The following is a 71,838-nucleotide window of genomic DNA, read 5'->3' as shown; positions in this document are numbered from 1 at the left end:
TCCAACACTGTGTGACACTTGGGTTGTGTTTGGTGGTGAAGAGGAGGCGGCAGACATACTTAGCAGACAGTCAAAAACGCACAACCACACTGGTACTAGGAATTCCACAGTGTTGTCCTTTAATAAACATATTCTTCACCAACCTTATAAAGCCCGGTTGAATGGCTGCTGCATTATCATACATGAAATAGCAGTGTTCACACAACCCGTGACATTACTAAGAGTTAGAAAAATAGAGGTCCGCGCATCCATTTGCCAAAACGTTTCTCCCAAGCTCTCTATAGAGGAGCGGTGGCACACACTTGTGACATCACCAACAAAAGCTTAGACTGTTCTAAAGAGACAACACACAATTACGACTGTTAGAACTGGCTGACACATTTCATCAGTATCCACCATTCATTGGCATGCCACTCCTGGTAAATAACTCATTGATGCTATAATCTCTATTAATTTATCAATACATTTTTTCAGCTCATTTAAAAACTCCTTTGCTCTTCCACTTGGAGATGAAGGACTGACCTTATTCGGCATCTCAGGGCCTTTCATGTCTTATCAGATTCAAATGACTCTCAGTTTGCTGATCTCAGTAGTGCTGGCCTAAGACAGAACTACCGCTAAAGAAGATATCACAATCTAAACTCGTAGGCAAAACATCTCGAGAAAGCCCATTTAAAATGCTGATAAATGAACAAACTATGTTCCAGGACATTTGGAACTTAATATGTCAAATGACACTGGTACTGAACCTGTTGGAGTAGAAGCTACAACAGCTCTTGGAAATGAAGACGTAACAGTTGTTTCACCAAGTCTACAAAGTGTATTCTCGCCTAATTCAACTCTCAGCGATGTGCAGAGGAGCATTGTATGCACAAAGGAAGTTTTAGTCAGGACTATGGACATTGTTCAAGAGAGAATGCAGACCTTCATAGATATCCATACCTCATGGTGACGATGTTTTCACAACTTTGTGACTTTAATGCAAAAGTTTTTGTTTTAAGCTCTTGCATGGTGTCACTTTTCATACTTTATGGGGGCTCAGGGGCCACACATGAAACACTGCAGTTTCATGCAATTTTCTACATTGTATTTATTTCTGATTAAATATTCTGGTTTCGTGACTCTTCCTGTTCCTTTTCTTGGTTTCAGTTGTGGCCTTTAAGTTAGTCCACTTGTAATCTTTTACACAATCCATTTTCTTGGCATACGTGTGAGGGCAGACTAGCTTCCTTTATTTTGATTAACTGTTTTGACAACTTCCCTTTCACAGCAGACTGCGGGTAATATCTGATTCTCAGTACTGAGACCAGACTTTTTTACAGTGAATATGATGACTGCAATGCCTTCAAACCTCATGTGATCCTTTGCAGTGCCAAAGTATTTTCATTTGTGGTTTGTCAGGCCCCATAGCTGGGACATTAGCTGAAGTGGGGAATTTTATTTCCGTTTAGAAAAATTCATTAATTTTGCATTATTTGATGGATGTAGGGTGTTCAGGTGTAGTTATCATGGCCGGTGGACAGGTGGACGCAAAAGGAAGAACTCCGGAAAAAAAGTTGAAAGTTTAGAGTGCTCAGGGCAAACAGTTTGCAACAGTCTTCCAGTGGCACAGGAATCTGTGCTCTGGTCCAGACAAGGAAATACATGTCATTGTCCGGGGTCCGTTTGACCCTGTGTGTTTTGTTTTGGCTTTATTTTGTCTATTCTGGGATTTTGGTTATGTTTTGATTCTCTAGTTCCTTGTGTTTACGGGTGTAAAGTGTAAGGTCTGTGTCTGTTCCCTTGTTCGAATTCCTGTTTTTGATATTTTGTTCCTGGTTGCAGCATCGTCTTTGTTTGCCCCCTAACTGTTTCCTAGTTTAGTACTTTTGGTTTTTCCTTCTCCCAGGCTTCATGAGTGTTTGTGCCTAGGTTGAGATTTCAGGGTTTTGTATTATTTTAATCTGCAAATAAAGCAGTTTAAGTTTAAGTCTGTCCTGCATCTGGGTCCACCCCACAGCCCCAACTTCGACAGTAAGGTCTCGTAACACCTCAAGCTCCAGGGAATCTGGGTACAAGAAACCTTTTGCTCAGATAACTGGACCAAAACAATGAGCAGAGCAATGGCACACATAGCAAGGGAGCTGACACTGTTATACAGTATATGGATAAAAGCTCACTTCTCTTCAGCTAATCTACATTTAGCACAACAGCATTCAGAGTGATTCTGCTTGCTAAAGCTGCCAAGACAGGTTTATTTAAAAGTTATGAGGCAAGAAAGCATTGACAGATTCTCATGAGTCACGCTGATCCCTAGTCTCCAGGACACCTAAAATCTGGTCCTCCAAAGTCTTGAGCTTCTAGAAGGCCATAGACTGAAATCCTGAGTGAGTGGCCTAGCAGGCCTAAGGAAGAATAGGTTAACTGCAACTGAATCTGACAGCAAGCCCGTGCAATGAGGCAGCACCAGCAGTTTGGACTTTGTAATGTTAAAGCTTGTTTTTACAAATGGGGAATAAATTGCACAGGAAAGCTCTGATCTCAGAAAATTAGAGTTGCGGTGGCAGTTTAAGAGTCACAAGTGGACCTCAAAGTTTCACATTTAGACACCTCTGCACTTTTCTTGAAAGGGGCCCTTATAGGAGAAAGATTCTGATATGACGTACAGGCTATATAACATCCATGAAGTACCCAATTTGCATTGTATTCTAGTAGCAGAGTACGTCAGATTTCTATGGCCTGGATAATCTATAAGTAGTAAACTGTCGTCAAGTAGGTAAGGATTTTTATTTTTGCTCAAAGTTAATTTCCCCTCACCATTTCAACCAAAAACTGAAATTACTGTTCAACACTTAATAGCCCTGTAGCATTCACTACATTTATTGCAATGCTACAAGTTTAGGTTCAACCAAAATGCCATCGTTTTCTATAAGGTAATGAGCATTGGGGCACCCCTCTACTGTTGCATGTTTTGTCAGTGTCTTAAACTGAAATCCTGCAATTTAATAATGCTACAGCTCAAATAAAGACAGTTTCACATTTTCAGCTTTTATTGAAGTACCTGCTATACACAGTTTAAATTCTGCAATATAGGCCTGCAAGACATTTTTGAATGATGATCATGGAAAGTTAATCAGTGGGCGATACTGGAAATTTGACATATTTCTTCTCTTTTGGGAGCACCAGGAGGGCTTCTCCATTTTTGGTCTCATCTGTCACCAGCTCAAGGAAGCACTGGACTACCTCTGCAGCCCTGAATCAGAGTATAGTGATTATGAATATGCAAGTACACATTTGAGCATTAACAGATGTCTTAAGGTCTAGTACAGCTTTAAATATAAGCAAAGACTCACGTTAACACGCCAAGTTTTTCTATTAGTTCCTGGGTTGCACCTGCCATGGTAGAAAATTGTCCCAGTTTGGACTGGATAGCAGAGAAGAGGTCCGTTTGAACAAAACCTGGGCAGAGTGCATTGATCCGTATACCATAGCCTGAGGCTACAGAGGCAGCCTAGTAAGAGGAAAAAAAATATAGTTAGCCTCCTTTACATTGAGTCTACATGCACTTTATATTTTACCAGTACTAGCTTGGACCCCTTTACTGAACTGTGAGAACTGCTTTCGTTGATTCAATAAGGTGCTGGAAATGTCTGACTTTGATCCATATTAGCATGATCACAGCAGTTGCTGCAGATGTTTCAGCAGCATATCCATGAGATCTGCTGACTGAAGGCCATTTGAGTACATTGAAGCCATCGTCCAAGAAATGAGCCTTGCGGACCTTGCCATCAGAAGATGGGTACATTGCTCATAAGGGATGATATGGTCAACAGCAACATTTAGCTGGTACTAAGGGGCTCAAAGTGTGCCAAGAATCTATTACGCCACTAGCAGCCTGAACTGATGTTACAAGGCAGGATGGACCCATGCCATCCTAGTATTGCTTAAGCCTAGTCTTGCAGAGCCCATGTCAATTGTAGCCTCAGCTTCCTGTTGATACCAATCTGCTTCAAGTGTCAATGTACTTTGTCCCAAGATGCTCCTTTGTATACCTTGGTTGCAGCAAGTGATTGTGAGTTACTGTTTCCTTCCTATTGAAGGAGTCTGACCTGCAACAAGGCACCCCCCCGAGAACTGTTGCTCACTGGATATTTTTTCCCAGACTAGTCTTAATCCAAACATTCTGATGCTCAGTTTGAGGTTCAGCAGGTTCTCTTTACTACATCTACATGCAAGCAAGTTTGATCGGCTGATTAGACATGTGTTAAGCAGTTGAATGGCTGTACCAAATGAACAGTTTTAAAAAAAAAAAAAAAAAAAAAAAAAAAGTGTAACACTTTCAGTGCCACAATTGTCCTAGCTGCCAATTACTAACCAGTGATTCCAGGTTTACCCAAATATAAGCCTTACACTGACTAGCCAGACTTGTGTACATTTCAGTGCCACAAGGAAGCCTTCCTTACCGCAAATGAACGAGTAAACCCAATCACACCGTGCTTGGTAGCTGTATAGACAGGACAGCAAGACAGAGGGCCAATACCTGTAGGATGATAAGTCAGTGTAAAGGGTTAAAGGTTAACTAAATTTTAAATAAGCACTTGAAATGGCATTGACAGTCTTGTCATCTATATTCCTTACAAATCCAGTCTGTTTCAACTATTGTTGATCAATAATGAACTCCTTAAGCTATATGCTGTCATAACTGTTTGAACCAAGTTCAGCTCTGCAGAATGTTCACTTTATAAAGTGTCACCAGAAGTGCAAGAAAAGACGCCCCTTTAGTTGTAAAGAGTCCACTGTCAGTTTACCAGCCATGGATGCTACATTGATGATGATCCCTCCATGGCCCCCGGTCAGCTTGTTCATGTGCTCCAGAGCCAGATAAGTTCCCTTAATAGTGCCCATCTACAAAACAGTTAATTTTACAGCAAATACAAATCCATGGACACTTGCAGCCACTTTTATTCACAGTACTGAAGATTGAAAATAAGGCAACTTAATGCAAGTTTCTTACAAGGTTTATGGTGATTGTTTTCTCCCATGTCACCTCATTGAAGACTCCAGCATTGTTGCACAGGATGTCAATTCCTCCAAAGGTTTCTATAGTTTTCTGAAAGGCAGCTTGACACAAGATAGTAAAGTCACACCTAAATATTTTCCACCTTTGTAATGTGACAATTTCTAAGCCTGCAGCAATAAATGCAGTTATTCAAATTCATTAGCTGCTTTGAACACAACAGCCACCATAAGGCTCCTCTTGTCACTGACTGTTTTATTGGGAATTTGATTTCACCTTTCAAGTTTTGTACGCAAGGCAAAGTTGTTGCAGCAACCCCAATTTATAAATGGCTCATCTAGTGCAACTAAAGCAGATGACCCACACAGTCCAACTTTCCCCTCCCACTCTATGTACACTGTTGTGCATGCTTGTTACCTTTGAGCTCATCTTCTGATTCAACGTCGCAGAACAGGAACATTGCTCGGTCTGGTCCGTGCTCTTTGGTCAGGGTTTCCACCAAACAAGGTCCTATAGTTTCATTCATGTCCAGAATAGCTACCTATAGACAGAACACAGCTGGTAGACTGTTGGCTACATCCTGCTGTAGACTCTTACAGGCATATTTTCCATGAGAAGTCTTTGCTACAGTAAACCTAAAGCAGAAGTCAGGAAGCCATTACTTTCCTGGACTCCAGTGACAATTACTGAATATAGAACATTACATTTTGATTTCATTCACTGAGGTTTTTTTTGTTGGTGTGTTTAAAAAAAAATTTGATGGGCTAATGCAACTTTGTATACAAATGCAGGATTAACAGATTAATAAAGAGGGATGCAGTTGAAATCAGTGCAGCAGGCTCACTCATACTGACTCTTACTCTGTATTTGCTTTCACAGAAATCAACTATTTGGAGTATTTATTTTAAATCATATCTTTAGTTATCTACCACTTATGCACTCCTCTGGTACAGTTAATGATGTTTCAGACCATAAACACTCTGCTCCTTATTTTATAAAATTGTTGGCTCATTACTTATTAAATTAATTATGACATGTATAAAAATGACCCAATACCCACAAGACTGAGTTCCATATTTGAGCTTCAACTCTACCTTGGCACCATTTTGCAGAAGAATTTCCACTATTGCTTTTCCTATTCCCATTGCTCCTCCAGTCACTACTGCAGTTTTACCATTGAGAGCCATTTCAGCTGTTCAGAAAGAAGATACTGGAGATGGCCAGCTGAAGTATGCCTGCAAGGAAACAAGAAAACATTAAACTGAGAGAAGTTGTGTGTTTTATATGTCACTGGTCATCAGGAAGCCACACAATTTCCAGCTGGGTCAAACATGTGTCAGGGAGGGGCAATCAGAGTAAGTGAGTGCACCTGGTGACTGAAGCTTGTCTAATCACAAATAGCCCACATGGTTGTTGCCCAGTCAAGTACAACAATGAGTGTGTTTTTTCTTTGCAGACAATAACAACAATTTTTCAGACTTACACAATTGGAACCAACCAAATTCAGTATGATAATATAATAATATATCTTTATAACGGCTACATGAATAATTGAAATATTTTTAGCTAAATTAAATATGATAGGACACTGTTAAGTGTCTCTCTTGAAACATTTTAGAAGTTTGGGGCATTTTACTAGTGTTTTATTTTTATATATTTTTTTTACCTGAGATTCAGAAATCTCTGAATCCTGACAGGCACTAGTGGAGGTGTGTGTGTGTGGCCACTAGATGGAAGTCTGGAGCTGTGCAGCTTGATGGTCCAGCTCTGAGCTCTTATAATCAGTTCTACAAAGACTGAACAAGTCAACGAGAATATCAAACACATCTGACTTTTTGCTTCTTTTTTTTTTTTTTTTTTTTAATACTTTCACCTAATGTTAAAAAAAAACACTTTCAATGAGAGTAGCCCAATTTAAAGTAAAAAAAAAAAAAAAACTCATATGGGATGATAGAGATTGTTACACTCAGCCATTTATCCACATAATGAAGTATGCATTCATCTGAACAGTAGAAAGTTTTTTGTACAGGGAGTGTGAGCAACAGTGCTATCAGCTGGTCTCAGGTTTGGCACACCCCACCCACACAGCTGTGCCCACTCTGATGTGAAGTAAATGGGAGCATGCTCAAATACTCTATATGCTGACTTTAGAGGCTCCAGTGCAACTAAAGCCTGGTCATCCAAAGTCTTGAGCTTCTAGCAGACCATAGGCTGAAAGCCTGAGACTCATTGTGGGCCTAAGATAGAATTAAGTTAAATTCAGTCCTAAATCTGACAGCAAGTCAGTGCAGTGAGGCAGCACAAGCAGCATTTTGAACTAACACTGACATTAACAAACAAGTGTGGAACAGGAAAGCTCTGATATCAGAAAATTGGAGTGGTACTAGCAGTTTAATTAACAGCATCATAATACTGACAGGAGCTGTTCTTCCGTTGTAACTGCTGGTGTCTGCATTATTTAGGGGTCTGGGAAACCCTTCCAGTACATACATAACTTATTATGAGGGGTCACAAGGAGTTATTGATTATGTTTTTAGGCCAATTCAGCTGGATTATGTTGGATACTTCCTTGCTACTTTTTCCTGTACCGCTATGCAAGAGACAGAGCTTCTGCACTGTGCCTGAAAAGTAAAATGTCACATGACAGAGGGTTAATTTTACAACATTCAGAGAAAGCAGGTATAAGCAGGTATATTCTACCTAAACAGTGTATGGCTCATACTTAGAGAGTAAGAGCTGATTGCACGTGTTTACCATTGAAGCTCCCCGTTCCCTTATATTAGCTTTTCTGTGTGTGTGTGTGTGTGTGTGTGTGCATGCATGCTCAGGACACTTATTGCTTAAAGGCTTTTGTTAAGCATACTTGGCAAGACTGTGCATGTTGCTGTAACTGTAGAACTCACTGTGTGGGAGTGTGGTCAAAGATTTCTGTCACAACCGCTAGAAACAGAAAAGAAGTTGCGCATGATGCTGAAAATAATGACGCTTAGCGCTTGAAATATTTTCTTTTTGGTTCAGCCCATTAAACAGAAAGGTCAGTAACAGTTTTGTGAATTGCATGATTTTTTTTTCTTTGTTTTGTAGCACTAGCTACACATGTAATTGCTGTGCAGGGTGGGAAGCACAAGTAATAATGTGATGTGATTAAACAGTCTTCCTGAACTGAATGGCAACTCAGAGGAAATGCATCCCTGCATCAGTGAGGTATGCTCTGAATTTTTTATGATTAACTTTTTATTGTTTAACCCTCAAGTGACCAAGCTATTTTAGCAAATAAAATGACCTATAGTGAAGTCATTAATGACCCCAACATATAAGAATACTTTTGTGACTCATGATTCATCACAATTAACAGGTTATTGTAAGATGTGAAGCACACAAAGGAAGTTTTCTTGTCATTGGCTGGCTGTATTATGCAAACTAATGAAAATTAAAATCCACTGAGAAGTCAACGAGGCTTGCAAACCGTCATATCTGGGACAAATTAATCCCGTTTCACTAAAATCTGAACAATACTCTAGGTGGAGCAGTGATTCTTGCAATAATGGAAAAGGGCCTCTAAAAGGACAAATGGGACCTTGACCTTGACCCCAGTCTTCTGAGAAGCAGTAGTTCCTCTGAATTCTTGTGAAATCAAATCCTATGAAGCTCAATCTGAATATTTCCTGATGGACTGTGTTTATCTGCTGATACTTGTCTTTTGGTACCTAAACTGCAAATATAATGTCATGAAGATTACTTCATGTTGTCTTTAAATTATGATTTGAAGACTACAGTGTTTCAGTCCATATGCATTTCAAATTTAACATTTTACTGAACAATTAATTTTGGGGAACAACTCAGCAGCTCACCAGAAACCCTCCTGGTTAAGAGAAGTATAAATAACTACAGTTGTAGTTCCACTCATCGTGGGCATGAATGTCATGGTAACATTTGGCTTTTAATGGTTTCTTTGAACTGTTCTTTTTTAACTATTGTACAGCACACATTTTTTAATTACTTTTAAAAAATGGAATAGGGTGCATAAGTTTGAATTTATCTTGGATTTTCTCTAATTCACACAGTCTCAAAGTCTACATACAGCCTCAAATATATACATACGCTCACTTAAATTTAATAAATGAGCTGAAGGTTTTACAGCGTCCTTTAACTTTACAAGGCCAAGGCCTATCAACTTCTTGATGACAGCTGGTAGTTTCTCTTTGCCAGCACTCGTTGGATAGACCAACACTGGGAAAATCCAAAGATCTCAGTGAAGATCTACGAAAGAGAATTAAAGATTTACACAAGTTGGGAAGGTCTGTTGGAGCCATTTCTAAACTGCAGATTCTGAGATCATTCGTTCAAACAATCATACATAAATACAAGTTATTTAGATGTGTCACCACTTTGCCAAAGTCTGGAAGAAGACTCAGAGATAAGAGGGAATTGATTAGGATGTTCATAAACAAACTAGGAAGTACTAAGGCTCAAGCCTGCCATTAACTGGAAACTGCTGGAACACTAGCATCAAGTTTTCTATCACCGTGGACTGAGAGGGTGCCGACCAAGAAAGAAGCTCCTGCTCCAAAGTCGACACCTTCTAGCTCAAATGAAATTTGCAGCTACCCACACGGACAAGCCAAATACCTTCTGGAGGAAAGTTTCATAGTCAGATGAGACAAAGATTGAGTTATTTGGCCACAATGACAAGAAGTATGTTTGAAGAAGTAAAGGTAAGACTTTCAAACCAGAGACCACTGTACCAGCTGTCAAGCATGGTATCATCCCCTGGGCTGTTTTGCTGCCAGTGATACTGGCACATTGAAAAAAGTGGAGGGAATAATGAAGACTACCTCCAAATTCTTCACCTTCAGCTCAACTCAACAGCTAGGCAGTTGAAACTTGGACACAGTTGGGTGTTCCAAGAGAACAATGATCCCAAACATACATCAAAACTAGTTTTTGGAAAGGCCAAAGCAGGCTAACATTAAATTTCTGAAATGGCCTTCCCAAAGCCTTAACCTCAACCCTATTGAAAATTTGTGGACTGTGTTTCAAAACTGGATCCATGCTAGGAAACCAACCAATTTAAATGAACTTTACCAATTGTGCCAAGAACAGTGGTCAAATATCCAGCCAGAATTATACCAGAAGCTTGTTGATAGCTGCCAAACGCATCTAGTTGGGGTGCAACTTGCTAAGGGACATTTAACCAAATATCAGTGTAATATATATTTTTGAGCCTGCATGGATTAGAGAAAATCCAAAATAAATTCAAACTTGTCCTGTCATGGTCCTGGGTTTGTTACGTAGCATTTTGAGTTTTTGGACTTTGTGGTTTTTGGTTATTTAATCATTCTTCGTGATTCCTGGATTGTTTGTTTTGTGTATTTTTAGTGTTAAGTTTTGTTCCTAGTTCTCTATGACTTTAGAGTTTAGTTCTCCCTCTGTGTTCTCTGTCTCTTGTGTCTACTTCCCTGTGTTACGTTCATTCATGTGTCTGTGTTGATGAGTCTCCCTCATTGTGCCTGGCTTCCTGGGTTCTGTGTCAAGTCCACATTCCTGCTCCCACGTCGAGCTTTTTCCTGTTTTATTTTGTCTGCCTCTTGTCTCTTATGTTTTATATTCAGTTCGACTTCCCTCATCTCATCTTTAGTAATTATCCCCAGCTGTGTCCTGGCACATATTTATTGTCTGCGTCTTCCTTTGTTACGTTGTCCCCTCATGCTGTGTGATCCCTAGTTTTGCATGTTTCCTTAGAGTCATAGTTTGTATTCCTGTTTTCAGTCCTGTCCCGTTTGCATCTTAGTTTGTTTCGATTTTGAAAGACTGGCAATAAAGCTGTTCTTGAGTCCACGTCCTGTTTCCGAGTCCTGCATAATGGATCCAGCTCTGCTCGTCACACAGCCGATGACACGTTCACCCAATTCTTGTTTTTTAAAGTCTTTAAACATGTGTGGTGTACAATCATTCGTCCCTGGAAAAAGAACACTTCAAGGAAATCATTAAAAGCCCCAAATTACCATGACATTCATCCCCCTAATGACATCATAATACAGCATGTCTTGTTCTGTTGTGGAGAGGTGAAGAGAACTCTGGTCCTGAACTGCCACTAGATGGAGTACAGAGTTGCCACCAGAGGTTGCCACATGGTGGCTGATTGCCTGTTTCAGTTGTGTCCATTTCATCTGAGTTTCTTGTATGCTTGAACACACTGAAAGAGAAGAGTTGCTTTAACTTTTGCCATGCTATCCTCAACCTTACACAGGAACCATAATGTGTTTAAATGTGACATTTTTACGTATCCGGTACTTTTTGAAGATTAGTTTTTCTTCTTCTTTTTGAAAAGATGTGCTATGTCCACTGAGAATATTTTTAAGATGTTGGTAGAACAGCATGACTACTGTTATTACAACAGCACTTGATATAAACTCAAACTTTCAGATTGTCATGGTATATTTTACTGAAATTGCTCCACTTTTGTATTTTCATTATTACATTCCTGCCTTTAATTATACACCACTCAAAAAGAATTAAAGGAACACTTTGAAAATACATCAGATCTCAATGGGGGAAAAAAAATCATGGTGGATATCTAGACTGATATGGACTGGGTAAAGTGTTAGGAACAGAATGATTCCATGTTGTTTGTTGGAAATGAAAACTGCAGCAGGCTAGTCCATTTTGCCAAAATTTCATTGCTTCAACTCTAAATGGTACTCAGTAGTTTGTATGGCCCCCACGTGCTTGTATGCTCCTAATGAGATGACGGATGGTGTCCTGGGGGATCTCCTTCCATATCTGGACCAGGGCATCCCTGAGCTCCTGAACAGCCTGAGGTACAACCTGGCGGTGTCAGATGGACCAAAGCATAATGTCCCAGAGGTGTTTTATTGGATTTAGGTCAGGCGAGTGTGGGAGCCAGTCAATGGTATCAGTTCCTTCATCCTCCAGGAACTGCCTGCAAACTCTCGCCACATGAAGCCAGCCATTGTCATGCACCAGGAGGAACCCAGCACCCACTGCACCAGCGTAGGGTCTGATAGTGGGTCCACAAATTTAATACCTATGGCAGTCAGGGTGCCGTTGCCTAGCCTGTAGAGGTCTATGTGTCCCTCCATGGATATACCTCCCCAGACCATCATTGACCCGCCACCAAACTGGTCATGCTGAACGATGCTACACTGCATAACGTTCTCCATGGCTTCTCCAGACCCTTTTATGCCTATCACATCTGCTCAGGGTGAACCTGGCACAGGGTGCCAGTGGTGGACCTGCTAATTCTGGTATTCTATGGCAAATGCCAATCAGGCTCCACAGTGCTGGGCAGTGAGCACAGGGCCCACTAAAGGATGTCAAACACTCATCCCACCCTCATAAAGTCTGTGATTGTTTGGTCAAAGACATTTGCATCAGTTGCCTGCTGGAGGTCATTTTGTAGGGCTCTGGATGTGTGTGCTCATATTGTTCCTCCTTGCTCAAAGGAGCAGATAATGAAGGAGTTGGACCATCCTGAAGGAGTTGGATTACCTGTGCAACCTCTGTAGGGCCCAGGTATCACCTCATGCTACCAGCAGTGACACTGACCCTACCCAAATGCAAAACTAGTAAAAAAAAACAGTCAGAAAAGATGAGGAGGGAAAAAAAAATGTCAGTGGCCTTCACCTGTAAAACCATTCCTGTTTGGAGGATTGTCTCATTGTTGCCCCTCTAGTTTACCTGTTGTTAATTTCATTAACACCAAAGCAGCTGAAACTGATTAACAACCCCCTCTGCTACTCAAGTGATCAGAGGGTTTAACTGACTTGGTGCTTTACTCTGATGAAAAAGTGTTCCTTACATTTTTTTGAGCAGTGTATCACATTCACACATTATGTTTTCGGGGTTGTCTATAGATCCGTCCCATTCATCGACACTTTGTGGAACTTTTTTTGGCACAGATGTTCACTGAGACTGAAGGGAGATCTTATTCAACTTTACAGGCGGAAAGTTGCTGTGATCTCACAGAATTATGAAAAAAATTTCACACAAATGTCTAATAGGATGAAATCATGAAGTAAATCTAAGAGACTGAAGGTCAGCTTCACTGCAAAATCATAATGTTTGACAAAAACAGCAATACTGTTGCTGGTGGGATACTGAAATAGTGACACTAATCTTTAATGCCCACATATTAAATTCCTTCTAAGCCTCCGCCATATTATGAGTCAGGATAATAATGGACATAAACTGTAACTTGACTGGTAGAGGCATGCAGCCGCAAAGCAGTAATTATAGTACTGTCTCTGCTGCTGGGAGTCATGGCTAGAAGCATAACTGTCATATCCTTATTGCCTAAATCTTGTTTTGTTTTGTTTTCTTAACCTATATAGTGTTATAGTGATTCTCTTCAGCAGCTTCCAATCACTGTCAGCGTAAACCTAGTGAATCTGGGCTTAGTGACATATCTGGAAAATGTGCTTTATTCGGTTTGGCAGGTGCTCAGCTCATGTCAAGTCTTAATTAAAATATTGACTCATTTCTGATAAGATATTTACCTGTCTGAACACCTTAATTAAACTCTCCGAGCAGAGCTGGGGCTGACAGGATGCCTCCTTCTGAGACAGATCGTACAGTCTCAAAACTATTTCCTCAGCTTGATCTATGAGATGTGTGAAAGGCCGACATATGAAACCCCCATTAACTGTTATGAAAAATATCCTTTCAGCTCTGTGCATTCACAAACTGGGTCCACAAAAGGCCCCCCGAGTTCGTCTTGCTTACAGGGCAAATCCACCATTTAACGGCTTTCAGCTGTGATTTGCTGACCAGCTGCTGACTTGTGTTTTCATCCCAGTGGCCCACTGCCATTTCACTGGTGATTACACTGCTAAAGAGCTCCAGCGAGCTGGACAATGCCAGAGAGCTTTACATGTCACCAGTGTCATCGGCCGCAAAGAATAGGCAGCCGCCAATGAACAAAATTTGAGCCTGTTTACAGTGTGAGGCCATGATGGGGAGGCAGGGAGCAGGGCTGCGGGTGTGTGTCTGTGTCTATATGTCGGTATCTACAAGAGACTGAGTGTAAATGCGGAGGCTTTGGTGTAGTTATGTATAGAGATTATGTGGTCTGAAGGTGTGTAATGAGTGCAGGAACTTAATAGAGCTGGGTGTTGTTAGTGGATAACACCTCATTCCTCAGCCACTTAGACGTGTTTACGTGACCCTAAGAACGAGACAGTTTCATTCTGTTGCACAATAATAAATTGTGGTGTGTTTGTGATAAATGACCTAAAAGACAATGAGTCAAGGAGCAGCTCCACAACAGACCTTGTGGGGTTTGTCAACAGGCCACCATTGTGCCGTTTATGTGCAGCTCCCATAGACATTGTCTGTGTTTAAAGACATTTTGCGTTTATGTCTTTAAACACAGACGACTCAAATGTGTTCAAATATTTGTCAGTGTTTTATTCTAGAGCCTTCATCAGTCTTTTTAATGTATCAGCTCAGAAATAGTCATAAAGAAGCCACTGCTCCTATCTGCACCATCTGAGCGACTTTTAAACAAATTTATGGAAATACAACTATCTTAGATGTTTGGGACCGATGCCCATACCAGCGTTACAGAGAAAAACATCCCAGTATTCATATCTCTGATCGATATTTCTGAGAGGTTTAAACACCATATTTTCACCATAACAGAGAAAATATGGGCTCAGTGTATGTTATCATCCAGCAATTTATTTCACAAGCTAGTTAGAAACCATGAACACACACCACGAGTCCACGCTGCTGCTTGCTCAGCTGTGATGTTGCTCTGCCACAAACATTGCTCACAAAGTTGTAAACAGTGCAGTCAGATCCACTCACAATTGTTAAATCTGGAATTTTACTTTTATCCATTTTTTAATCCAATATAACATGAATATACCCCTCAGACTTTATTAGTTTGTAAAAGCTGAACTTTATCCATCTATATCATCAAAGCAACAAACAATAAAAGCCAGACTTTCAATTCTAACTACACATAGGCCACTGATATATATACACTCTCCAGCCACTTCGTGAGGTTTTCAGCTGCTTGTTAGCGGAGATGAGCCAATCACATGGAAGCAACTCAATGCATTTAGGCATGTAGATATGGTCAAGATGGCCTGCTGAAGTCCAAACTGAGCATCAGAATGGGGAAGAAAGGAATTTAAGTGACCACGTGACATGGTTGGGGATACCAGATGGGATGGTCTGAGTATTTCAGAAACTGCTGATCTACTGGAATTTGGACTGAGTGGCGAAAATCCCTTGATGATGATGCCAGAGAAGAGAAAAATGGCCCGACTGCTTTGAGCTGATGGGAAGGTGACAGGTAACTCAAATAACCACTCATAGCAATCAAGATATGCAGAAGAGCATCTCTGAAAGAACTTTGAAGAAGATGGGCTACAGCAGCAGAAGACCGCGGCAGGTGCTACAACTGTCCGCTAAGAAGAGGAAACTGAGGCTACAATTTGCACAGGATCACCTAAATTGAACAATAGAAGATTGGAAACATGATGAGTGTTGATTTCTACCACAGGTCAGAATTTGGCATAAACAACATGAAAGCATGGCTCCATCCTGCCTTTTATCAACAGTTCAGGCTGGTGGTGGTGTTGTAATGGTGTGGGGAACATATTCTTGGTGCACTTTGACCCTACCCGAATGCTGTTGCTGACATGTCCATCCCTTTTATCTTCTGATAATGAGCCTCAAGTCATCACAAACGTCATATCATCTCATATTGGTTTCTTGGACATTAGAATGAGTTCATTGTACTCAAATCTCAATCCAGTAGAGTGCTTTTTAAACAAAAGTTACTTTTTTAGAACATTACAGATGTGCAGCTGACAAATCTGCAGCAACTGCATGATGCTATCATGTCACTGTGAGCCATAATCTCTGAGGAATGAACCTGTGCCACAAAGAACTGAGGCAGTTATGAATGCAAAAAGGGGTCAAAGTAAAAAACTACCATATCACTGTCCTCTGAACTAATTATGTCTTGTATATATTCCTCCTGAGCACAGCTGGTGAACACAGTCAGACTCACATCGCTTAACGAGCAGACTGATCCGCCATCTAACTGATTCAAAGTACCACACACATTCTCTCCACATTTTGTGTATTTGTGCATGTCTAGTCAGCTGTGTGCCGTGTTGTTGTCATGAACTGGGTAGCCTGTCAGGGACCAGAGAAGGAGGGAGAGAAAGAAAGAGAGATTAGGAGGTATTGTCAACACAGGTCTGACGCTGTCGCGTCATGTGTTGTTTTCAACCAAAATCACACAAGTGTCTGCGCTGCACTGTTTAAACCCGACACCAGAAAGTGGAATTAATGATGTCAGCGTATTAATAAAATGACCGCAAACACAATCATGTTCAATTAGGCATTCATTAGACATTAAAATTTCAAATATTCTTTTATAGCAGAGCTGTCTTTAGTATTAGTACAAAAAAGATAAAGACATCCCCGGGGTGAAATTATTCCTCGAAGGCCATTAATTCTAGGGGGACGGTTCAAAGCTGCATGGATCTATGCTCGTACACCTTTCTCTTCTCACCGATCACCACCTTCCTCATTTAATTTATAGACTCATAATATTAACTCTCTACTTTAACGTCTCAGCTCGGTCTTACATGACCTTAATAATATTAAAGTGAGCCACTTCCTGTTTGTCTTGGCTGTTGATTTCAACCAAGCCTGCTGTACACCTCACATTCCTTCTCACACTTTATGACATGTGACATGAAAAAGCTACTGTTATTTGGCATGTGAAAATGTGAGCCTACATGGCAGGAAATTATGCATAATGCTGCTGGATTTCACCTTTTGTTTTTGTTGAATATTTTCACTTTTGTTGATATCTAAATGATCTAAATAACTCAGTTTTGTGTCACTTCCATTGCTGTGGTATGTAGTAATATGAGAATATGAGAACGCACTTGGGCATGTCTGCCGATCAAGTTGTGGGCAGTCAATCAGACTGTCCTTGTAAGATAACCAAGGGTATTTGTTCAGACACAAGGCTGTCTTGTGTGTGTGTGTGTGTGTAACTGTCTCGGTGTGTCATGTTTGAATGTTCCTTATGAGTGAAATGCATTGCATGACACTTTCAGTCATGCCCTTTTCTGTTCAGCATTAAAGAGCTATACGAATGAAGAAGGCAATCGATGAACATTGTTTTCTGGCAGTACTAAATTGACTCCATAGTGTAGTGGTTTACACAGCAAAAGGTTGCTGGTTTGATTTCAGCTGGAGACACAAGTCCCCCTTAGGGCTGTATCTGGTGTAAAATTGCCAAATCAAACGTGGAGCTGCCCGCTAGGGTGACGCCTTCTGGCAAGAGAGCAGCCGAGAGTAGCTTTCCTTCTTTTGTGTGTCCTGGCAGCACTATGACAGGTAAATGGTTTCTATTTTTATCTGGAGGACTGGCTTTTCTGATAGCTGCATGATTACAATTTAGGTAACAAGATTTTTCAGCAGCTAGAGGAAAGCAGCTGGTCCAGTCTTGTCCACCCCATTCCATTCAGGTAGGTCCTCAGTTGGTGTCTATGGTTTCTCAGTTTTGGTATCACAAGTTGGTACTGGTGCAAGAATTCTTCCACTAAGCTTTTATTTTTATTTTTAACTTTAAAGCGTTCCATGTGGTGAAGCACTGATGCGAAAAAAAAAAAAAAGCACAATAATGTTGGGAGCTTGGATGAAAATTCACATGTAATAGAGAAGTCTATATATTTTTTTGTGAAAGAAAAAAAAAAAGTTGGTTTCTTTGTGGTGAGGCCAATGTGCTATTGGGTCAGTTTAAAAATAGCATACTATTTATGGATATTTAAATTCAGGAGAATCAGTTGTACTAGCTTTAAAGAGGCCTGGTGTCAGTTTTTATTCATCTCATTAGTCAGGAGCACCCACCAGAGTATGGCACAGTTTTAAGGAAGAGCTGGAGAAGGTGCATACAGGAATGTGATGAGTGTAAATATATCTTTAAATATGACCAGTGTTATTAAAATATAAAATACAAAACGTAGTTTTTTGTTTTTTTTCTCAACAGCATCTCTTGTCACAGAACTGTTTTCTCCTGCACACACCCGTCATTCAAATATAGTAACCAATGCTACGCCCTTCATAATAATGCACCCACTTACAGTAGGCTAACAGGAAGTACGTACATGCCATGATCAGTGACAGCATAGTTCTGGCTTTACTCACAGAAAACACTCCAGGAATCCTGCAGGCCGTGTGCAACAGCCAAAGCTCCAAAAGTCTTAAAAAAAAAACCCCAAAACTTTAACACATGGCACATTTCTTAAAAGCTTATCCTACGAAACAAGTAAAACGATTAAAATGTGTTTGATCTTTTAATATTATACTCATCGTATTTGTTGCTGTTATACGGCATCCATGTAAGTAAGTCTGCAATATGTTAAGAAAACTAACAAATATCTAAGTGGATATTTGTATTACTGGGTTTTGTTGTTTTAGGAATATACATTCAGATTGCATTGCAAAAAAAAAATAAAAAAATCTTTATATTTACAGTTATGTGTACATACCCTCTCTTGTTATTTTATTTACTAATTATATAATTTATTACCCTTCAACGGGAGGGCTGAGCAGCGCTGCATAATGTGAACACATTCATATTAAGTGAAAACAGGTTTCTCTGGGTCTGTTGCCAGTTTGAGAAACACAATGGACTAACAAGATAAATGGCTTTCTTTGTATTATACTATTTGAGTGTATAATAAAGAACTTGTGTATTTTATTTTCATTTTTTAATTAGTGTATCCCAGTGTAACCACATTTCTGGAAATTCCAGTGTGAGGTCATTTGAAGTCCTCAAGCAAAGTGGTGGTCTGCCACCTGGAAGACAGCGCAGTATTTCAGTGATGCCACCCTGAACATGCAATAGCACTTTCTCTGAAGGCATGATCAGATACCAGTTTTTACGTCCTAGTTTGCTTGAAGAATGCTAAGCCATAAGACACCATACCATACTTTAAAGATGCCATACATTCTTTTATCGCAGTGCCTCTCCAGCCGAAGATCAAATTTAATATTGCAGCATGCATCGGTGCATTACTGAAGTAAACATAGTTTTAGCCTTTATGCATGACTTCTTCTGCCTATAACGGTGAGCAATGGTGACTGCAGAGGTACAGCTGACTCACGCGAAGCCACTTTTCCCTCTGCGTTAAACTCAAGTCATCACTTTCTTTCTCTAAACACGCAAGCACGTTCACTCTTTCCCATACTCTCGTTTTTACACACGCTGAGTATCAAGTAGCGCATTATATAATCAACCGACAAGCTAAAAAGGGACCTATAATGCTGAGCCACGCTAATGTCACTATAGACACAACACAAACACACGCACAACAGACGCAGACTCGTCAGAGACACGAGGTTAATCTATCAGTGTTCTGCGGCAAAAGTAGAAAACTTTCAGATGAAGAGCAATTTTTGGAAATCAGGAGCGAGCACACACGTGCAGCTCCGGTATGCACACGTGTGTATAGGGGGGTTCGCATGCCCACCCTCTTTTCTTTTTTCTTTTTTTTATTACAGAAAAATCGACTAAATAACAAAAAACAGTGCAAATGCCACGTGGTATCCACAAACACGTATTTACAGCTGTTAGTTACAATGAAAAGCTTGTATTTCGGACAGATTCTCAATGAGCTAAAGGTGATGAGCTGGTGACACGTCCAAAGAGCAAACCCCGACGTCATCAGAAGATCCGCGCTGCGTTTACGTCTATCGGAAAAATCTGACCTGGAAATAGACGGCAGGATGAGAACAAATAGTGTGCCCTGTGAGTCAGTATAAGTAATGATGTATAATAATAATAACATTAATAATAATAATAATAATAATTATTATTATTATTATTATTATTATCTCCCTGGTTTCCAGCAGGATCGGGGTGGGCAGTTAATTTTCCCAATAACCAATAAGCTGAACTCAGTTAATTTCATCTGTTTATAAGCTTATTGGTGCGGACCTCCACAACAGTCCCAGTTTCTCATGTGGCCCTTTGGGAAAATTGCCCACCCCTGCGCTAGGTGCTTGGGTTTCCTCCCACAGTCTAAAGACACGCTTGTTGGGTTGTGCACATTGTTTTGAAAGTCCCTAACTAACAAAATTGCATAAACTCGATAAAAATAAACTGTGCTGAATACACATTTGAAAAACTTTCACACTGTTAGCTTCTGTTGGTGCTATTTTAAGGTCTCTTATTTTGCATTTATCTTGGCTTTTATAGTGTTACTTGAGCCAGCTCAAACATGTTCATTTCTTATTCTGTTCCTTTGCTGAGTTAAATAAAGCCTGAATAAATGTGTGTATTAAACAACAAACATAACAAATGTGTAACTAGCTTTTTTTGATAGAACGTATGATTGAGGGTGATAAATCATGATGTGTAAGCTTACTGGAGCATTTGATTGGTCCTTTTTTTAAAGAGAAAGAAAGCTCTGATCCAATCAATCCCTGTTACAATAGCTGCGATAAAACTGATCTACAGCCGGTCATTTCTTTATCTTAACTTAATGCATGCTGTGCTTAAGTGCATAGTCACACTCTAAGGGCAAATTTTGAGCTACGAAAAAAAAACGTTCTGGATTAAATCAAATATATATGCCTATCAATAAAACATTTCAATTCTGTCTTTTACAGTTAAATGTTTTTCTAGTTCTATTCCTGAAGAACAAATTACATAAAGTATGCAATAATATTATTTAACCATTTTATTATTGTATGTCTCCTGTGTGATATTGAGTCCTAAAATTCTAGTTTTAACGCCAAATGAAACTAGATTCAACAGCTACGTTTATCCAAAACAAACAGTGACTCAGTGATACATTTTGTTACTGAAAGCGCTTGAATGCACCCGACAAAGAGCCACTTTACGACTTCCCAAATTGGAAATTAAGAGGTTTTGAGACGAGGAAGCGCTTGAAAGCAGCACGTCGACCAAAAGCGCGCTCCCTGCGTTTACGTGCCTCCTCCCCTTCCACACCGTACGTGCGCGGACCCGTCTATCGCGTGGTGGGGATCATCCATGTTGCTGCTAGTGGTGGAGATAAGGTTGTAATCCTGAGAGGCCTTCGGAGACGTTTCTTAATTTTTTATATGCTCCAACTCGGCGCTGACTGTTCCGCGTTGTAGACTGAAGCTCTTTTGGTCTAGGAGCGACACAGGAGCGGCGGACTCTGCGGAAAAACTTTACGTTTCCCTGAAATTTAAGGCGAATTCGGGCCGGGGGGAGGACTGGTAATCCTGAGGGGGGAAGAAAGACGGTGGTGGGAAATGGCCACTCAGGTGGAGGCTCTCCTACCCGGCAACCCGCTTGCTCAAGCGAAGGAGCACGGTAAAGTGATCCGCGGTGAGCCGAAGGAGGAGGCGAGCGGCCGGGGTGACGGGGCCAAGCGGCAGACGGGTGTCGCCGACCAGGGGAGCAGCAGCAGCGGCGGCGTCGGCAGCAGCAGTAGCAACCCCGGACAAGGAGGGACCAACGGCACGGAGGAACAGATCTCCAAACGGGCGACAGACGAGAGCAAAAGCGATTGTGACAGTGAAGACAAGCAAAATGAGGAGGGAGGTAAAGGCGTCGGCAGCAGAAAGGAGTTTACTGAAGCTCCCCCGCCCAAGGTGAACCCGTGGACGAGGAAAATGAATGCTGTGACCGTGGTCAGCGTGAATGGACAAGCACACCACGGTCTGTACCTTCCCTACATGTTGATTTACTGGCTGTCAGTGTTATGTCTGTGTATGGTGGTGTTTAGTGTCTGTCCGTACAGGTGTGGTCGCACGGGGGTCAAATATATTGAATCAAAAGAAAAAAAAAAACAGAATTGATGAACAAGCTCTAACTGTGGTCTCTACAGGCCGGTTATATTTGGAGTTAAAGTCCCCTCCTCCAACTCATAATGAAGGCTATTCTTGGGGGAACATGGGTGGCTGATTGCACAAGTGATCACACCCTTAAAAAAAGTCAAGGTGCTCCAAAGTGCCTGCAGCTCTTGTGAAATTTAAAAGTTGTATTTTAGGGATCCAGTTCCTCAAATAGCCATTTGCTCGACGGTGGGGACGTTAACGGGTACTTTGTGCTGTGGATCGCAAAGTTGCTCTCTGGTGTCATCAGAACAGGCGAACTGCATGCATTTTTAGTTAAGGGAGTTTTGATCCCACTTGGTGTGTGTGTGTGTGTGTGTGTGTGTGTTTCTGGCTTTTTAAGCGGAGGAGTTAATTTTAGCAATGTCATCGTGCATGCTCGCTGCAGAGACTTTAAACTTTAAAGTTAGGAGGAGAAGACAGCCAAAGAAGCTCTCCTGTCTTCATGTTCTCCCCCCTTCTTCTCCTGCTGACACCCACCCTTGCACATAGCCCGATCTCTGCTGACACAAACTCCCCATGCTTGCCAAATATTTAAACCAGTATTTACTACCGTTTACATGTTTGCTTTTGGGGCCGGTTTTGAGACAACCACAGCACCAGACACGATCGGTATATCCGCCCATGACTTGCATCGCATCAATTAGCATTAGGGGGACGAGCCTGCCTGGTTGTGTAGCAGCTAAGCCGGCTAACAATAGCACACAGACTCCCTTTTTTTTTTTTTTTTTTTTTTTTTTTTGGCCTAGTCCTAGCCAAGCCCTTCTCATTCAGATGTTAGCCTAGCTCCCAGGTGGCTAATACACGTTCCCATTTAGCCCGTGTAAAACACGTCAGTGCCACAGTCGTTTAAAGATCACTTCTCGTCGCTGAAACGCTTGTCAAACGTGAAACATTTGCTGGTTTAAGCTCTAAAAAGGAGCATGTTTGTTGTGAGACATCACGTGTTCACTCCACGTGTTCCCCGAGAGAAAGGCATGGGTGCTGCTAGCTAGCTAGCTGTCTACACAACCGCCTTCGCTGCAATAAAGGGCGTACATTGCATGCGGTGGTCCTGCGTCAGGCAGTCTGGGAGGTTTTTGTGGTGAAGAAGCCGGTTGTCATGTCGTGTATCTGTTGTCAGAGCAAAATCCGACTCCTGCTCTGTTCCTCCGCCCTGCTAGCTGGCGTTAGCATGGAAGCTAGCAGGCAAATTTCATCATGGGTTCTGTCTTATCTCTCAATGATTCAGAAAGCAGATTACTATAAATTATGTTTTTGTCTTTAAAATTCACTCTAAGTTATCTGAGACTAAGCACTGATTGTCGGTAATTATTAGGTGGAGTGATTATTGGTGATGCACATGTAGGAGACAGCTCCCTGTCCTGTTAAAGCAACGTGGTTTTCATGTCTCTGAGCCATGTGTTATTTTCTTGGACGCCGGCTGATTTGCAGCCACACAGTCAGGTCCAACTCTTTGTTTGCACAAGAGCTGAAGCATGTGTAACTCATGTAGACTTCACCCTGTACTGGGGGTGGATTGGATTGCTTTTTCCTCCTAAATCTGTCACATCAGCACATGAAGAGCCAGTGGTGGAGCTTGCCAGGCAGAATGGCTACCCCCTACCCTTTTATGTTGCTGGAAACTGGTTTGTTGGTAGGCTCTTTGAGGTAGTGGCTCCAAACCTTTTGTTTTCTTGTTTACTGTTTACTCATAATACAAATCCACTACCAATACAAATTGGAAGTTCTAGTCACAGGTTTTTGGCCTCATCACTTATTTGTTCATTAAAAGTTGACAATTTGTAGGGACAGAGGTGAACCTTGCCCTGATTTTTTTTTTTTTTTTAAAAAAGGTAAACTTGGCCACTGATTGAAATGTGATTATCATGAAGAATTTTCAGGGATTCAAAGGTCTTTGTCATTCCAACACCTGCATTTGCATGAAGTGAAACTAAATTTTGCAGTCAGGTCTCAGTTAAAAGCCAACAAGAATGAGAACACATAAGGAATGTATACAAAAACAAATTTGCAGAAAGCTTAGCATAAAATATGGCAGCATGCAGGTATCTGCTTCTTTAAAATGGTTTTCATAACACATATGTTTAAGATGTGTAAGATACCAGTCTAGAAACTATTCTACCATTGTCACAATCAGTCGCACGTACTTTGTGTGTCTTTGAACAAGATCCTGGACTCCTTTTGTGGATAAAGCTGCAAGGCTGGAAATGTTTGTCCACAGGTCACATTGGGAGAAATTTCCAAAGTGTGACTTTAATTTGTGGCAAGAGAAAAGTGAATTTGAACAAGTGACTGGATTTAGCTGAACTAATATTTTAGCTGAACTTTCAGTTTACCTGGAGTTTACTTACTGCAGTTTCTACATAATAAACAGCAATAAGCCCACTTGTGGAAAGTAGCATGGCATAAATCTTCTTAAGTATCCAGATATAAACCCAGTTAAAACATCATTATCATAACTATCCCCCATGTATTCTATGGAAGACAGCTCGTCAGCTGACTCAGGCACGAGAGATAAAATTGTTTTACTCAGGACGTGGACAGAGCTGGTCCCTCTCGTTATACAGAGTTCAGAGAGGGCATTCTTTTCAGCCTTTGAATGTGCTGTCCTAGAGAAAATGTGAGACAGCATTGTCTCTCTGGACTTTAAACATCTTGCATGTGTAACATTTCCATCCAGAGCTGATGGATCATGTTTCATAAAATTCTGGTTTTGTTTGTTAGCTTCAGAGTAAGTCTCGCCCTCATTTGGCTGTTGATATTTGTTGCAAACATGAGTGGGGCTGGTCTTCAGGGAGTGCGGCTTCGTGTTTACTCCAAAAACCACCACCGGCACTCAAGCACACCACACCAGTTTCCCCCAGGCTGGTGTAGATGGAGTACTGACCACAGGCTTAAAGGTGGACTGTGGAGCTATCATGAAACCAAAAATTCTGTTTATATCAGGTGTTTACCAAAACACTTTGTTGGGCTTCTTTAAAACATAACAAATGTGTTGAAAGGATTTAATTTTTCTTTAATCATTTTCAAAGATGACTTTTTGAATATATTTAAATTGGAAGTTATTTGGATCCGTATTTGCTTGGTGGAATTCCTCTTCAGTGTTTTTTTGGCACGTTTTTTTAAGAGCTGCAGAAGTTTGTATGTTATCTTTGGCCACATGATGTAACTGCACTCAAGATTTACTGCAGGCCAAATCTCCTATGGAGTACTTTTAAGGTGTGGTCACACTGGATCTTGATCTCCATCACTTTTTGAATGGGGAACAGGGTGGGGCTATTTAAGTGTTTCCCACACACAGCTCTTACTCGGATATCCCGCCAGGTATGTGGCAGGTCATTTTAGCATCTGTTATCCATATGATAGACTACCACCATCCGCAGTTGATTTTTACTGCTGGGCAAGCTGCTTGCTCTTATTTTGAAACTTAAGTCCCTGCCAACCTGTTTTTTCTCCCTGGATTGATGACCAAGATGCAATTGACTCTGCCACCTTGGACTTCAGTGGTAGGCTGTCTTTTCTAGAGATCCTCTGTGAGCCTGTGGGCCACTCTAACCAGAGCCTGCAGTGTATGGCGAACTGGTTGAGCCACTGCGATAAACTCTCTGTGGCTTAACAAGGATCGCAGTCTAAGACAGGGTGGAGTTGCAGTTTATCTGTGGGATGAGAAACTCACTTGAGAGACAGCTAATTATATTTGATTTTTGTCACAAACTAGTTGGCAAATAAAATATTTTAGATGGAGAAACCTGTCAGTGGTGAAAGCTCTACTTGCGACATGCGCACGCATGCATATGTATAGTCCACCACAGGTAGACTGTCTGTGGGAAATTTAGCTTTAACAAGAACATTTGAACTAAGGGTTAGGCGTAACTTTATCCTAGAAATGATTATTAATTATGTAAATGCAAAACTGAACAGCATGTGAAATTGAGAAGGAGGGATGTGATAATTTTGTGGCCTGCTGTTGTTCGGCCTGCTAGCCCCATTAGCTCCTTTAGTTCTAGTTTCTGTGCTGCTTTTTGACAGTTTAGCTAAGTAAATTTCAACAATCCAATCTGCCTTCACTATTACTGGGTGATATCTAACTGTAGCTGAAGCTGGTCTGACCTTTACTTTTCTTTCCTTGCTTTAAGCTGAGTCACTGCTTATTTTTTGTCTTCCCTGGATATGTTGTTTTTCAGCTAATTCTCAAAGCAGGCTTGGTGATGGCAAAATCCAGATAGTTTCAAACAGCTTCATACAGAGAGTTGATCACTATCCACCCGTTGACAGATGAACCGCTCTACATCCAGAAAATTTAGAGAGGCAACTCTCGTGTGTCGCTTCTGATACTAATGAGATTAAACAACTTTAGTTTGTGTTACCAGGACTGTGTTTTCTGTAGAGGTTTCACTGCAGTAATTTGCCATGATTTTAATCTTTCATCCATCTTCTGCTTATCTTCTGGGTTGTAATGGCAGCACTCTCCATTACGCTGGTTTCAGCCCTGGGTAGTGGTGTTGAAACGACAGTAACCTGGGTTTTACATTAATAACAATAATTACATTAATAATTCATTGGTGCTGTCTAGTGAGTGCAGTTTAAATGTCTTGTTGACTAGTTGTGCACCTCCCTAAGATTGATGTCACACTTTTTTTTTTTTTTTTTTTTTTTTTTATTTAGAAAGCATGGGCTAGTGTTTTCCTTCACTTTAGAGTTTTGTGTGGGTGTACTTCTGCATTCTGTTTACCTGGTTCCAGTCAAACACGTTTCAGTAGTAATGGAAAACAGGATTTGTTTTGGTCCTTTGCAAGGTACATCCATCCATCCATCCATCCATCCATCCATCGCAGTGCCTGTTTTTTGCTTTTGCTGCTGAGCGCGTCCACAGCCTGTGCATGGTTTATTTGGCGAGTCACAAATACACAACAGTAGTACTACAGATGACAGATTTTACAGTTTTTACTATTTATTTACGCGCACTGGCGCCATCTTGGATTGGGAAGTTGGGGCAAGCAAGGCGGTGTTGGAGATCCTACTTGAGGGAACGTTCAAGTTGAAAGTTCTGACTTGGAGGTTGAACTTCTGAGACCCAACCTGAGGTCAAAGCTGTACTGGATATTAGATTAATTTCTTTATTATTTATTTTGCATGGACTCTGGTATACAGTAAAGTTTGCTTGAATTGAGATTTGCATTGATATGTTCATTGTTAACACTTGTGGCTACACTTCAACAGACAACATCTCAGGCCCGGTTTACACGAAAACTTTTCCAGTGGTAATGATGTCGTTTTGCTGTTGTCGTTTCTGAAAAGTGACGCGTTTACATGGAGATGTTTCTGTTTATACAGAGACGCGAAATGCTGAAAACACTGCAGTTCCTATTGTCAGGCTCCAAGTTGCCGGTGTGGATATAGGAGCCGCAACCATAGTGCACATGTGCAAGTAATTTGTGCGCATCTCTAAGCATGGTCATTGACAGATTATTTACCAGTAAATCAGGAGATGTGCTCACAGGCCCCTGAATGTGCCACTAAGTCCAAATTTAGTTGGGCATCTGGTCACATGCTTGTTTAGGACTCGGGCTTCTGCTACATGGATGTTTGTATGACTTTTTTTAATCCTTGATAAATGAGTGCATATGACCTTTACTTCATGCAGGACTGGGGGTGTTCTGCATCTGCTGCAGTGTGTGTTATGTTGCTCGTGTAAGCAGAAGTCATGCTATATGAACACACTAGCTATTCATAGTTTGGAGAACTGTCCTTAATTACTCAAACATTCTTGTGTTTTTGCAAATTGGAGCATTCAAAAGCATGGCCTGAGCAGTTGTGGTTTGCAGCTGACACTGGTAACTGGTAGACACAGGCACACTTTTCGGATTCGGTGCCATTATGTATAGAGATTTTTGAGGTGTGTGTTTTTTTTTTTTTTTTTTTTTTTTAAATACATTTTTCAGCTCAAGTTGTCAGAGTGAAGCCCATTCCTGATTTTTAAAGTCCATTTTCTTTTTGCTATTGTGATGAATGAGGCTGACACAGTCTCTTATAGCTGAGGTGTGACCCTGTGTTGGTCAGGGGTGTCAGAAACAACTGGCAGCTCTGCAGAATAAATGTAAATGCAGTTTGAGCTCGATGCATTAGCATTCCTATAACATGTACAGAAACGCTTGAAATGCAGACGACTCTGAAACTTTGAGTCTGATCAGTGAAAATCTTCTCTTTATATGTTATATCACATGACTTGAGCTCATTTAATTTGAAATGCCACTACTTTAGGTCTCTAAGTACAAAAATTGATTAAGTGTATGCACTTACAACTTATCATGTTTTTAGTTTCTTTAGCGTGAAAAGCTCTGCTCTGGGTTTCTTCTCAGCTCTCAGTTGTAAATTTGAAAGGCTGGTGTGTGACTGTTCAAAGCTGCTCAGCACAGCGGAGGGGCTTGCTGTTTTAAAATTAGCATGGACAACTCAGTTGTCTCCTGCATTTGTCCCAGCCAGTGGATCACATCTTCTTTGTTGCCACTAGTGAAGACGCGGCCCCCCCTCTCCTTCTGTCGTTAGACACCACGGAGCTGTTTGTTCCTGGGTTTTACGAGGTGTCGGGAACCGGTGAAGGTCGCCATTCGTGAACGAGTGTTAACTGTTGAATGGGTAAAATGGGACTACAGTTGCAGGACAGACTGCCACCATACTTCAGCTTCTCAATGGTTGCTTAATGTGCTGATGTGAACTCAGCTGACTAGTCAGCTTGTGTAAATGAGGCTGTGTCAGGGGTTTGAAATTTGATAGCGTCTGTGAGCTTCTGTTGGACCCACAGAAAGAGCTTAATGCTCTACTGCTGGTGAGTCTTATTTTTTTCCTAAAGACTTCATTGTTATCCATAGTAATAAAATAATGAGTTAACTGCCAGAAACGTTTATATAGTAACATTGTCTCTAAGTTGAGTTATTTTATCATTTTATATTGAATATTTGTTCTATTTAAAATTCTGGTTGGACAAAACAGACATTTTGACGTGTCCTCTTGGACTCTGAAAAACCTGTAATACACATGGTTTTACATTTTTCTGTCTTACCAAGCAATCAAAACCCAACAGTTGATAATGGAAATAACATGGGGTTGTAGCCATGTATAATGCAGAATAACCATGAAAATGTATCTAAAAATAAGCAATCTCATATGTTTATTTACTTCATTTTTACTTTTCAAAGTTGCCAGATATCAGAAGTCAGAGTCTGAGGGTAGAAATGTCAAGCTAGGTAGCAGCTAGTGTCTATTGTACTCACTCTACTCCACCTCTCCCAGCACACACACACACACACACACACACACACATGCATACACCCACTTGTCGCATACACACTGGATCTCTTGTCTTTAGTCATCCAGCTCGAGTTACTTTTATCTGTCTCCGGCTTGTGTCTGGACCTTGCGATAGTGGCACATCCCTCTGAGGGGGTTCGGGTGTGGACCGTTTGCAATGAGGATATGTCCAGTTGGTGGTATGCTGAAATGTGACTTAGTCCGTCAGCCTTTTGTTTTTTGTTTTTTTTGTTTTTTAAACACTTATTTGTCACCTTTGAAATAAAGTGTGTGTCTAACTATGTTACCTTTGTCATTTTTCTAGAGAACTGGAAACAAATTAGATGTTTTTGTGACAGGCTGCTAGTAAAAAGTTACAGTTGAAAATTGGTTCTTTGCTAAGTTTTTTGTGTAGCCACAATATTGGTGATTGTGTCAGGTTACCTTTCATGCTTGGGTGATTCATAGGTGAGTGTTTAGTGGCTTGGCAACCAAAACATTCATCTGAAAATGGTAAGGTACAAGGACTGGACCAAGGAGCGAAAAAAGCAGCCAGTGTCAAAAATCTTTTAAAGACGTTCAGAAAGCCTGGAGAACTATTGCTCAAGACCACTTTAAAAAATGTCTGGGTCCTTGGAAGATAAATGTAAAGAAATAAGGGGTGTCTCAGTGGTGTACACAGCAGATTGAGTTGCATTGTCAGACATGCATAAAGTAGCCACAGCTTTTTATGCAGTTAGTGAAGTCGATGGCTTTTTTTTTTTTTTTTTTTTCAAGGTCAGAAAAATGCTGCACAGAGTAGTGCTTTTTGAGCATAACTGATAGAGCTGAATTCTGATGGTGTTTGTTCATCACTCAGTCACAGCTGATCATCACACTTCAGGAGACTTTTCCCCAAGTCTCTCAGCTTTACAGGTTAAACATTGTTGGACAGCTTTCAGTAATGTTTTCTTCTGTTGTCTCTCCTTCATTCCAACCATTGTCCATCACAAACATCATCACATGTCACAACAATCCTACCTGCCTGTGACTCAGGTGGGAGAAATCTCCACTGCTGTGAGTTTGACTTATTCAATATTCTAGTGGACTGGACTATTTTGTGCTTGTTCTCAACCAGAACCAGTCTTTAATTCCCATCCATTTTCACATTTAAGGTGAAGTTAGAGCCCAGGTCACTGACATGAACTTCACTTGATGTGTGTGCCTGTGCTGATTACTCTACCTGAGTTTGTGATGTCATCACCCCACATATCATGTGACTCCAGAGAGCATCTTTAGTGTGTGTATGTGCGTGCGCGCAGTCATTGTACAGGTTTCCTCCATATTTGGTTCCTGTAGGCACATAGGCGTCCCTCCTCACTGGTTACTGTGCTCTGACAAACTGGAGTGGTCAGTAGATTAAACTCTAAAGAAAGTTTAAGACTCATTACTTGAAATGTTGACTGTGACCAGTATTTGGTGATTTTTTTTTTGTTTAAGGTTATTACTACTTCATCTGGGCAGTGATGGGCATTTGCAGTCCTCAGTGCCTTTTTGGGAAATGTGGTATGTCTGAAACATTTAAACAATGCCTGTAAATTTTTAAATTCAAATCAATATATTTATGATGGCTTTCTCTCTGGTTTCTGAAGACATTTTCTTTCATATGTCAAGAATGTGACAGTCATGTGGGAAATTCTAGAATCCAAATCTTGCCTCATATAAGCAAATCTTTCAAATAGACAACCTCAGAATGATCATACAATACATGTGGGAGTAGAGAAAAACCTATGTGATTTAGACAACCAAAAAAAAACGCAGCATTTGGCAGAAGACTGGGCCAGTTTCCCAACACTGTTACTGTGTTTGTCTAAGACTGCAGAGCCGACGTGGCACAAAGTTTTATTTATAGGATTCATCGGCAATACCCTGTGGGATTTTAGAGCAGGTACTGAAGCTGGTGCATACTGTAAGATTCAGGTGGAGACCAAACACAAACTCCCATGAGGTGTGTGTGTGTGTGTGTGTGTGTGTGTGTGTGTGTGTGTGTGTGTGTGTGTGTGTGTGTGTGTTTTTGGTGGGGGCAGTCTTGGAGACTGTGAAATCAAAGATGTCGAGCAGAAAGAAGAATGACATGTAGAGGGAATGCTTTTCAGCAATATACAAAGCTGTGTTTTCCCAAGTTGGAGCGCTCCACTGTAAAATTAATTTAAATGTGTATGTACCAGTGAAGCATTCGAAATGAACAGATGTGAAGCCTCCAGTGCTACTGGAGAGACTTTGGTTGATGTGAACTGGTGGGGGTTGGTAGTGGCTAATGTTAATAGTAGCCTCTGGCAATCTGGCATGCACAGCAGGCTGCAACAACCTTATGTGAGCGCTGTGGGGAACAAACAGAAGAAGAGTAAAAGGAGTGGGTGAAATAAGAGAACAGAAAGAAATGAGAAGCTGAATGAGCCCTTGAGAAAAGAGTCACTACATACTAATGTCTTCAGACAGGAGCAAACTGGTCAGGGTGAAGCAGCTAAGCAATGAATGCCCCCCCCCAAAAAAAAAACCCCTGCTAGAGCTCACATTCGTATGTAAATAACATGACATTTTGTTGTGTCTACAAATGCTGCTTGTTACAAAGCAATCTTATAATAGTCCCAAAGAATTAAAGCATCCCTCTTTAAATTGTTTTGAAGAAATTTACATTTAGCACACGAGCAAATTACAGTTAAATGAAGAGTGCGAGCATTATACAACTTTAGGGAATATTTCTGTATTCTTAATGGGCCGGTCTGCAGTTGTAAGTACTTTTTTGTGATAAACTCGTGAGCTGCTGTCAGAGCAAACAGTCTAGGGCACTACCTGCGGGGAAATACTTGGAAGAGCCAAGGAGAACTACATGCTGCAGTCAAATCACTAATAAATTATCTAGTGATGTAATATCCAGTCAGCTGTTACCATAATCCTTTACTTTCTTGTAGTCGTGTTTCAGCCTCTTCTCCCTGCGTTTCCTCATTGTGGAGGATACTGAGTACCAAGTTGAGGGAAATTGCCAACAAGGATTTTTATATTTTACTCTAAGTCAAAATTATGTATTTCCATTGTTGACTATAAAGCTTCCTTAAGAGCTGTTTACATGTCTAATGTTTAGACTTTTGTTGGCCCATTAATTGTACATTTAGGTCTGGACATAAGCTGAGAAAATATCTGCACCAGAGTAGGACCTAAAAAAGACTGTAAACAGTCGAATTGACTTTCTCGGTTCCTGCAGTGTAGACGCCGTTAAAAAGTGCTGTCTTTTTAAGAGTTCACTGAATGTTTTAAGAGTTTATTTCCTAGAACTCTTAAGTTCCTGTAGTCTGAAAGCACCTGGTGTTACCTGACTCTGAAGTCTCACCTTTCAAGTAATTGTTTTTGCATCATCTGTAACATGCAAGATAAAAAATGCATCCATGAGAACTGGCTTTAGCTAACTAGCACATGCAGCAGTCCTGTCCTTGAAGATTTTGGATATCTTTGCATAAAATGCATAAAATAAACATGCTGCTTAAATCTGAATTTCTTTGTTTCACTCTTTTCATTTCAGTTAAAGATACTCCAGTTTTTACTGAGCTTTTTGATGAATCTGTTTCTTGCTATTTGTCTAATTTCTGTGTTATTTTCCAGCATATGATAAGCTTCGTGTTTAGCATTGTGCTGTATATCTGTAGCTTGTTTAGTGACGTAAACTCTAGGAATTGGATTATTGGTCCAAAATTAACTTAATAAAAAAAAACAACCTGATTGGATATCTATAATCAGTTGATCTATGGAGTTGGACAAAACATTGGACAAGTAGAAAGAAAGTTAAAATGTCATGAGTCAACAAAGGGGTTTGCAGTTGTTTGATTTAATGGCAAAAAGTGATCAAGTGAATTGACAAAAGGAAAAAAAGTGCCATAGACTGTGCTCTGAAATTTAATCAGATGATCAAAAAAAGTGCGTTTTGATCATCTGATACCCACCTAAAGCTACACATAGTTTAGTCTCGTGTACAATATTAACAAAATGTGGATATGTCATGTTAAAGTCAAGCCAAGTTCAGTTTCATTTTATGGGTGCATTTAATTTGTCGGATTTAATTTAAGACACATGAAGTTGTTCTTGTTTATGTGAGTGTTTTTTTTTTTTTTTTTTTTTTTTTTTTTTTTTAACTGATGCATAAAATGAGGTCAGTGATTCTTCCTTCTCATTTTGGATGTTTTGGTTATGGGGCATTATTGCTGCTGTTGATTTAAACATTTTTTTATTTATGTGCAACATTTAGAAATTAATGGCTATTTTAAAATTCTGACCTGTTTTGTTCACATTGCTCATTGTTCATTGGGATAAATTATCATGTGGTCTAATGTAATTGATCTTCCTGAAGTTGCAAATGCTGCAGAATTATCAGCTACATTGGTCTGTCCATGACAACAAAATGGAGTCTGCTATTGGTCTATCATTTTGAGATTGAATGGGGTCAGGTTGGCAATTGTGTGCAATCTGTTTCTGATAAATCGGCAAAAATTGCAAATCTTTTGTCTTCTATTGCAAATCTCTAACAGTTTGTATACACAGAAAGTAACGTTAACTACTTGTAAATTAGCTACTAATGATGTAGTTACTGCAGAAAGGCAATTTAACTGCAAAATGATAGGTGCTCAGCAACCTTGCCTTTATATAGAATACAACTAGTCGGCAACCATCTGAGTTGAGTCTCCTATTGCAAAGAGAATCGTCGCAGATGAGCGCAGACTGACTCACATCAATTGCAATGTCTTTTCAATCTGTTTGCATTTATAAATTATTTGCAACCCCTCACTAATCTGAGCAGCACGGTGGTGAGGTGGACATCCAGCCAGGGGCCTTTCTGTGTAGAGTCTGCATGGGTTCTCTCTCAGTACTCCGGCTTGCTCCCATAGTCAAAAGACTTGCAATTAGTGGGCTTAGGTTAATTGGTGATTCTAAATTCCTTATAAGTATGACTGTGAGAGCAAATGATTGTCTCTCTCTGTGTTAGCCCTGTGACAGACTGTCGACCTGTCTAGAGTGACAGTCAGTCAGTTGAAGACTGAACTGGTAAAATATTAAAATAATTTAGTTATCTTTGATGATCCATTTGTAGTAAAGTAAAAAGGGGACTTTTTTTTTTTTTTTAGGCAGCAGCAACTAAATTTGTGATTGCTGTGGTTTAAATGAGTTCCCTAAATACAATTTCACCGTTTTGGCTTCTAAACTAATGAATAATACAACTCTAAAAGTATCATTAAATAATTGTCAATGTCTGAAATGTTGGATTGGTTTGGACTCTTGGACTAAAGTATTAAATAAGTACAGAAAGTAGAGAAGTTATGGTAATGGCTATACCATGAAGTTTTGCTGCAGTAATCAGTCATTGCTTGCATTGCTTAAATGCCCTGGAAGGCATTTAAATACACAAAGAGCATCTTATATAAACCCACTGACTGTGTGGCTTATAGTTTGGCTAACATCCTGGACCAGGGAGGCTCTCCTCTGACCTTTAAAACGATCATCTGCCATCATCATGTGACATGCTCTGAACACTGAGCAGCCCTGTAAGTAATGCCTTACATGTCTTTCGAGGAGGTTTTGTAGCATGCAGCTCAGATGATCATGAGGTGGTTTTTGAAGTCAACAACTTGCTCTTTACTATTAAACAACAGTTGATTGTCCACTTGTTGCAGTGGCTGGTGGACTATAAAATGTAATTACTAGTCGGATACAGTTTCAGGAGCTAGTCTGGTTCATTGCTGTTGGTCTGTGTTGGATTCCCAGAAGTGGCCTGAAGTCTTTTTAAAGAACCTGTATCCCCTTTAGTTGTATGAACTTACCAAAGACTGGAATTGTAAATAATATTGAAGTGTTTTTTAAGTGTAGAGCCATTGCTCTTCTGATTTAACTGTAGGTACATTTTAGCCTAAATTGGAAGTGCTGTTTGTCTTTGGTAACCACAGAGGCAATTCTTTATGTATCTTGTATTTGCTTATAGAAGTTTATTTACAACTTGTTATCTGAACTGGTGGCATCATTAAGTATTTTAAAAAAAAAAATCCTTGACACATTTTTTTCCTTCGTTTAATACATTCAGGTGTTACTATGCGTTTCACCCATGTTAGCAGCATTAAAGTTCTCCATCGCGGCATTTGGAAATACAACAGCTTTGATAGCGGGTGTGGCCATTAGCACTAACAATCATTTGGTACAGACGGGACACCCTCGGTCACCCGTTCATTACTGAGGGGCTCCGTCAAAAGATTTCTTTATGCTTTAATCCCTGATTAGTGACTAAAAGTAGACCTCCAATAGAAACTTATTTAGGAGGACCTGTGGGAATACAAAGTATTACAACATTAAACGCATGCAGCTCTGTTTTTCAACAAAAAGACAGAAGATGTTGATGTCAGTTTAACGTGGAGTCTGTCTACACGCACGGCAAGCGCAAAGAGGTGAAGCTCAGGTGGAGTGAAAGGAAACGTTTTTCTAATGTCCAAAACAGCAGTGCTTGTTCCTGTAACCACCATTATTTACTGGGAAACAGCTGGAGGAGCCCTTCATCCAACCACCTGATCAACAAGTGTCAGCGTGAACTTTGTAGCCACTCCATCCAAAGCTGTTTGTTTTACACAGTGAAAAACGTACATGTAAATGTACAATGTAAAGATAAAGAAGTTAGAATAAAATACACAGATGAACTGTTAACTTAGTCTGAAATGATGCTTAAATCAGGCAGCTCCCTGAAGGCTGACGGCAGCTGTCTTGCTTTATATGGCAGTGATACCTGCACCTGATGCCATACACTGTTAAAGATGAGTCCCTGTAATGTATACATAAATACTGTATGTCCATCTATTCAAAGAATGTCAGTGCCTACAAAAAAATCACACTCCTTTCCTTGCTTACTGCTTCTGTGCTTCACTCACTGACCTAATGCTTATGCAAATCTATCTTTAATAATCTTTATACCACTGAACATGTGATTTTTCAGGAAAGCAGATGATTTCTCAGGAAATCGAATGAACCACAGAAGCAATACTGCGCATAGCAAAAAGAGGGACGATGTAACCCTTTTCACAGAGAACTATTACTTGCATTTGAGTGACCTACCAACTGCATGATTTGAGGTCAAAGCTGATTTTAAAAACACTTCAAAAGTTGGTGTCTGCCCAGGAAGTAAAGTTTTTAAATACAATGAGTTGTCATGTCTGCCACCTCACAGTTGAAACAGTTGCAAATCTTGTCATTGTTAATGTGCAGCAGCATGACTGGCTAATGTCTGTCTTAGTTTGGCCATTGGGGAGGTGGCAAGACGACCGCCATCTTTGCAGTTATGGGACTCGCCTATAGGTTTCTGTTTGGGATTCTTGAGTGCCTCTCTGTCTCTTTTGTCAGAGGATCACCAAAGTTCATTCTGGACTGAAGTACCGGACTGACTGACCATCAGACAGAAAAGCAGCCCTGGCATCCCTGAAACCATGCCATTCATTATCATTGCTGATTTAGAAAAAAATAGCCCAAGTAACTAAAATAAAATAAATAATAAGTGAATAAGATGTGATTGTGGGGAAAATCTGCAGTATTTCCTTCTCATCAGCTCCTGTTCTGATTGTTGGACTGTCAGTGCTCTGTCACAATGACGAGGCAGAAAGAGTCAGTGAAAGTTGAGTGTTTCCTCTGTTGTCCCAATTCCTGTGATTTAGACACAGCAAGGAACACAGTACATACTGATACTAAGAAAGCCAGTGCTAGTGGAACTCCTTGCTTTCAAAGCTCTGATAATCAAACTCTTTGCCTGTAAAATGAGCATTCGTACTCCCTGAGTAGCAGTGAGAAACTTTTGAAACTACTATTGTTCAGACATTTAGCAAACAAGCAGATAAGAGCAGGCTAAATACTTGAGGAATTAATGCTGATTCCTGTTACTAATTTAGCACAGAGTTGTTAACGCTGGCCAAGGTTTCAACATCCATCTGCTGAGAGGAAAAGGTGAGTTTCAGTTACGTATTAACCTGACCCAAATGTGGCTGGAGATAAAGTGGAAGCTAAGAGATATCTGAGGTGTTCTTCTGGAAGGATGTGTTCAGTCCTCCTCGGTGGTAAAGGCCTTGTCCATTTTTTTTGGCTTTATGTTTCTAGTTTTCCATGAAGGTCAGGAACAATGATGCACACATTTGGGTCAAGGTGAACCAAAGTTGAGCATGACACAAAGAAATAAACCTAGTAATTGTAGACGTTTTAGTGAAAATCACGGATTTTTTTCTGGGTAGTTTTGCAGCTTTAAATTCTGTTATGACCATACAAATGGTTTTTGAAGTTAAGGGGAATAGCACACAAGCAAGGCAACAAATGACCAGTTTTAAAGGATTTTCTTACTTCACATAATTTTTCTCTTGAATTTTCATAATTTTCCTGACCTTCCTGGTAAAATGAATGGCTGGTGTTTGGAATCTTACGTGCCATGAGAAATAAAAACCGTGGTCGTGTCTGGGGGTCAAGGCCAGCTAATACTGGGGGGGGGGAGACACTGCTGGTAAAAACCCAACAAACTAGTTCACAAGTTTCAGTTTAAAATAGGAATCTGATTCTGAACTAACCTGCTCTGGTATTTGGAGAAATCCTCTTGTCTCCACCTGTTATTAGTGAGTTTTATCAGAATGGCAGGTTCATGTGATGTTATCAGCCATGATTAGTGTAAGCAGCAGACTGATGAAGCAACTTCATGCCTGCTAAGCGTGAGTTGTTGGGTTTAACAGCAGAAACGTCACTGTGTTATAAGAAGCTTTTATTTAGGAGTAAAATGTTGCCAGGCTAACAAAATAAACTGCCAGTTTCACAAAGCAAACATTTAGATGTTGAATAGAGTAGCAGCCTGGGATCTGTAGACCTGAGCTCTGCACTATGATCAAGAAACCCTGTCAGCCTGTGCATCGTTTCTTACTAAGAGTTACTCAGTCAAGTTGCTCTGCGTTTTCTCCTGCTTAGTCAATGTTGAAATGGAAGAAGAAAATGTGGTGGTTTTAAATGGTCCTCATGCTGTTTAATCTAAATAGGCATTGCACAAATGTATTAGTGATTCTGAAAGATGCCACACCCTTGCCCTTTTGTTGGCTGATGTTGCATGATTGTTGTCAGATGTTACGTCCTGTCTTTTGATTCTTCCAAGAAACTTAACAAACAGTTAAGTTGTTTGAAGTCCAGAAATCATGTAAATGAAGTCCTAGAATATTATAAGACACTGAATAGACGTAAGGTGCAAGTTTCAGCTTGCGGTGCACTGTTTGCTATGAACGACTGATTTAAAGGTTAACTCTACTAATTATTAAGCCTGTGTGTAAGGATTGTTGTGGCTCCAGTCTGGGCCAAAGAATGACGCTAAAAAGAAAAGAAAACCCCTGCTGCTCGCTTTTCTTGTCTGCTTGAGGCAAACCTCTTTAGGTCTGAATTGGCTACTTCCAGCATATTGCACCTGAATCGCTAACCAAACTGTTAGTGGTCAACTTGCATCATGGGTAATGTAGACATTGCATTTTTATATATACATTTTGGACCCAGAACAGTGGCAAAAAGTGTGGCTAAACTTATGACTGTACATATAAATGTAATCACTGCTAAAATATATATTTTTTTTCTTTTTAAATTTCACATTTTTAGATGGCACGGTATTTGCTGTGGCTTTCAGTGTTTTCTTTGTCCTCATTTGTACTTCAAATGTCTCAGAATCTGCTTATGACAGTGTAGCCAGCCAGGGAAAAAGAAAATACACGGCAGCAAACATTCAGAGGAGAGAACGTGATCGGAAAGTCCAAAGAAGAATAAATTCTGCATCTGGTCTCTCTGTGACATTTAGGGACATCTTGTTTTTTTTGGTTGTTTTTTTTTTTTTTGGTTGTTGTTTGTTTGGTCCAAGTTTTTGTCTGCATTTACTACGTATAATTTATTTTTCTTCCTCTGTACAGTCATGCTCTCTGATTGGCTTTTTGCACATTTTTACTGCACTTCTTAAGGGAGCTGAATAATAAAAGGCTGTAAATTTGTGTCCATTTAAAGTTAAGTCAGGATTCTTTAAAGTATAGAACGGGCTGTTTAATCTCAGCATACCTCTGAATTAGCTTCTTGTGCTATGTGACATGAATTTCTTTTAATATTTGTTGTAGCTTTCAGTTCTACTGACTTGGATTTCTTTTCCAATTGTTGAAACTCTTTGCTGCTGGTAAATTCCCATCCGGGGAAGAAATGTAGGTTCCTGGTCAGTTGCTGCCCAGCAGCTGTAGGTTTCTCACCCAGCCCAACCTTTGTTATTCATAATGGCGTTGTCTGTTTCTAACACATGGAAATTAAGTACTCTAACCTGTGAAGTGGTCTGTGATTTTAAGAATGGGATTGGTATGGGTATCTGCCTGTCTGCTGCATGTGTAAGCACCAATTAGGATGATTTTAACAAGCCCTTTAAGCTAGAAATATATCACCAGAACATCAGTGTCAGTTGGTACTGGACTTCTTGGCTGTGCTCCTTATTTGTCAGTAGGCGGTCTGTTTCAGCAAAACACTATGGTGGATTACCTTGACTTGAGAGAGAGAGTTGGAGACTAGCAGTATAATAAATCCCATCAGCATCAGAGTCTTCAGCTGCTTTATTACAGCAGTTAAATGTGTTGCACTAGTTAAGGTTTAAATAATGTCATTGTTTCCTGATATCACTGGTGTTAAACACATTTAAGCAATAGCTGCAAAGTTGATCTTTAGACACCAGCAGCTTTGTCATTACTGGAGGGCAATTAAGAATTAGGAGAAAACTCTGTGACAATGGAATGAATTAGGTGCCGTTTACACGAGACCGTTTTCATTTTGAAACGGTGTCGTTTTGATGCGTTTCGGCCTTGCGTTTACACGACAACGGTGTCGTTTTGATGCGTTTCGGCCTTCTGTTTACACGACAACAGAGTGAAAACGATGTGTTTCAGAAACGGGGTCCAGAGTGGAGCGTTTCAGAAACGCACCGGCTTGCGTTTTCGTGTAAACACTTGAAACCGGGGTGATTTGAAAACGCTCGACTCGCACATGCGCACTATGGTTGCGACGGCCAGTTTTTCGCGCACGCGCAAACTGATAAACAGTACTCGCGGATTCACGAGTGCTTCTTATGCTTTTCCTGTGTTTTTACCGTTTTGTAATTCAGCGTTGTGTGCAGCAGCGATCCAACCTCATCATCGGTCCACACAAAACCTCTCACATTGGCCGTTTTGTAAGTAATGAACAATTTGCCGCACTACCTACTGTGTCACTCCACGCATGCGCGTCTTGCGTAAACAAACTGCAAAGAGAAAACCAACGCCAACTTGTGGCCTGGCATGGGAACTACATCGTTTTCATCGTTTCACATGTCCTCGTGTAAACGCGGATCGTTTCTGAAACGCCATCGTGTAAACGAAAGGCTGAAACGCATCAAAACGACACCGTTTCCAGTGAAAACGGCTTCGTGTAAACGGCACCTTAATGATGCCTAAGAAATACTATCTGCCTGGGTGCTCTAAAGTACATGCCAATTTAATACAGTTTACTGATATCATTCGTAGGTATTATCTGGTTTGACCTTCCTACATGGCAGGATTTTATGCTTTTTTTTTTTTTTTTTTTTTTTTTTTTTTTCCTGAGTTGGAGGCAGGTTTTTTTTTTTTTTTTAATTTATTTTTTACATTTCTGTTTAGGGAAGAGTGAAAAGGCAAGATATGAACGACTGATGTTATGTGGCAGCGTTATTCAGATGGTTTATGCCTTGAAAATTGAAACTGCAGTAGGTTTCCCAGTCCAAGAAATTCCTGTTTGGCTGAACTACCCTCAGATCCTAAATATCTTGCTCTCATTAACACATACATGCATAGATCTCTACTGAACCTCTGGCATGCTGCTACTCTTTGTTTTTAGTGATGTAGCCCATCAGAGGATTTTATTCCCCTCTCTCTTTCGTTCTGGTGATGTTCCGCGACGTGAGTGTCCTTAAGGAGCTTACTGAGATTTACTCTTTGGTGTAAACTGCTCCCTATGAGCTGCATTGACTCCCTTGTATCACTGTTGCTGGTGACAGAGATGGAAACGAGGAAACATCTTTGATTTTTAGGACATGAGCCAAGTGACAAAAGCGTGAATATTGTGAGCAGGTATGACTGGAGTAGGTTTCTTTATTTTTATTTTATTTTATTTGAGGAGGGGGGGGGCTCTAAATCTATACTAGACTGTAAAACCTGAAGTAATGTGCAGGTGTTCTTCAGATGGTTACAAGGCAACAAGGTTATATCTGTTGTCTTTTGTTCTTGTGTATTTTATGGATGATTGTTTTTGCAATAACTGTTTACTAATTGCCTGCTTCGATGTTACTTAATTTCTGCATGTAGTCATTTGTATTCATGTTAATAATGGGGGTGTGTGTTGCTGTTGATCTAGTTGGGTTATATTGGGATCACCAAGTGTTATATTTATTTTTAGGAATAATTTAGACTTTGCTGTCATCATGATATCAGTGTTTGATTTTAGCTTTTAACATATGGATCTGAGGAAGATGTCGAGATAGAATCCGAGACCCAGAGCAGAAATTCCATCTTGAACAGCAATTTAAAATAATAATGGATTACAGAACAGGACGAACACGGTTACATCTACGTTATGCTAACGTAACACATTCAGCTACATGACGCACAACGAACACGTGTTCGGTATGTTAACGTAACATTGTTATTCAGATAACCATAGCATAAAGAACATACTAACAAGTTAACCAAACCATCAATCTATTGAATTCTTCATCCTCGGTGTCACTTCTAAACAATTCCGTACACTCCGTAGACGAAGCGCCGCTTCCTCTTCTGTGTCGCGTTAGTCAGACTCGTCGTCAGCTGCAGTTCCAATTATTCCAGCCTTTCTGAATCCCAACAGGATGGTTTGGTTGTCACTGAAGCCCATGTTTTCTTGATCCATCCAATGACTTCCAGGAAAGTTGGGTGGTGCATTCTCCCAGTTGCCGTTAAGCTGTGCTCTCCATCCATCATCCACTGCGCCCACAGGTTACGCAAGACTGCCTTAAAGCTGCAGTTCACGGAGATGTCAAGTGGCTGGAGTATTTTGGTTCATGTGTTATAAATGTCACATATACGTCGCTCCAGAGTATAGGTCGCACCCCCAGCCAAACTATGAAAAAAAGTGCGACTTATACTCCGGAAAATATGGTACTAAACTTGCTAACTGCTTACTGTCTTGTCCTGATTTTAAATGAATTGTTGAAAATTTGCTGTTTTTACACTTAAAAATTAATATTATTAGAAATAATAACATAAGGACATATTCTTCGGCTCTTGTGAATTTTGATGAGCCTCTTGTACGTTTATCCTCAAAATACAATTCTTTAATGACTTTTTGATCCATTTGAATTGTTTCCTCCACTTTCTGGTTCCTTAATCCAGTGGTTGTGGTGTTTCGGTCTGTTGCAGTGAGTGTAGCTACCTACAACACTGTCAGAAAAGAAAAATGATGTTGGTGTTTGTAGTTTAGTTTATCTGAAAACAGACACCACAGCAGTTTATTAACCAAAGGGAAATAAGACACATAAAGCCAGATTATTTACTGAGAGCCTGCCTGCTTCTGGTAGATAAGGCAAGTAATGAGAATGTAAGTGTAACTAAGACAAGCGAGTACCTGTGGGAGGAATAAAACAAGTTTGTCATATGGTTTTTATTTTTCCTTCTCCACAATAATTTTTTTTTTTAAACACATCCATATAATTGTGTGAAGACAGAGACTCTGTTTTCATGTATGCAGACCAAGTTGTAATATCAGCCATCTTTGTGTTCCCACAGAGTCTACTGGACCTGCCAAGGTGGTGAGAGCAGGCAATCCACCCAAAGCCAGACGTGGCGGCAAGGTAATATTTTCCATGTTTTTGTCCTTAGATTGAATGTTTAGTAGCAGTCTGTTTTGTGATTGTATAATGTTAACGAGGTCCAACAGTATTAATATGGCTCCCTTGTGACTTTAAAAACCAGCAAGTGAAAAATGTAACTATCAGGCTTGCAGCTTTTGTGCAGGGTGGTGAATACGGAGGGGGGGAGGGGGGGGGGGGCAGAAATGCTGATTGCAATCATGGGATTTTGTCAAAAGGGCAATTAGGTCCACTTCCAGAATATTTGGCTATGGTAACGTGTTTGGAACAAGGCTTATTTTTGTCTGTCATTGTTTACACTTCATATTACTAAAGTTTCCCAACCAAGAAATGGTTCCTACACATAGCTTGTGGGATTTTTTACATTTTCTTTTTTCTTTTCTTTTTTTTTTTTTAAGGCAGATCAAAAACAAATATTTATAGTGTTATTAAAATTTAGGTGAGCTGGTTTTTGCGTTGATGTCAAAAAGCCTTTTTGTTAGCTAAATATTTAAGGGTGGCATACTTTAAGGACATGCACTCGCCAGCCACTTCATTAGGTATACCTGTTGAACTGCTCTTTAGTGCACAGATCAATAACAGCCAATCACATGTCGGCAACTACGTGCATTTTAGGCATGTAGGTCAAGATGACCTGCTGAAGTTCAAACTGAGCATCAGAATGGGGAAGAAAGGTGGGAAAGGTGATTGGCTTTGAACATGGTGTGGTTGCTGGTGCTGGATGGGCTGGTCTGAGTATGTCAGAAGCTGCCATCTCTTGAGGTTTTGCTGCACAGAGGGTTTTGGTCTGAAAAACAGAAAATGTCCAGTGAGTGGCAGTTCTGTTTACAAATACCTTGTTGATCTCAGAGGAGAGTGGCCAGACTACTTAGAGCTGATAGGAAGGCAATGATAACTCAGATAACCACTCTTCACAACCAACACATTGAACCTTAAAGCAGATGGGCTACAGCAGCACAAGGACACACTGGGCACCATTCCTGTCAGCTAAGGACAGGAAAATGAGGTTACAAGTCACAGAGGATTGGAAAAACATTTCCTGGTCTGAGTCTTGATTTGTGCTGCAGCATTCCAATGGTATGTTCACAATTTGGTGTAAACATGAAGATATGGATCCATCCTGCCTTGTATCAATGGTTTTGACTGATGGTGGTGGCATAATGTGTGGAGCATATCTTCTTCGCACACTTTGTTCCCCTGGGTACCAACTGAGCATTGTTAAAACACCACAGCCTACCTGAGTATTGTTGGTGACCATGTCCATTTCTTCATGACCACAGTGTACCCATCTTCTGATGCCTGCTTCCAGCATCGTAACGCACCATGTCACAAAGCTCAAATCATCACAAACTGGAACATGACTGTGAGTTTATTGTACTCAAATGGCCTCCGCAGTCACCAGATCTCAATCTGATAGAGCACCTTTGGGATGTGGTGGAACAGGAGATTCACATCATGCATGTGCAGCAACTGTGGTGATATCATTTCAATATGGATTAAATGTTTCCAGCACTTTCTTGAACCTATGCCACAGAGACATCTCTTGCTACTTTCCCACCGCCGAGGAGCTGGTTCATGTGCCAGTGCTCGTGTTGAAACGCTTAAGAACGGACCCGCGTTCCCACCGCGTTTCTGTGAACTGCTCCTTTACGTATGAGTGTGGGCGGGTCCTCGTCTGGACACGGAAGCCAAAGCGCACAAACGTGGGAGAACACGCTCCCCTTTCTCGTGCTGTAAATATGTTTTACGGTCCAAAACAAACTACTGCAGCATCTGTATGCAGCACAGAGGTAAACACAGACAGCGATTAGAGCAAGACGACAAGTACGCACTTTGTGTCCTTTTATCTGTGATATGAACTGATACAAAGCAGCAAGTTCAGCCTTAGAGCCCAACCTAATTCCCAGCCGTGAAAATCGCTTAGCTTTTCTCATGTAATACACATGTAATATGGTAGAAAACTTGATGTTGAGACGGCAGAGTCACGCCCCTCTGCTGCTTTCGGCACGCGTTCTTGGTTCGAGACCAGCTAGTTTGCGGGGCCGGAATTGAACCTGTTTTTCGGTCGAGCACCGAGTGCTTCCACGGTGGAAAACCCGCCAAACGGTTCAAATTAAGGCACTGGAACCCTGTTGGTGGGAAAGAGGCCTCTGAAGGCAAAAACAGGGTCCAACCTGTTACTAGAAAAGTGTACCTAATGAAATGTCAAGTGAGTGTAAATTGAAAAGACAATCTTTATTTTATGTCATTAGGAACCCAGTTCAAGTTTTATTTTCGTTTGACAGCTAAAGTGAAAGTATTTGCAGACAGAGGAGTTTATCTTTAAGGCCTCAAGCAGCATGCAGTCACCTCCTTTCACACATGCTGGAATGCAGATGTGCTCATGATGAGCCAGTGGCACGGCAGATAAAGCCTTTCATTCACAACGTCCCACCTCTTTTGCTTCTCCTCTGCTGTAGTACTCTACAGTTGGTTGTTGGTTGCCACACCCCTACCATAAACCTTTTATGGCCACCTTGGTTACAGTCACAGGAACAAAAGGCAGAAACTATCTGCAGGCAGCACATGGCTAAAGCTAAGATCAGGAGGTTGCTGAGCACTACTGAGCTGTAAAAGCACTTCTGAAAGTCGACTTTTTACCAGATTAGACCGACATGTAAGGACTAAAGTGGTACTGCCTGTGTAAACATGATCAATTTAGTAGTTTTCTCCTTTCCATTCTATGAAAAAATTGATGTTTATAAACAGAGGAAAAAACACCATCGTATCTTTTTTTTTTTTTTTTCCCCCTCCTTAATTTCTCTGAACCCCCCCCCCCCAGGTTGGAGATTTTGGTGACACGAACAGCTGGCCAACTCCAGGGGAGATTGCAACTAAGGACATGCAGGTACGTGTTGTTACACTTTGTGTGTGTGTATATAACATTTATTTTAATCATAGGCTGGTAGATGTAGAAGATACACTGGAGAGACAAAGGTCTGTTTGGTCTGAGTACATTATTTTAAAGGCATTTCAGTTGAAGCAGCAACATCAATACATGCACAATAAGTTTTTATGCTATGAGATGCTATGAGTCTTATTTGCATTTTCTCTTCCTCTCAGCTGGTGGATCAGGTTTCAGCTGCAGAAAGATATGATAGTAGAGAACTTTTTTGAATTGGTCCTTTTGAACCCATTCTCACAGAGGAAAGATTTTTTTTTTTTTTTTTTTCTTCTTCTTCTTCTTCTGTTTCAATTTGTATCTGGGGGTTGTCCTGTTTTAGTAAAACTATGAGCCAAAATTGCTAATAATGTCTGCAGGCCAAAGAAGGATGCTGACATCTGTTTTGATCCCTCCACCAAATGTATGACAGGAACTTTGATAAGTTTAAACAAGCTGTGGTGTTACGGTGTCTGGAAGAAATCCTCTTATAATGATGGCAAACAGGTGACTACAGACAGGATTTTGTCTGTTACTCAGGTAATAGTCTGATACCCATAAACAAAAAAGATTTGAACAATTTAGAGTTGGAAGCAGATGATGGTTTTTATTAAAGTAGCATCTTAAAAGTTTGTAGTTATAAATAATGATATTTACCAAACAGACTGTTACACTCCACTGTAGTGGATGTTTGCAGCTTTCTACAATGGGTATTTTAGTGGTTGTGGCTGTAATTACACAGGAGCTAAACGGCACATCCAGACAGAACAGTCTGCTTCTGCTGGCCTGACTTTGTGTCCCCAGGACTGCATGTTTCTTTTAAGGTGTGGGTTAGCCAAGAATCCCCACCGTGTCTCTATCTCTGGAGACATAGCAAAGATGGCTAACCCCAGAGTGGACTCAGCCTCCCCAAGGTGGGGAACCAAACTGTTTTGGGTCTTAAAGTGGCCACAAAAAAATCCAAATGAGTCGTCGATCCTGTAGTACCTTCTTGGTGTACCTCCAAACTTAGAGAGTTGTTGGACCAATTCTGTGTCTTCCCATGTTGTAAGACATGTTCTGATCAAGTGGGGCAAAATACAAAAGTAATCAGTTTAGATGGTGGTGTCTAACCCATTATTTTGGTTTAAAATAAATGAATATACATTAAAAGTCTCTGCCCTGCCTCAATATGTCTCATCCTGAAACATGTCCTGCATACAAGCTTTACTCAGGTGTCCATGGCATGCTAAGCCCCTCCCCTCTAAACTTATCCACTTGTGCCTTACAGCTGCTGGTCAGAATGGGGATATGTCTAATTTGTGTCCTCTTACAGTAGCACTAGCAGTCAGTCACCCCTCAGGGCTGTATTCTATTTCTGGTCTCTGGATGACAGTATGTCACTGGGCAAGCAACCTCGGTAACCTCCCCTATTTTAGGCAGACAGGTCTGAGGGAACACGAAGGAGAGTGCGTGTCCCCGAGCACAAAAATGTGGGTCACATCATCAGTGCTAGGAATAACCTGAAGGACCGGTGGGAGGAGTGGAGTTTGGAGGTAGGCCAAGGCCTGGGAAAGGATGCCCTTTTAGGGACCCCCCCCCCCCCCCCCCCCCCCCTCCCTCCCCCTTGAAGAAGCCAGGCCTGGATCTGTGCTGGTGCTATTCTTGGGGGGGGGGACGACTGAAGTTCACCATCCATCATATAACATTCAAAGTTGTAAATCAATCACAGAATTCCAGAGATTATTGGAATTGGACTCTGATATTTAATTTTGGGGGTAGGGGGTGGGGGAGGTGTGTAGGAAGGGGGGGTAGGTAGTGCTTTAATGTTCTAGTTCTGTGGTTAAAGTCAAACCCAGTAAGCATCAAGCTAACCTGCTTTTTAAAGTTTTAGCTTAATCTCATGATTCCATAATACAACATAAAATACACCCCAGTAATGCAAACAGAATTTCATTCACATTCGTGTTGGTAGGCAGCAGAAATTCGAGCTGTATCACAACACAATAACACATGTATTCAAAATATGCTGCACTTTTGTTTTTTTAAAAAAAAAAAAAAAGGAAAAATTATGGCCAAAAAAACCTGACACTCAAGGTAGCTTTGAAAAAGTAATAAAATGCCTTTGTTGCATTTTGCACCATAACAATTAATTGATGAACAAGTTGTAAACACATTTAAGAGCAGTTTTGTAATTCTTTATCAAACTAGGTTGCTCTTCTTTTTTTTTTTTTTTTCCTTTGTTGCACTGAGATATATATATATATATATATATATATATATATATATATATATATATATATATATATATATATATATATATATATATAAATAAAATTAGTGTAGACACAAATTTTTGGGGGAAATGTTGGAAATAGCATTTGATTTTATTTAAGTTGATTGGGCAGCTGCTCTTTTTTGAGTCACTGATGGTGTTTCGACTGATTGGTTCACATCTGAAGCAAACTGACTGAATTGTTTTTTTTTTTTTTTCCCTCTTATGGTCAATAGATTAAATACCGCTAAACGTCTTTAAAAAGATCCTAAAATAAAGCCGTCTGGATATTAAAAAAAAAAGGTTATGAATCTACTAATAAATCGTACTATATTCCTATAGCTTAACCTAGCAGTATATAAAGTAATTAATTAGCTTGTGGGCCTGTAAAAATATAGAAGGTGACAATAAATACTGCACAGGTTAACTTGCTCAGTGGTGATAAATTATGTTGAACACTGAAGTGCAAAAATCTCTCTAGTACAACTACATTTATTAAATGCAGTGTTTTTGATACAAAACTCCCACATGTTGGCTTGTGCACAGTATCAGACTCATTGTGCACAGTATCAGACCTTTTGTGTCATTGCAGTCTGAACCATTCCACACCTCTTAGTGAGCATGAGCAGCTCAAGTAGTTAGCTAATGCCATATATAATGAGTTGTCTGACTCATACAGGCAGAATAAAGCCCCTCTTCCCAGTCTGCAGTCTGAGGAAAAAGTCATATTCCTGCATATGCTTGTGTTCAGTCCACAGTGCGTACGGCAGATTCTGGTGTTGTAGCGTATAACTGTATTTTCAGTTTTCATTCCCCTTTTTTTTCTTTTCCTTTTTTTTTGTCTCATTTGTGTCCTGCCATTCAGATTCTTTCCTCCACCATAAATAGAAGGGCAGTGCTGATTTCTTGGGTGGTTTTTTGCACCCACACAATCAGCTTCTATTCTCAGATTAGTAATATTTCATCATGAAAGTGGCTGTAACAGAAGCGTTGTCATTACTTTCCTGTAGTGAAAGAAGAATGACTCAGCATCCTTGTGATGTTAGCTTTGCTGACGGCACTTTCAGTTGCACATTGTTATTGATTCAGCAAACGCACTAAGCCACTCACACCTGAGCCTTGAATGCAGTTGTTTGCTGCAGCGGTTTATCTCACACCATTCTGTCATTGCTAAAAGTAACCCTGCTCTTATTCCAATTTGTGCAGATTCCAAAGCAATAAACCTCTTGATGTAATGACACACATTAGTCTTGTATCCACTGAGATGATATTGGATCTACTGTGGAAAGCCCAGAGGGAGCTCGGTCGACTAATAGTTGCAGCAGATGCTTCTTATTATCCACAGCTTGTGCAACATTGACTTGGCATTTTCATTGTTTTTGACAACACCAATAAAAAGCATAATGCATAATGTTGTTGGAGCGGAGCAGAGCAGCACAGCATGGGCTTTCAAAGGCCCGATAATTGTAATCTGCTTGATAGCAGAAAACTACCAGATTATAACCACAGAGGCTTGGATGTACACACTGATTAAGTGGGCAGATGCTAAAAGCTCTCATCCATTTTAACTGATTAGCAAAAGAGCATTTTTGTACTTTCTTTACATGCAGTGCAAATGTGTATGTCTGTGCATCATGGTCCACCTCATTGTCTTCTCTAAACTGCTCTTCCCTCCTCTGTTCAGATCGAGGCAGTGACACGGACCGTGTCCTGCCCGCCGACTGTCAGGCAGGTCAGAGACTCATGGAAATTCACTGTAAGTTCAACCCATGAAACCTGCTGCCTGCCTTCCTGCTGAGTTTCAATAACTATCTGATTTTTCAGACTAGTAACAAGTTAAACATCTAAAAGCTAGCTCTAGAAACTAAAACTTTTAAAGATCACTTTTCCTTCCCAGTCTAACTGAAATCCAGTTACCTCATGAAATGTATACTGTGGTGATATTGTGGCTGTTGTGTATAATGATTTTTTTCCAATAGGTTAGAGTAGTTTTTGAACACTTGCATAAACACTGGTTAAGCTTTGGGCCTTTTGGTGGTCGTATCCCACAGCCACTGGTACGAGACAAACTTTCAACTTCTCACCATTTAAAGTCACAGTGGTTTCCTCTGGATTTCCTTCTCATTAACTAGAATGACTACTCAGAACTGAGCAGTAAGTTGATATTTTTTTTTTTTAGACTTTTGCCTATCAGCGTCATTTTGCGTCATCATCACATCACCTGCTGAGTCATGTGACAGTCACTGCTTTTTCAGTTCATTGTGAAGTTTTTAAAGAAGGCCTGCTATGCTTTTCACTGGTCCTGTCACACAAGTAATGGTGTGTGTAGATTTTATTTTATTTTTACTAATTTATGACGAACCATTGTCAGAGGAGGTGGGGCTTATAAGCACTGGGTTCTCTTTACAGAAGCCAGGTGATGGGCAGCCAATCAGAAGCAAGTGGGCTTTTTTTTTTTTTTTTTTTTTTTTTTTCCCGCCCTCCCCCAGACAGTGGATTAAATAAGAATTTGGACTCTTTAAAAAAAAAAAAAAAAAATAGTACTAGAGGTGCTTGAACAGAAAGTGATTTTCAGACCAAATGCTGCACAGCCAATGAACAGGCATTATGTCTCTGTCTTTACAATAGAATTTGGATAACCTGTTGTACTGTAAAGATAACCCAATAAAGCCAGACTTATTTCCTTTGTGGTATTTGTGTTCTCCATATTGCATAATTATTGTTTCCTATTAGAGGTTGAGGGGTGGATATCATCTGAACCACTTAAAATAAAACATGAACATTCATTTGGTTTTGGTTTACAAATAATGTCTTTTGTAGTTCAGTGGAGGTTCATTTGGAGGTATTTTACATGTGTACACATGGTTAATGGGAGCAGTAGGCTAATACAGTATTTTTTTTTTTTTTTTAATTTATATATTTTTTTAATGTTTAGACCCAGCACGTGTCAAAATTTCGCTGACTCGTCTATATTTAAACATAATTACTTTAATGGATAAGGCCAGTTTTGTTCCATGTCTGAAAGAGGCTCACACTGTGTACAGCGTAAGAAATCTCATTAAGAACTGTAAGAATAGTCTGGTTTATACGTACCTGAAATGTTTCATTTCAGCTGTGTGGGAACTTTAGCTTTGCTCGATTCTCATTTATCTTTGCCGTGCAGAGTTTAAAGGGGCTTTAAATTAAAAAGCCAAATGTTACAAATTATCCCTCTTAATACTGCAAGCAAAGTATGTGAAGTACAAATGCTTTCTGTAACAAGATTTGAAATGGGTTCCTTCAGCTTTTGGTGTAATTTAATTTAAAAACTCCAATATCTTGTAATATAATGCAGTACTACACTGTAATACTACACTGCATGTGTAGACTGCGTGAGTGGTCTTAGTTTGATAGATTTGATGTGAGCACTCAAAGATCGTGCACGTTATTTTTGTGGAAAGGGGCATTTTTTGGCATGAAACTTGACGTTCTTTTATTTCTTTAGCTTCAGACAAATGCCTTTATATGACTCTTATGCAAACCCCTCAGGAGTGCCAGAGTTTGCAGATATGCGTGTTGCTGATAGCTGAGCTGTCGTAATGCAGAGGAGGGGCTGATTTGAATAAACTACTAGATCAGTTCTGTGAACAAAGATAACCAGCAGAGCCAATTTATGTACGGTGAACTACCCTCTGTCACTGTGCCAGGTTAGGCTTGGTTGTAGGGCAGTGGTAGTGCTCGTGGTACTCTGCTGCAGTCAAATATGAAACAGAATGTATTTTTTTAAAATAGAATGATGAAAACCCCAAGCCGCAAAGTCATCTTTGTCCCAGTAACTTTTTTTATTGATATTTTTTAGCTCTTGCTCACAAAAAGTGATCCTGTCGTGCTATCAAACAACTTTTAATTTGAATATTCACTCGTGGCTGCTAACGTGACTTACACTAAAGTTGCACGTCAGTGTGTGGTTTTGAACAGGGTAGTTTAAAGGCACCAGACTTGAAACTTGCAGGTATCTTAGCTGAGCCCCGAAGCCCACATATTTAGTGGTGAGAAATTTTTGCTAGTTATTTTTGCTAAGCCAGGATTTGACAATAGGGAAAGGGCTTTAACAGCTTCTTTTTAGTGGGTAAGTGAACTTTTTTTTTTTTTTTTTTTTTGGTCATAGGTTTTCAGCTCAGATTCAAGTTTGAGAAATCAAATGGCAACAGTGTGTAAATTTATTCCAAATTGGGCAGAATTTTAACCAGTGTAAGTTCCTGGATTAAAACCAACATTATTATTTATTTATTTTTTAAACTTTGTAGTAAGACCTCACTACAACAGGTTCCCCATAATTCAGGTCTTATAGAAAATGTCTTTCTTCACTTCTTTTAAATAGCACTTTGAATGTGTTTCCTGTCTACCCAGGGCCCCAAAAAGACGGCGGCCAGAAAGGAGTCAAAGGAGAAAAGAGAGAGCAACGAAGAGAGCAAAGAGAACCAGAAGGCAAAGTCCGACGACTCGGGAGAGGAGAAGAACGGCGATGACGACTCCCAGAAGAACGGACCGAAGAAAAAAGGTGACTGTCGATCAAACATTTGACACGTTAGCACTATTGAAATCATACTAATTATTAGCACATGCTAATGTTGGCCTTCAGAAATTTTTTTCTTGATAAATCCTCAACATATTAATACCAACCAATAGTCACTATGCCCATTATAGGCATTTAGATTGAGATACAGCTGAAGAGGTAATTGTGGTCTTGTCACATCATGATGAGCAATGCTGCCTAAAGTGAGATTTTATGGCTTGAATGATTTGTGGTACGCAGCCTACACAGACTTGCTTGTTTGCAGCGTTCTAATAAAACAGTATGTTGCGGGGATGACGCCATGTTGGCTTCCTTAGTCTCTAATCCTAGCCACTAAAGCTAAAGTCAGGAGTAAGAGTGGTCAAATACAAATGAAAGGTGTTAGAATTTTAGTTAAGCAGATCTAAAAATACCATTAATGATATGTTGAGATGTGTCCACTCCACGTGTAAAGTGAGTGCAAAATGAGTTAGTCCCCGTGCCTTCTGCTGCTGGCTGCTTAAAGCATATTTTTTATTGTAATAAACATGTTTGCATTGTGTGAGCAAATGTTACAGTACAAGGTTGTAACACTTGAAGTCAAATACAAGTTGCCTTTGAAATTTCTGCTCCGATAATTTAGTAGAAGTTTGTGGTGGTTGGCTGCAGTTAAAGGTTTGAAAGTCAGCTAGCGACTGTTTTGACCTTCACAACATAGCTACTCGTGTGTGTGTGTGTGTGTGTGTGTGTGTGTGTGTGTGTGTGTGTGTGTGTGTGTGTGTGTGTGTGTGTGTGTGTGTAGCTAAACTTCAATTTGTGTTTGTGTTGTGTACTCACCACCCCGAACCCCCACCCCCAAAAAACAAAAAAAAAAAAACCCAAACCATACTGGCATACAAATGCTCTGGCAAGGTTTCTACCACTGGGATTTTTTTCTTTTGTTGCAAGTTCAGTTTTTTTTTTTTTTTTTTAATTGATGAAAAGACTAAGAATTTACAGTAATTTATGCACTGAAATGCAGTATTTAAGATTGTATGTACTCTGCACATCAGTAAGAACACATGTTTATGTATCGATACCACTTTTGAAGCGGGATTGTTTGAAACAGTTAGTCACTAACTTCTCTTGTCTGGAGGAGACGCATCAGTTCATTTTGACGTGCATATGTGCCGTGGAGGTGCTGAGTTTAATGTTTCACTCATGAATTTCTCTTCTGACCAAAAATGGCCAACTTTTAAAAACTGATCACAGCATTGTAGCAAATGAAAACTTTATTGCAGTGCATTTTTGGTGCCCACCAGAGGTGTTGGTTTTCTACCAGAGGTTAACTTCCAGGACTGTGATTGAAAGTTTAATTTACCCGAGCTGTACAGCAGTCTGCCTCTGAGCTGTAGTTTAAAAGGACATCTGATTATGAGGGTTTTGTGTGGACACGTGGGTGTGCTTTTCAGATACCACATGCAAAGAGAGAGAGAGAGGAAATGACGGTCAGTTTTAAGTGACGTGGCCCTGCATTGCTAAGGGATGTGGACCCACGGATAGGACTTGGTCTACAGAGTAGACTGCAGGTCCCACAGCATGTAAAATATAAGTATATTTAAACACTTTCAGGAGAGACCTGGCCACGAAGGCAGCAGATATTGCAACAGTTATAACATAAGAAACATATAAGTGACATGACATTCAGTCCAGGCAAGTGAACACAAACTCCCATCTTAAAGTAAAACTGATTTCCCACCCTGCTGTTTTCAGAATATCAGAAAGCACTATATAATGACCTTGTTTTAATGTAAATATATATTTACGTGTTGTTGCAACTGTAGTTTTCTCTGTACACAGTGTTCTCTGTGACCACATCCCTTACCTATGCAGGGCCACGTCACTTAACTGTCATTTCCACACTCTCTCTATCACAGTGGTATCTAGCAAATTTACCCACATGTCCACACAACACTGACAACCAGAGGTCCTTTTAAACAGCAGCTCAGTGAGGCAACCTGCTGGACAGCAAGGGGTACTGCAGGAGCGGTTTTCATCCATATAAGTCCAGGAAGCTCTGATCGGTTTTTCCAGAATAAAAGTTGTTTTAATGCATGTACTCACAAAATGCTATTACAAGCGGCCAGTCCTCCAGCATACAGATGTGCCATTTCTAAACACATATTCAAATCAAGGAGTTGATTAAGATATTAATTTGGTGAACTTTGGTAGACGTAAAGTCTGTTTATGGTAAAATAAATTTTATGAAAAGATGTGAAACAGTACGCTGACGTGTTCTTCCTCTAACCTTGTTGCTGCTACACGTCATTCAAAACAGGAAACAAGCAGAAGTGGGTTCCTCTGATGATTGAGGTGAAGTCTGAGGGCCCTCGGGAGCGCTCAGCCTCCAGGAACAACAGCAGACAGAATGAAAACCCTCGCCTGCCTCCCAACACGAGGAACGACCTCAGAGGTTAGTCTGTGATGCAAGCATGTGAACTAAAGTTTAAAAGGATGTGAAGAACTCATACCATCTTATCGCATGTGAGACTTTGATGCCAAAGTTATTAGACATGATCTCTGGTGCTTGCATGTGACAGTAGATCAGGGGTGCTCAAACTCGGCCCGCTTCCGGCCCCGCCCCCTACTTCTGGTCCGCGAATTGATGTCAATAATAACATACAATTTGGCCCTTTAAGTTACTTTTTTTACTTTTTTTTAGGGCAGCACGGTGGCGCAGTGGTTAGCACTGCTGCCTCACAGTTAGAATACCATCTGGAAGGCCTGGGTTCGATTCCACCTTGGCCCAGGCCTCTCCCTCTCTCTGTGTGGAGTTTGCATGTTCTCCCCGTGCTTGCGTGGGTTTCCTCCGGGTACTCCGGTTTCCTCCCACATTCCAAAGACATGCACTTACTGGGGTTAGGTTAATTGGCTAATCTAAATTGCCCATAGGTGTGACTGAGTGCGTGAATGTGAGTGTGAAAGGTTGTCTGTCACTCCGTGTTGGCCCTGCAACAGGCTGGCGACCTGTTCAGGGTGTACCCTGCCTCTCGCCCTATGACAGCTGGGATAGGCTCCAGCCCCCCCGCGACCCTTAACAGGATGTGCGGAAGCGAATGGATGGATGGATGGATGGAGTTACTTTTTTGACATTTCACCTTCCCCTCCAATTAAGAGGGTTAAGTGAAATGTCAAAAAAGTAACTTAAAGGGCCAAATTGTATGTTATTATTGACATCAATTCGCGGACCAGAAGGGGGCGGCACCGGAAGCGGCCCACGGGCCGGGAGTTTGGCCACCCCTGCAGTAGGTGTTGATGTTAATTATACAGAGCATATTATTGCATTTGGCTGCTGGAGAGTGCACATGACTCAGCAGCAGGATGTGGAGGGGTGTGTGTGTGTGTGTGTGTGTGTGTGTGTGTGTGCGTGCGTGTGCGTGTGCACGCACGCACGCGTGCGCTCTCCTGCTAATCTTATACTTCTGCTTTGATAGCGTCACTATTCAGCTGAACACTGTAAATGACTTTGTGTTCACTGAGGAAATGAAATTTGCTCGCTGTTAAGAGGCTGTACAGTATTTAAAATGTATTTTATCACAAATTCAAAAACTAGTAAGAGAGCATTAGTTTCCCTCAGTTGATATTTGTTGGGACCTACTTATCGAGTGTGGTTTAGTGTTTACTGACAGGAATATGGTTGGATTCCCTGCAGACTGGCATAGCCAAAAGTATGAGCGTGAGTGGCGTGACGACCACGATGAAGTGTCCAGCGTGAAGAGTGAGGGGGCACCATTCCGTGGAGGGTTCAGAGGTCGAGGACGTGGAAGAGGAAGAGGCCGGGGACGAGGCAGAGGTGCTGGGAGAGGTATTTGTCTGACACAAACACACACACACACACACACACAGAGAGAAATTTAAAATGCAGAAAGTACAATTACACCACTAGGCTCCTGTCCTCAAAACGTTTAAAAATAGTACTCAATGTGCTTCCATTTGTTACCACAGTGAGTGTGCAATAAAGAAATTTCTGAGAATACAGAAAAAAACAAAACTGAGTTTTTATTGATGCTTGCAGCAGCATTTATAACTGTAAGTAAATGGACAGCATGAGCATGCTCAGACCTTTTTGTCCAAAGAGCTGCTTTCATAGATGACACACTTCCTAATTTAAAAATGTGAGTCTATTGAAACAAAGTGCATTATAGTGCAATAGCAGTGACACAGCACAAGTCAAATGTAAGCACAGAAGTAGCGTAGGTAGTGTTTTCTCTAGAGATTTTAAGTAAAGGTACAGCATGTCTGCTTAGCACTTGAATTTAACAATAACTAAATTAACTTAAACTTGTAACTCTTCAGGAGCTGCAAAATATTTTCTGGGATGTTGCATCTTGAGTTGAGCTTTTTAATCAGTTGCTTTTCTGCCATGAACTGCAGCAGGAATTTCTATCCAGTTTCCTCTTCTTGTCATATGGAGTGCAACTAGTGATGCTTGGTTGAGTCATTTTACATCTGAGTTGCACCGGTTGTACGCGACAGCGTGCTTTTTGCCGCTAATGATGAAACCTGTTTTAGCAGGAACTGCTATGTTGCAAAGCACTGTGCTACTTTGGATGTTATTGAAGTAGCTCCCTCTTTTAGGTACCAAATCGTCGTTGGAGGCTGATATTAAGGAATGTAAACGCAAGGCTTTGCTATAGCAGTGATATCGCGATATGACATTTTTGTATCATGTAAAAAATTTATACCATTGTTGCAGAAGCTATGATCAGGCACAGCCCTAATGCACACACAAAGTTTGTATAGTTTAATGTCGATAATAAACCTGAGGTGGTTCATAGATTGAAACCAAAGTTGGATGCATCAGTTGGCCTTGCTCTACAGATGTGCTGCAGAAGTGATGAGCTCTTCATGTCTCTTCTCTGACTAAACATCTGTGGAGAGAACTTTCACAACTCTGATCTCAGCACTGAATTTAACCCACCCTGGCTAAATCCTTTCAAAATAATTTTAGAAGAAGCATTTGGGTTTTGAGGGGTCAGCACCTGAGCCTGTAGACTGTTTCTGGCACTTCTATCGTTTGGTTGGCGATCTCAGCTTTTGAGTCCTTTCACAAACCAGTTGTACACGTAGCTGTTGTAAAAACATTTCCCCATAAACTTTAATGAACTTGCCTTAATATTGCAGTTTTGTTCTGTTAGCTGCAGTGCTGACTCTGTGCAGTCTTCTATTCATCATGTTTATTCTTTTTAAAAGTGGAGTACAGTAACTTTCTTTCTTTTTTTATTAAATCAACATTTTGAAGATTTAAACTGGTGAATTGGATGAATTGAATTGTACAGTTTGAGTATAGGGGCTGCATGTTTTTGTTGTGCCTGCTTTCAGAATAAAACAGAAGCAAGGAAGCGTTTATTCTCTATTCTGTTTTAGATGAATGCCAGGAGGATGTAGTATATTTGGGGAAAAAAAATACAGACAGAAGTAAATTTCAGTGCCTTGTCTATTTTTTTTTTTTTTTTTTTTTTTTTTGGGTAGTGTTTTGGGTGGTTAGTGACCCTGATCTGGCTCCTGCTTAGGCTAGAATAAAAACAAAAAAGCGCAATAACAGCCAAAGAGTGCTGGAATGAGGACCGGCCTTGGCTTCAGCAGGAGAAACTGGTTTCCCCGAAGGCTTGTTGGTTTTGGCAGGAGTCTCCCTCCCACTTCCCTGCTTTCACTCTTCTTACTCGCTCTTCCTTTACTTATTTTCCTTCTTTTATCTTACACCTTCACCCCCTTTCCCAGGAGCTGTGGCTGCTTTTAAACTTTATAAGAGAGATTAAAAGTGTGAGAAGTGTGTTTTGCTTTTTTTTTTTCCCCCCAGTCCATTTTCACGTTTCTCTGTGAGGCTTTAGACTTTGAGCAGCCCTGAAGAGACGCTCCATTAATGCTGAGCAGATGAACTTTGTTTTTGTGTATTTACTCAGCTCTGAAGTTGTGTGCCCTCCTGCTCTAATACATACACACACAGCCTGTAATTGTATCTTGAGAGGTTCACTACTTTTTCACTTCTTCTCTGCGCTTTTTGTGATTGCACCTTGATACTTTTTTTTTTTTTTAGCTGTATCTTGAATAGCTTTTGAATTGAACAACAGGCACCATGCAAGAGACTTATTTAATCAGTTACATCTACTCATGCTTACTAAACAGATATGTTTGAATATATATTTTCATGCTCTATTTTAAAAGGGAAAATACTGTAAACTTCAATTATTTTTACTCCCTAACCATCACTAGCACAGTAACAATATGGTGAGAAAGATAAGTGCAAGAAATGGAAACATTATAAAGTATGATTAAGGGATTTTTAATACAAGACGCGTGGGAAAGAACAAAACTAACAGTACTTAAATGAGAATTATTGGGAGAAAGTGCCAGGGTAAAAGCAAGTTTTCTCTTAGGTTTTCTTTAATTGAGGTACACATCCTCAGCGCCACAGAGAAGCTCTTCAGTGTAATCTTCAGTCCCGGGCTGAGGAGCAGATAAGACAGACAGAGAGAGAGAAACACCAGAATGCAGCGATCTGAAAACAAAGAGGTGCTTTAAAATCAAATTTACTGCTTACTAATTACAAGTGGAAGGATTTTAGTCTCCTGTTCAGCTGACCATGCAAGGATTAAATAGTAAAGGAAAAGTTAATGACAATAAAAAAAACTGAGAAGGTTCACAACACACACTGTTCTCATGCACCACCTTTTTACGAGTGATGTATGCACTTGGAGCTGCAGTTTCTGACTGTTTCTCTCTTGTCAAGGCCACTACGACTATCACTACAGCTACAAGACCTACGATGTCAAAGACGGACCCTATGGACCCAAGTTCAGCAACTCAGTGACCTACTACTATGACAACATGAGCAGCAATGACCTTTACTCTCTTGATCAGGACCTGCTGAAGGACTACATCAAGAGGCAGATGTGAGTTTGGCATTTCTCTCAGGGCCAAGCATAAAACCACAAACACAGTTACTGATATATGAGGGCAGTGTTTGTCTGACGGCTTGCGTCGGATCTTGCGTGCAGATGTGCTGTAGAAGTGATGAGCTCTTCATGTCTCTTCTCTGACTAAATCTCAATGGAGAGAACTTTTCACAACTCTGATCTCAGCATTGAAGCAGAACAAGATGAACTGATTGGCTTTTGCAAAATATTTTCACTGCAGAGACAGCAGATCTAAAGTTGGGATGATGTTACATTTCATATTTTTCCGTGGTTACTTTGAGAAGCTGCTGCAAGTAATGTGAGTTGAGCTGGGTTCAGCTGGTCCTGAAGACAAGGTAGAAATGAATAAACATTTGTGGAGAGTGAGCTAAACCTCATCTGTGCTTGAGACTTGCAGCTTGAGCCTCTGCACCTGAATCTAGTTGATGGCCGAGTTACACTGTGGGTCATATTTTGCTGCTGCGTCTCACTCTCTAGATTTTGATTCTTTGTACAGTGTGTACAGGAACTTTAAATAATGACTGGCACTGGATTTAAACAGCTGTTTTGCCTTCTTATTGTGTCATATTCTGGATTTCATTTTAGATGTGCTATGAGCAAAAAAACAAAAAAGGAGCCAAACTATGATGGGTGAAAAAGAAACTGCTTTCATCACATCTGTGCCGCCTTTATAGTCAGCTGCTTTAAACCAGAGCTGTCAGACTGATTGGTGATGGGCTACCTGGACCCAGTTTGATCTCCGGAGATTCAGACCTCCACTTGACATCTAGAAATACTTTAAAGTTTTCATACGTTTACACTTCTGTGTGAAGTACATTTCAGGAACCTATTACATCTTGCTGCTGGGGAAACGCCTGCATATGAAGACACTAAGTGTGTTGAGGCAATAGATTTTTGACACAAAACTGGAGGAGCATAAATATTTCTTTGTGTGCGCTCACTTCTGACTTCGGTTTAAACTTGGGAATTAAGTCATGCTGTGAAACTTTGTTAAATCTTCTGCTTTTGGTTATGAGTTCCTTGGAAGGTATTTGTTTATATGTGTCATACTTCACATCCAGTCAGTGTTAAGTCACACGGTTATGACTTGTTTTCAGTTCCATCTTTTCCTGTCTAAATGGTTGTTTTTTATTGTCTCTTCACTCACTTTAATGTGCCAACTACAGTTTTTGTCCCTCTGATGTTAAAGATTGGAAACTTGTGTTGAAATGGCATTAAATAACAGCAGTGGATGCTCTACTTGATGCAAGATGATGCTGACCACGTCTCCCTGTTTTTCTACACCTTTCAGTGAATACTACTTCAGCCTAGATAACCTGGAGAGAGACTTTTTCCTGCGGAGGAAGATGGATCAGGAGGGTTTCCTGCCCATTGGTCTCATCGCCAGTTTCCACAGAGTGCAGGCCCTCACTACTGACATCAACCTCATTCTGGATGTGAGCGTGATTCTTTGGCTGGTTTACTAATCTTAGAATCATTGAAGATATAGAAAAATTAATCAACAGACGTGGGACAAAGCCAATATATTCTCAAATTTTGAGAACAAAAACAGGCAGTTAAATTTGGCATTGCTTTTTTACATTTAGATTTTGTACAATAAAAACCCCTCTGTTAATTAGTGAGCTTTAGATTTGCTGTTAGGATATTTTTGTCTTTGGACAGGGCCAGTCTTAGTAGTTTCCTCATTTCCTGTTATCCAAAAATATTCCTGTAGTTCCATTAATCACACGGGCTGACTGATCCCTCATCTGTCCTGTCAGGCGTTGAAGGACAGTAAGGAAGTGGAACTTGTCGACATGAAGATCCGTCGGAAGGTGGACCCAGAGAAGTGGCCGCTCCCAGGCCTGACTGTGCCAAACCACACACACACTGACTTCTCACAGCTCATTAACTGTCCCGAGTTTGTCCCAAGACATGTGGCTGAGGAGCCCAGAGGTGAGCAATCTGACCTGAAGGTGCTTATTTTATAATGTTTTGTATTTACAGACCCTTAATTTCCACATCATCCCTGAAAAATCTTAAACATTTTTCCCCATTTACATTAAGAAAGACGCTTAGGACAAGTATATATTCAGGACTAAGAATTTAGTAAAATATTTAGCCCTGGTAATTGTCTGTAACCTTCTGTGTCATCTGCAGGGTCTCCCAGGGCCTCCACACCAGTACAACAACAGACCAAGGCTGAACCAGACATCTCGAACCTCAAGACCATGCCCAAGGGCCTCTCCGCTAGCCTCCCCGACCTGGACTCAGAGTCCTGGATTGAGGTTAAGAAGAGGCCCAGACCTTCCCCAGCCAGACCCAAGGTCAGCTCTGAAAAGGTGAAATTCAGGACAAAACCCAACCAAGATGTTTATTAAAAACCATTTTAAGAAGGCAGTGAATGAACTGAGTTTTGGTGATGTCTAGTTTTTGTTGTGAAGTTTTCCTCTGTTCATATTTTGTTATGAGGGTTTATTTTGTGCTTTTTCTTTTCCACTAGTACCTACTTGACTCGGTTTCGTTTGTTTTCCATTACAATTAAGAGCCACCTCAGCAAGGCGGCCCGAAAATTTAGTGATGTCATTTGTGTGCGACACAAAGACAAATGGTCGCTCCATCTAGCTTCTGGATTCCGTCATCAGCCACCAAGCACAAAAACATATTGGTTTGTCTGTAGCCTTTTCCCTTGTTTCAAAAATCTCACTCATGACTCATCCAGTGATATTGGTGTCTGGCAGGCATTCTGTTGACGTCACATTTTCAGATCAACTCGGTGCATTTGGAACCACAGCTGAGTATGTTACTAAAAAAAGAAGTACCTGGTACCAGGTGTTGGCACCTAATGGGAAAACTCTAAAAGCCGAGTCAAGCTGAGTAGGTAACTAGTGGAAAAGCGGCATTATGCTGGAAAATGGCAGGCAGTTGTCTTCACAGCAACATGCACTGCTGTGTATGTGTACATGTCATTTTCTTTAACTGCAACATACATTTTTGCATGACTGCCGTTAAATTACTTTTCTTTTTTGTGTTTTATTCTTTTCACATTATTCTTCATTCTTTAATCAATCATCGCTTTCCATACCCTCCACCACCACCACCTTCCTTTTTTCTGTTTGACTGATGAAGGCCTCCTCATTGCAGCATCAGCAGCAGAAGGAAAAGGATGATGCGGTTCGCTCCCCGGTGCCCCAGCCTGGCTCCTCGCCCTCCGCTGCTACCTCAGGAAATAAGGTCAGAAGGAAAATGTGTTATATTATGTCTTTGTGCTATTTTAAACAGTCTTGAGAGAGAGAGAGATCTTTTTTTTAAGAGAATCAGCAAGAATGCGGTTTCATCTTTTCACAGCTCTGATTTGTTTCTGAGATTTTTAAATCTTCAGCTTTTTAATCTGTCAGTTAATCAATAATTGGTGATCATATGGTTAACATACGTAATCAGCTAATGTGTTCATGTTTCGGTGCTTTGTTTTGTCACTCAGGACGGTGGAGAGCAAGATGAGCCCGAGGAGCTCGACTTCATGTTTGACGAGGAGATGGAGCAGATAGACGGACGCCGCAACACCTTCACAGACTGGTCCGACGAGGAAACGGACGGCGAGATCGACGACCGTGACGTCAACAAGATCCTGATCGTGACGCAGACGCCGCCCTACCTGAGGAAGCACCCGGGGGGTGACCGCACGGGCCACCACACATCGCGGGCCAAGCTGACCAGCGAGCTGGCCAAGGTGATCAACGACGGGCTCTTCTACTACGAGCAGGACCTGTGGGACGATACGTATGAGCCCGAATACGCCACCATCAAGGTGAGGACGTTATGTTTGGTTCTACCATTAATGTGCTAGTGTGGTGGGTTATGAGATGAGGATGTACTGATACATAGCTTAAGATCAGCTGTTTTGACAGTGGTGTTATGTTACTGCCGTATTGGACGTTTCCATCTGAAGCCTGGTGATGAGTAGATTCTTCAGCTGTTTCTGGATATGGAAACGAAACACTGAACAGAAACTTTTGTTTTTTGTTTGGTTTGGTTTTGTTTTTTGTTGTCATTGCTGCCCATTGTTGCATTGTTGAACTCTTTGTGGGACCTTCACGTGCTCGCCGGCACAAATCCAGTGTCGCGTGGAACAGAGTGTGGCGGTTTATAAATAAACCCCGCACACAAGGCCTCGGCCTGAGGCGTCGAGCTGATGGGCTGCATGGGAGCTAAAGATGGAAGCTCAAAGAACTGAGGTTACTTGGAGGGATAAAAGGGCGAGTGTGAGTTGCACTTGACAATCTTGAAACAGGAGGGAGGGTGATTCTTGGATAAGTCATCGTGTGTTTTATAGCTTGTTTTTTTTTAAAAAAAAAAACAAAAAAAAACCCAGCTTTTGTTGTGGAATCTGTTGCTTTAAACCTGCTGGTTGCTGGGCTCATGTCAGAGAAGTAATAGATGTCAGATATGAAGGTGAAGAGTGTTTTTGGCAACAGTTTTTTGCTGCTGCATCTCACTCTCCATCTGCTGCTGCATCTCACTGCAGATAAGGTCTGTTAATAATCTGAGTCCTGTGAAAGATGTTCTCTCACATCATTGCATTAACAACTGACTTTTCTCATTTTTACAGCAAGAAGTGGAGAACTTCAAGAAGGTCCACCTGATCAGCCGAGAACAGTTTGACTGCTTGACCCCTGAGCCACCTGTTGACCCCAACCAGGAGGTCCCCCCAGGCCCCCCACGACCCCAGCAGAGTAAGGACTCAAACACACAAAGTGACACACAAAAAAACGAGGATGCATTTAAATAATTGCTGGTTTTAAAGTAAATTTTGAGGAAGTTGTGTAGGGACTTGGGACCAGAAAAATTCCTAGAATGGGATTCAATTCTGAGATGACAGCGCCAGTTTCAAAAACCAGGCAACCTAGCAGAAAAATGAAAAGATTAAAAATAAATGTTAGAAATGTATTGTTTAAGCACCACTGATGGAGAGACAGATGGGCTGTCAATCTGATTGTGGTTACAAAATGCAACGGTGATGCAGAGCGGTGATGATCAGGCCCTCCCACCCAGCTCGTGTCGCCCCGTGGCGCGCTCGAGCTGCGCCCGCTCTGAGGTTGTCGCGCACGGGAGAGTCGTGGGCTCACCCGGATGCTGTCAGCCCTGCTGGCTACCCATACCTCATGTCGTTCGGCCGCCAAACTTCTTCCGCCTCCTCTAGGTGGTGTCACTGAGCGCCCACTTATTGAAGTGTCATGATGCTGTATGTAATGCCTGCACCCATCAATGAAATTGTAATGATCGTAGGATGATGATTATCAGTGTACTTCTGATTTCACAAAAACATGGTATTTCATGATATTTCCAGGTCCCACTAGGTGGCGCTCCAACATTTATGAACTTTATGCGTATCATTGTGTTCAGGGCAGGAGGCTTATCAAGCCACAAGTTTGATGCAGATTGGGCAAGTTGGCTTTGAGTTACGGCCCTTTTTGTGTTCATGGCGAAACACCGAACGTTGCCATCCTGCCAGGGTCACGCCCTTTGGCAAAAACTCACAGTTTTGAAAACAGTGTACGGCCAACTCCTGAAGGCTTTCCAGGGGAAATTTGAGATGGTTCGGCTCAACCACCTTGGAGCTGTACCTCAAAGTGTAAAACATGACATTTCCTGCTCCCACTAGGTGGTGGTGCGACTGTCAGTAAATATTTATCATATGTATGGGTTCTGGGGTGGACCGTCATCCTACTGCGGAAGTTTGATCCAGATTGGATAATGCAGGTTTGAATGAGAGGCAATCAAATTTTCCTGGTGAATGATCGAAATTCACTGTGGTGTCACGGCCACGCCCTATGGTGAAAACTCACCATTTTTGAAATTTAGATTGCCCCTGGTGTGTAGATAAGACAAAACAAATATGAAGTTGATAACATTCAAAACCTCTGAGTTATTAGAGAGAGTATAAGGGCAGGAAATCGCTAAAATCATTTGATTCAAAATGGCAGACTTCCTGTTGGGTTTAGGCCATTGTTACATATGTGTACCAAATTTCATACACGTACATGAAACACAGCAGTGGGAATTGAGCTAAAGGCGGTGTTGTAGAGCCATTTTGAAAGGGCCATGCCTGAAACCATTAAAATACTTAAATATTCAGCAGATCTGACATGTGTGCAAAATTTCATGAGTTTTTGAGCATGTTTAGGCCCTCAAAAAAGCAATTCATTTGCCTAAATGTCCAAAGCAATTACAATAGGGTTTCGTGCTTGGGCCCCAATGAGGAGAAGGAAGTAGCATTAACAAAAATAAAGCAGTGATTCATAGTAATCACATTTTTAGTTTTTTGATTGTTTTACAGTGGTTACATTCCAAAATACTAATAAACATGCTCACATGCTCTTTTGGGAACAATTTCCTCAGAGAAAAATGTCCATGAACTTTGGATGGAATGACAACGCACCGAGTAGTAACAAAGAGTGTCATTTCCGTCTGACCTCGCTAAAACAACTCGTTACTTTCATTTTTCAATGACAAATTTCTCAAGGGAGAAAATTGATAACATAATGGAACTACACATCACTTCCCCATTAAACATTTTCTGTTCACAAGCTCCTACACTCCACAGTACTGTGGAAAGTAATTGAGAATGCTTTGGCCAATTAAGACCCAGGTGGGTCTTAATTGACTGAAATATGTTCTTGCCTTATAACAAACGAGCTCAAGTGAGAGACAACTTGGCTATTCTCTGTAGAAGCTGTTATTGGTCTCCAGTTTGAAAAGATTATCTGCAGTCTTTAATTATACTGTAATATGGCTTTGATATTGCTCATTAGTTTTATTCAGTGATTATTTTCATTTAGTCTCAGTGGCATTAACTAGACATTAAGAAGCTGTGAATCCATATTCATGTTCTTCTCTCTGTTCAAGTGCTAACAGCTGCGGCTTTACTGCTCACTGTAGACCGCTGTCATCACACTGTGAAGTAAATGATGCTGTAAGATCACTGATGTTGTGGCATTAGATGTCTCTTAATGACTTAAGTGTTGTCTCAGGATTGCTGAGCTAAAAACCCCCAAACATCTTAAAGAGTTTACCTGTAAAGTTTTTCAGATCCTCTCTTTAACAAAGCTGTCGTCTTGCATCCTCAGTCCCCACAGACGCTTTGGCAAACAAGCTCTTCGGTGCCCCTGAGCCCTCCTCAACGGCTCGCTCGCTGCCAACTACCGTGCCTGACTCACCCAACTACCGCAGTGCCCGGACACCCCGCACGCCTCGCACACCTCACCGGAAGGACCCGGCTATGACGCCTCGCTTCTACCCAGTCGTGAAGGAAAGTCGGCCCGTCGACGCCAAGGTGAGACGGCATCAGAGTGACGACTCAGTTCTGTTGGAAATGTCTTTTAGTGGCTCCAAACCAGATTTTAGGTGGTTTCAACGTGAAAGCCTCAGTGACTAAACTTGTTTTTGCTTTTCTCTTTTCTATTTCAGACGCCCAGAAAGAGGAAGACCCGGCATAGCTCTAACCCACCCCTGGAGTGCCACGTTGGTTGGGTGATGGACTCCAGAGAGCATCGCTCCCGTACTGCCTCCGTCAGGTGAGAACCTCTGCTCTATTCACTGTTACCATATAATCCTATAAAGGGTTTTTCTTCAGTATTGAAGTGTCTTCAATATGTGCAGCTTAATTTAATATTAGAGCTTTTTAACAGGAAAATGACCACAAGACTAAAGGTTAAATAAAGACAGATTTACTTTAGTAGATTTAGTAGAAATTTAATGATTCTGCTGTCTCTGCTCTCCACCTCCTCCTTCACCTTTCTTTCTATCAGCTCTAATGCAAGCCCATCGGAGGGCACACCTGCCCTGGGTAACATCGGCTGCACTCCCCAGTCCCTCCCCAAGTTCCAGCACCCATCGCACGAGCTGCTCAAGGAGAACGGCTTCACACAACACGTTTACCACAAGTACCGCCGGCGCTGCCTAAATGGTACGCTTCCTCATTTTATGCATCCCTAAAATTCTGTTCAGAGACTGTTTGGCATCACTTATTAAAAGTAAATTGAAACTATTTGTTTTAGTCATCTTGTATTTGACCACTTTTTCTCGATCACAGAGCGAAAGCGGCTGGGAATTGGCCAGTCACAGGAGATGAACACGCTCTTCCGATTCTGGTCGTTTTTCCTGCGGGACCACTTCAACAGAAAAATGTATGAGGAATTCAGACAGCTGGTGGTCGAGGATGGGAAAGAAGGATATAGGTAAGTGTTAGAATAGATAAACATGTAACTGTTTTTCTATGTATCACAATGTGTTCATCATAAACATGCACATGACCATCAGATTGTAAGCACAAAACATACTCACACACACCCGGACCCTCCAGGTGAGGAAAGCAGGTAACGCCTGTTTCCTGACGTCACACACACATACACACACCCCCACACACTTACGTGATGCTAAAATAAAAGCACCGGCAGGAAGAAAGAAGTCAGACTCTCTTTCAGAGGCACGTGAGTGTTAGCTGACTGAGACTCTCCCTGCAGGTAAAAAATCAACTACGGGTTTCTGTGTCTTTCTTTATTTAACGGTGGTCCGAACCTAACAGTAAGCGCTGTAACCTCTGGTTTAGTGCTTTATATACAGTGTGTGTAGCAGTACCATAATCATTTGAAAGTTGGATCTAAGTGCCAGAAGAAAAGTAGCTCAAACCTTTCATAAGTACCAGATGTGCAGCATGGTGAAGTGTTACATTAAAAGACCAAAGCCTCTCTCGTGTGAGAAGGGCAGATATAAAAACTGACTCTAGGCAAAGGTTTCTGAATCCATCTTCCATCATTTCCAAAGCTCACTGCATATAATTCTCTTTTCTTTCCTCTCTCAACACGTGTGTTGCAGGTACGGTTTAGAGTGCTTGTTCAGGTACTACAGCTACGGTCTAGAGAAGAAGTTCAGACCAGACATCTTTAAGGACTTCCAGGAGGAGACCATTAAAGACTACGAGGCTGGTGAGAAAACATTAAAACACTGTGCAAACATCAGAGGAGACAAAACGTCACTGATAAATGAGATTGTTCTTCTCTTCTGTACTCTTAAGGGTCACATTCAGGCATGCCTAACAAGTTTTTTTTTTTTTTTTTTTTTTCCCTCTCCCTCCTGTGTTCTGACTACAGGACAGCTGTATGGACTGGAGAAGTTTTGGGCCTTCCTTAAATACTCCAAAGCCAAGAGCTTGGAGATTGACCCCAAGCTGCAGGAATACCTGAGCAAGTTTAAACGCCTGGAAGATTTCAGAATCGATGTAAGTAGAGTATTGTTTAAAATTTGTAGGTCTAAGCAGTTTGGTCCTATCACACAGTGACAGTTTCAAAGTTGGATGTCCTGTGATCAAAGATAGCAAAGAACACAGTTTAAACTCAGTTTAGGATGACAGTCTCACAGTGAGATGCTGTTACAACCTGTGTCTTCTAACAGGAAAACAGGGTAAAATGGCAACTCTTCACAAGTGCTTGTGGGCAAAAAACAAACTCAGACCAAGTGAAATGTGTTATTAAAAAAGGATTAGAACACAAAGATGAAATTCTAGTTGAGCCTAACAGAGGTGCACCATGGAAACCAATACCATCTTGGTCCAGATTCAGTAGGTGTCATCAGTCTACATGGTTCAAGTTTTTTCCTACTCAAGTTAAAAAGATCCATGTTGCACTGTATGTAGGTACCTTTAAAATGTAGAATGATGGAGTATGAGGCCAACGCGTTTTCTAATGTGATTGTTTCTGCTTCTAGCCACCTATGGAAGAAGGAAGTCGTAGGAGACATTCGTCCAGCGGGGACGGTCGCCGCCGGCATCCCTCTCAGCCCTCTAGCCGTCCCCAGAGTCAGGCTAGCTCAGGCCCCACCCCTGCCCCCACAGCCAAGGATGATGCCAAACCTACCAGCCAGAAAGCCACCGCTGATCCTGCACCAGATGCCAAAACACTGAAGTAACTCCACAAACACACTGGCCCGCACAGACTAAATTAATTAACCACGTCTGCAAGTCGCCGGTTCTCTCTGCGCCACGGGAGGGGGAGGGGCATCCAGCTCTTCATACAAGCATGTGAATTTTTTTTTTTTTTTTTTTTTTTTTTTTTTTTTTTTTTTTTTTTGACCTGTGAAAAGTTTGATAAAGAAGAAAAACAGTAAATAATATGGCTGTTTATTAATATTTCTAAGTTTTTCGGAACTATGTCTTAATGAGGCAAGCAGTGGATGACTTTCCTTTACGAACCTTATTCTTTTTTTTTTTTTTTTTTTGTTGATACCCCCACCAAAACCCCGCCAAAAACCACCCCAGTCACTGGGACCCTCTTTGACCGTCACTGTCCTGCTGGCTCAAAGATCTTTGATTTCCTCATCCAGATCTCAGATTAATGATGACTATTTCTTCAGCATGAGGTGGAATGTGAGACATGGAAATAGTTTGAACAAGACCGAGTATCTAAGAAGCCCTGCTAGCGCCCACTGGAGACTGTACTGCTCCCTACATCCAGCTGGACCAAAGGGGTTAGAACCGAGCAACTAACTTTTCCATCTGCAGTACCCTGAGATTTTTCAGTAGTGGGGCTAACAGAGGAAAAAAATTGATTTACCTTATGGCTGCATATTGAGGGGAAAAATATTAAAGAAACAAATTATTTAAAAAAAAAAAAAAGACTTGTATCAACCCCTCTATGGACAAGATCATTGAAAGTTGCCTTATTTTAATGGTTTTACTGCTTCTAAGTTGTGCCCGGCACCTTATTGTTGATTGTATAGCATCAAAGTCACCCATATATCTCGCCACCATTTCCAGCTGAGGCCACTAGGTGGTGCTCTGTCTGCCAAACTGTTCTCCATCCCTCCCTCATTCTCTTCTGTCATTTGTCTTCCAAGTGTCATTTGGTCTGTTACAAGTCCTGTAATTCTTCCCTGTGATTGCAAGTTGTGGCTTTTTGTGCTGAAATACGTCAAGCTGATGGAAGTTTGTCAGCCCCCCACGTCAACCCCCCTCCCACCACCACCCCCACCACCACCACACACACACACACCCCCCGAGCCACCCTCCAAAAAAAATAAAATAAAATAAAACACTTAAGTGAGATGGAGAGTTGGAGTTGACCTCCCTTTGGGTGCTGCCTGACCTTTTCTGTCCCCCTCCGCCTCCCTGTCAGATGAGCTACATCCATCCCTTTGTCCATCTGTTGGACATCCATCCATCAGTTGATCATCAGTGACGCTATAGGACTGGAATCATTACGATCTGGATTACTTGAAGAAGCGATCGTTACGAGGAGGGCCTTCGTCCTCTGACGCAGGTGCTCTGGGTGGAGACACTAACAAGGCTAAGACGTTTAGCCGGTGAAGCGAGCCGACCCGCTGCCTGCCACCGTTTCCCCGTTTCACACACGGACTGACAGGCCGAGTCGCACGCAGGTACTGATGTAGCAGCGCGGGCATGCTCAGCAGAGAAAACACAGCTCGATGTTTTGCCTCGCTGTGGACAAAAAAAAAACAAAACTGGATTGTTTGTTCACAACCTGTTGAGTCGTCACTCTTTGTACAGTCAGCTGTATGGATGAACAAATCTTCATCCAGCTCCAGAACTAACGAGATGAAGAGAAAAGATTACGGCTCCCCACCTCTTGTTTTATTGTCTATAGAACAGATATATTTGCCTTACACGTGTACGTACTTTTTTTTTTTAATGGTCTCATGATTACCTTTTTAATACATTTTAATTTCAATTTGCAGTGTTTGTAATGTTATGCTGGAGGAGCGGTCTGTGTCGGGCTGTTTAAAAACATCTGTGGATTTCAGAAATGGGAAAGTAGCTCACAACAAAAAAGGGAAAGTTGACATCAGGTTGTCAATGGGTCTTCAGTGTAAAAAGGAAAAAAAAATGTGTAAGCTTCTAGTGTTTCATGTTGAAATCAGTTAATTTGATATTTTCTTTTTAGTGAAGATGAAACGACTCTAACATTACTCTAATTATTAAATCTGCAGCCTTCAGTTTTTCTACAGTTAGAACGTGTGCAAAGTCAAAAAAACAAAAGTAATCTTTTTTTGGGGGGGGGGGGGGTGAACAC

General features: G+C 40.9%; 2 protein-coding genes across 6 annotated transcripts; one reads left to right on the top strand and one right to left on the bottom strand.

The window, feature by feature from the left end:
- Window positions 1–3,011: 3,011 nt before the first annotated feature.
- Window positions 3,012–6,223, bottom strand: LOC115792704 (15-hydroxyprostaglandin dehydrogenase [NAD(+)]-like). The gene is made up of 7 exons (XM_030747338.1): window positions 6,091–6,223; window positions 5,414–5,537; window positions 4,994–5,100; window positions 4,788–4,884; window positions 4,443–4,519; window positions 3,333–3,490; window positions 3,012–3,232 (listed from the first exon to the last, which is right to left on the bottom strand). The coding sequence occupies exons 1-7, from the start codon at window positions 6,181–6,183 to the stop codon at window positions 3,109–3,111; spliced, it is 780 nt and encodes a 259-aa protein (XP_030603198.1). The 5' UTR covers window positions 6,184–6,223; the 3' UTR covers window positions 3,012–3,108.
- Window positions 6,224–21,053: 14,830 nt separating this feature from the next.
- larp1 (La ribonucleoprotein 1, translational regulator) lies at window positions 21,054–69,865 on the top strand. Of its 5 annotated transcripts, none has more exons than XM_030746192.1 (21): window positions 21,054–21,713; window positions 43,030–43,094; window positions 45,934–45,999; window positions 49,971–50,042; window positions 52,676–52,826; window positions 55,138–55,272; window positions 56,512–56,664; window positions 59,590–59,752; window positions 61,068–61,212; window positions 61,537–61,711; window positions 61,916–62,082; window positions 62,900–62,989; window positions 63,237–63,563; window positions 64,365–64,488; window positions 66,883–67,088; window positions 67,223–67,329; window positions 67,564–67,721; window positions 67,848–67,992; window positions 68,630–68,739; window positions 68,905–69,032; window positions 69,518–69,865. In XM_030746192.1, the coding sequence occupies exons 1-21, from the start codon at window positions 21,305–21,307 to the stop codon at window positions 69,716–69,718; spliced, it is 3,297 nt and encodes a 1,098-aa protein (XP_030602052.1). In that variant the 5' UTR covers window positions 21,054–21,304; the 3' UTR covers window positions 69,719–69,865. The 5 variants fall into 5 exon arrangements, with proteins under 5 accessions (XP_030602052.1, XP_030602050.1, XP_030602049.1 ...); XM_030746190.1 differs by having other exon boundaries at window positions 62,885–62,989; XM_030746189.1 differs by having other exon boundaries at window positions 61,916–62,097; window positions 69,518–69,864.
- Window positions 69,866–71,838: the final 1,973 nt, after the last annotated feature.

This window comes from Archocentrus centrarchus, chromosome 14 (assembly GCF_007364275.1).
Source record: "Archocentrus centrarchus isolate MPI-CPG fArcCen1 chromosome 14, fArcCen1, whole genome shotgun sequence".
Lineage (NCBI taxonomy): Eukaryota > Metazoa > Chordata > Actinopteri > Cichliformes > Cichlidae > Archocentrus > Archocentrus centrarchus.
The sequence above is the reverse complement of the archived record's forward strand: the minus strand, read 5'-3'. Positions and strand labels throughout refer to the sequence as shown.

Excerpts from the sequence above, each read along its gene's own strand:
- LOC115792704 (XM_030747338.1), bottom strand. The coding sequence starts at position 6,183 with ATGGCTCTCAATGGTAAAACTGCAGTAGTGACTGGAGGAGCAATGGGA. Across the intron at positions 4,520-4,787 it reads CAATGTAGCATCCATGGCTG|GTATTGGCCCTCTGTCTTGC; the intron begins GTAAACTGACAG and ends ATCATCCTACAG. Across the intron at positions 3,233-3,332 it reads GAAAAACTTGGCGTGTTAAC|GGCTGCAGAGGTAGTCCAGT; the intron begins GTGAGTCTTTGC and ends ACTCTGATTCAG.
- larp1 (XM_030746188.1), top strand. The coding sequence starts at position 21,305 with ATGGCCACTCAGGTGGAGGCTCTCCTACCCGGCAACCCGCTTGCTCAA. Across the intron at positions 55,273-56,511 it reads CACGAGGAACGACCTCAGAG|ACTGGCATAGCCAAAAGTAT; the intron begins GTTAGTCTGTGA and ends GATTCCCTGCAG. Across the intron at positions 63,564-64,364 it reads CCGAATACGCCACCATCAAG|CAAGAAGTGGAGAACTTCAA; the intron begins GTGAGGACGTTA and ends TCATTTTTACAG.